The sequence below is a fragment of the Lepidothrix coronata genome, unplaced genomic scaffold (genome assembly GCF_001604755.1).
Source record: "Lepidothrix coronata isolate B3197 unplaced genomic scaffold, Lepidothrix_coronata-1.0 Scaffold28, whole genome shotgun sequence".
Classification (NCBI taxonomy): Eukaryota; Metazoa; Chordata; class Aves; order Passeriformes; family Pipridae; genus Lepidothrix; species Lepidothrix coronata.
In genome coordinates this window covers 148,406-220,136 of record NW_016690208.1, presented here as the reverse complement: position 1 = coordinate 220,136, position 71,731 = coordinate 148,406, and the positions used below count along the sequence as shown (strand labels likewise).

The following is a 71,731-nucleotide window of genomic DNA, read 5'->3' as shown; positions in this document are numbered from 1 at the left end:
CTGGACACCTTCTTCGACCCCAGGTGGCGCAAGCGCATGTCCCTCACCCTGAAGAGCAACAAGAACCGGATGGACTTCATCCACATGGTGATCGGGATCTCCATGCGCATCTGCCAGATGCGCAACAGCAGCCTGGACCCCATGTTCTTCGTCTACGTCAACCCCTTCAGCGGGAGCCACTCGGAGGGCTGGAACATGCCCTTCGGGGAGTACGGCTACCCCCGCTGGGAGAAAATCCGCCTCCAAAACAGCCAGTGCTACAACTGGACCCTGCTGCTGGGCAACCGGTGGAAAACCTTTTTTGAGACCGTGCACATCTACCTGCGCAGCCGGACTCGGCTGCCCTCCCTGCTGCGGAACGAGACTGGCCAAGGGCCCGTGGACCTCTCCGACCCCACCAAGCGCCAGTTCTACATCAAGATCTCGGACGTGCAGGTCTATGGCTACAGCCTGCGCTTCAACGCCGACCTGCTGCGCAGCGCGGTGCAGCAGGTCAACCAGTCCTACACGCAGGGCGGGCAGTTCTACTCCTCCTCCTCCGTCATGCTCTTGCTGCTGGATATTCGGGACCGAATCAACAGACTGGCGCCTCCCGTGGCCCCGGGGAAGCCCCAGCTGGATCTGTTCTCTTGTATGCTCAAGCACCGCCTGAAGCTCACCAACAGCGAGATCATCCGCGTGAACCACGCCCTGGACCTGTACAACACCGAGATCCTCAAACAGTCGGACCAGATGACGGCCAAACTCTGCTAACCCGGACTTAATCCATGTTGGACACATGTTGGTGAATCGATCCTTTTGCTGTATAAAAAAATTAAAAAAAAAAAAAAATAAAAGAGAAAAAAGAGAAAAAAGAGGAAAAAAAAAAAACAAACCTAAAAAAAGCAAGAACGAGAGGCGGGGGAAAAGCGTAAGGAGAAGGGGGGAAAAACAAGGTTTGTAAAATGTAATTAATATACAAAAGAGGAAAAAAAAAAAGAGGAAATTCTTCATTTGTTGAAAACTAAACCCATTCTAGCAGCTGTATAAAACTGTCAGGCATGTTTGTTATTTCTATAATCCGTCATAAAAGGGTAACACCTTACTCTCTCTTGACCTTGGGGGTGTTGCTTGCTAGTCCTCAGGGGCAGCAGAGTAAATAAAGGGAGGAGCAGAGAGAGGGGCAAACTTCTGTAATGAACTGTAAACTTTTCTGCTATGCAGGTGCCAAGACAAAGAGACATAAAAAGAGAAAAAAAAAACAAACAGAACAAAAACAAAATCAAAGCAAACAAACAAACAAGAGTTATATGTAAATGTAAAAGAGCTGCCATTATTCCTATAGTGGGAGTAAATGGTTAAAGATAAAAGAGATTTCTTCTGTTGAGATTTATGCCAGCTTTACCTTGAGTTATTCCCACAGCCTGTGCTGAGCTTTGCTGGAGGACAGGTGGGGATGGCAGTTCTTTGAGAGTAAAACTGATGCCTCCTTGGGGAGAAGACACAAAAGAGGTGGAGGGTGGGTGCAGGTCTCAGGAGTGTTCACTTTGGGATTTCCATCTTGGAACACTTTTCACCAGAGGTAGAGTCTCAACACTCAAAATGGGGTGTGTTGGGTCCCCTCGGATGTTTTGCCAACTTGGAGTTCCTGCCCTGCATGAGGCTGCTGGTGCCTTCAGTGGGGCCAGAGCTGGAGGAGCAGCACCTGTAAATCTTCAGTCACTCATCTTTCAGGTACTTCAACAGCGTTCCTAAAGCAGAGAAAGCCAAAATCATAACGCCACTTTGATAAACCTGGACTTAAAGGCAAACCTGAGTTTGGCTTTCTGCCTCAGGTTCTGGGCTTTCCAGTAGCACTGGGAAACCCTCATCACCACCAAAACCAAAGCACAATGCAAGAGAATCCATTTCCAAGGAAACCTGGAGACACTGAAGGGTACATAGGTCATTTTTGTTCTTTGGGGAAGGAAAAATCCCTTTTACTTTCTTATGTTTCTGTGGCTGTGAATACTATCCTTGTCTCACTTACACTTTCTCTGTCCACAAAAAAAAAAAAAAGAAAATACAGAAAATATACGAGAACATTTTATTAAAATATATGCAAAAGTAGTAAAAGGGAGGGGTGGGAGGGAAGAGCACAACAATCAAATCTACCCTGAGTTTGCAAGGATAAAGCCAAATTAAAAAGGATTGAGTTATCAAAAAAATAACTAAAATAACTAAAAGGTGGGTAACATTTCTTGGAATGTGTGTGCCCCTGTGTTTGGATTTTAAAAATATAATATGTTGAATGGAGTGTGTGAATGCAGGATCAGCTGAGCTGGGTGATGAAGCCTGAACACTGTGAGAGGTGAGTAGTGAGGTGTTTCTCTTAATTTCACTGGTTTTTTTAGTTTAAGTTGATTGTGAGAAGTGCTAGTGGGAGACTGGAATTTCTGCCCCCAGAGAAGGGAGAAATAAATCTCTGATCCCGACTCTTTGAGACCTGGAGGTGTATCCCAAAGCAAAACAGGCCTGAGCAGGAGGGACAGACCAATCAGACAAAATCCAGATTTGGCTCAAGATTTAACACGTTGATTCGACTGAGCCCAAAATAGCTTTGTAGAAATGTTGACCTTACTTGGAGGCTTTGGCTCAGATTCTGAGAACAACATCAGTTCTTCTGGGAAGACCTAAATGCATTGTGGTGTTACCCCTGTGACACCAGGGACTTGGGCAAATAAGTTTGGTTTCAGGTTTACTTTAATTCCTGTGATTTTGGTTGATGCTCATCCAAATTTCCTGCAAAGGAGTTGGACACCTTAAGGAAAATAGACATTCACTGAACTCTCCTGCTGAGCTACCAACTGAGGGCAGAAGAGAAGCAATCTGGGTAGTTACTGAGGGCAGAAGAGAAGCTATTTGGGCAGGAAAAACCCCAAAAGAAGTCCTAGTCACAAAAGCACACATCAGTCCCTATCTGCCTGCCCAAAGGTGGGGGAGTTCACGTATCAGAAGAAGAGCTGGGTGAATTAAACAACAATTTCTAGGGACATCCATTGATTTCCTTTAGTAGTAACTTTGTTTTCCTTAACTTGCATCCAGATCTCTTCATCTCTCTCCTGGTCAGCCCACACAGGAGGTCACAAGGTTTCCTACTTTCCTCAGTGTTTGTTTTCCCTTTTGATTCGTCTTTGCTTTGTGTAGAAGAGGTTTATATTACAGACCCCACCATTCAAAGAGGGTTCTTTATAGATGTGCCATTTCTGCCTCAGCTCTCTGATAAGAGAAAATTCACCAGCAGTAATATGCATGGAGGGTAGTTTTAAGCAAATAGTAGAGAGTATTCATGGGAAATGAATGTCAAATTTGTAATTATGAGTAGAAATAATGTTCCTGACAGTTACATCCATCTAAGCAGGGAATAGAAATGTACTGTTTAAATTACATGTATGACCCAAAGAGCTGACACTGAAAAGAACTATAGTTATTGCTCTAAAAATACTGAATACTGCTTATGAGCAACCTCCAGCCTGAGCTGCAGCCTGCATGCAATGATGGGATTTGCTCGTGGCTGGGAATAGTGGCCGTGCCAACACAAAGTGAAATTAATTCGATAAATTTCCTTCCTTTGAGATAAGAACCCAGCTCCAGTGACTCAAAGCCAAAGAAGCTGCAATTAAATCTCAGATCTCGTGGGTAACTAGGAACACATTACCTAAATCTTGCCTGGTATTTGTGGCACTGTTAGGGATCAAATCAATTGCCCTCATGTATCTTTAATGGTGCCTTGGGAGGAGCAGCCCTCAGAATTAATGGGGGGCAACTCCATAAATCTTCAGCGAGACACTGGGTGCCAACCCAACGTTAAATCCTTGCTGTCCCAGTCAGTGGACAGTGTGGGGTTAGAGAGGCACTAACATGAGCCAACATTCCCATCACGAAGTTCCCATGGAGTGAGGAAAACCAGTGCAGGGAGACAGACGGAAGGAAGTTTGGCACAGAACTGCTGTCAGCACGTGGAACTCGCCTTGGGAGTACCTGGTGGTGCACCATGGCACCTGGGTATGATGGCACATCAGCACAGCAATGTGGAGCCATGTCCCAGCACGGCCAGACTAAATTTTGTGAAGGAATGAAGCCAAAATGTCAGGAATAAATTCCCATGTCCTTCAGGGTAGGGGGAAATGCAGCTATTTGGCGGCTCAACCACCACTTTGGGCTCAAAGTTTATGTCAGTGAGAAAATGCAAAACCAAAACCAAACAACTCAATCAAACATGGCCTGGATGATGCTTTTGATGCCAGGAAATAAATTAAACAGGGCACATGCTCTTCTTCCACTGCCCAGTCCCATAAGCTTTTCCCCAGGTGGGGGGACAGGCTGTGAGAACCAGATCCAGAACCAGATCCCAGAGATTTTAGGGAATTTGTTCTGCAGGCAGTAAGAGATGTGGAAGCATCCGGGATACTTCTGTCTCAACAAGAGAAAGCAGTTCAGGTGCCCCTGGAGAGGCCACACCAGTGCTGTTAATGATGTCAATGAGCAAATTATGTCCAGGGCCACTCCACTTGGTCAGAAAAAGGTGGTTCTCAAGACAATTATTAGAATGGAGGGTAACTAATAGAGGAGAATTAGGTGGGACCCAGAGAATCCTTTCACACATAACACTACATTCACTATCCTGCATGATCAGTAGATACTGTTGTAGAGTTTAATGACAAAAGGGATATTCATACTCTCAAATAACAGCAACTATCCTCTGACTGCATGAGAATCAAATCCAGCTTCCTCTACAGAAGAAGGAGTTAGGGAGCAATCCATCAGATTGTCAAGATCAGCTAATGCAGAGATGGTCCTACCAAATCAGGGCAGAAACTTGTCCCTTCTTGTCATTAAATCAGGGACTGCATGAAAGCTGGAGCTTCCAAATAACCCAGAGAAAACCAGGAAAGCCAGATGCCAGGTGTCCCAAAGCCAAAGCATGGCAAAAGGGCAGAACCTTCCCTTCAAATGCAGAAGAATTCTGGGATCAATTGCTTCAAGTCACATGAGGGAATGCAGTGAGAGCTTACCAAGAAATGTGCTCTCTTTAAATTATTCAAATTTAGACTTACCAGCCGGTGTGGCAGAAAGCAAAAGACGTCAGCAAGTCTTATTAACATGCTGATGCTATGGCTGCACAAGTGTACAGAGTGTCCATTTGGATCAGGGCTAAGAGCACAACAGGGAGTTGCCATGGAAACATGGGCAGGCCATTAATTAGCTCTTGCATGGAATCATCAGGAAGAATCTGGACCTCAGCAGCTCTGCCCTCCTCAGAGGCAAAGGGCACAGCCCCAGTGACCCCCCAGTGAGGCCCAGTGACCCCTCCACTGCTCCAAGAACAACCACATTCTGGAGCAGAAATGTCCTCTTGGAGGTGGGACAACAAAAGGGCAAGACAAAGGAGGAAGCCTGTGAAATAAAAAAAGCATGGAGACCATTTCCCCCTTCCCTTCCCTTCCCTTCCCTTCCCTTCCCTTCCCTTCCCTCTCCAACCTTCCCAAACCTTCCCCTTGCAGATAAAACACAAGAGATCTGCTGCTTTTGGAGCTGATGACACACTAGTGACCTCAAAGAAACCAGGACCAGCCACCACTCCCTGGTGAACCCAGTTAATGCAGTTCCATCTTCTTGGCTGGGCTGCACCTGGGATGAGGGAATCCCAACACTCCCTGGTGCTGCCCTGCTGCCCAGAGCCATCTCTGGCCGTGCCAAACCAGGATTCCCTTTCCCCAAAGAGAAACATGGGCGAGGAAGAGAGGCTTCTTGGCCACTTGCCCAGCCTCCCTCCAGAGCCAGAATCGTGTGAGCAAGCTGTGATGGACTTCAGCTGCCATGGGTGGGATGTTCTTTTCAGTGTTTAGCCCACTTGCTGAAGTGCTGCTCAGGAGGACGTTTGGCAGATGGTGCCTCCTGTGCCAGGGTGTAGCAGGATGCCCAACCTGGCTGCTCAGTGCCAGTTCTGCAGGAGACACCCTGAGAGGCAATCCAAGCTGTGTGCTCCTGCCTCCAGCCAGAGCACTTCCCTTGAGGAATCAGCCCTCCTTGGAAGGAAGGCACAAGGGTTGGGTGCTGAAGAGAGAGAGGAGGGTGGTCTGGTGTGTGTGTTGGGGGAGAGGCTGACGGGAGAAACACGAAACAAAGTCATGAGGGAGACATTTCCATGTTCTTTCTACCTTGGAAAGTTTGAAATCACACATTAGCCCTGCTGGACCCATTCAGATTACAGACCTTCTTGTCCAGGACACTTTTTCTAATCTACATATCAATTAACACCCCCTCACAACTAACCTTTTTTCCCATAAGCTAAAACTGCCTTATCTTAATGTCACCGAGATTATTATTCTTCTGTAAACTAAATAAATATGGAAAACAGTGAGGACTAAAAAGCTGTATGAAAACCTTGCTGGAAATTTCAGTCCTTCCTCCTGAATTCTGAACTGATGCAAGATGAGTGCACAATGTTCAACAAAAAATTACCTTCCTTCTGTGTAACAAGAAAAAAAAGCAAATTAGACAATTCTATGCCCCTTGGATATTAAAGACACCTACAGGAACAGCCCCAGGTACTGTTACCCCATTTTGTGTCCCCATCCTTAGTGTTTATCTGTACAGCAGTGCAATTGTCAGGGGGTTCCTCTTGGCCTCCAGCACTTGCTTTTCAGACAAGAAGGAAATTTGACCTTGTGTAGAGACCTAGAAAAAACAGGCCATGGGTTCCTCCCCAGGAGAACTACAAAAGGTATTGCTGGAAAAAATAATCACGGCAGTGGAATCTGTGGAGGACGGAGATCTGGTGAGGTGACCCTGAACAGGCACAAAAGAAATTGGATTACTGCCCTCAGTGCTCAGGGAGGACTCCTTTCACTCCCCAAGCCCATCCTGTCTCTCATCATCTCCTCAAAACTGTGTTTTGGCTCAGCAATGAACAAAGCCAGCCCATTAGACATTATATATAACAACACATCATGTAAGCACAGCTTAAAATAATATTTTAATGCCACCGAAAAAGTCAACTAAATCAAACTGAGCAAAAAAAAAAAAAAAAAGCAAAATTAAATGGGAAAAGCACACCAGCTCGTTCTGTTTATTAGGGATGTTTTTGTCAGTGATAAATTGCTGTGAGATACCTTAATTTTTAATACACAACAGCTTCCAGTAGAAAATGTCCAACTGAATTATTTTGGCTGAAATTTTAAACGAGGTCTAAAAAAAAAAATAAATAACTTAAAGTCAGGAATTTGTGATTGAAACACGTGGGATGGATATTACATTTTGGGAATCTGAATTACCCTGTGTTTTAATACTGTCAGTCATGCTGTCTAGAACATAGATTTGTCTAAATAGGAAAAAGAAGTTCAACTGGGATGATTTTCCAAGGCGCTCACAGATCTCCTTAAACAGGGTGTGCCAAGGGGAGCTGAAGGTCAGGAGCTCTGGAAGATGCTGCCAGGAACAGAGGGAAGAGCAACTGGGTTATGGTGCTGATAAATTCAGGTGAGGAATACAAGAGAGAGAGAAACACTTCTTGCACCTTCTGTATTTCTATATGCAGGTATATATTTTGTTGAGTTTTGGTATGTGTATATTATTTATCTTTTAATTTTGGTTTTGGGGTTTTGATCACAATCCCAGTCTGTGTTTGGTCCTGGTCATACACAGGGTTAATACAATCCTGTCACTTCAACAGACACAGTCAGTTTAGGGCTCACCTGATTTTTAGAGGTGTGAAAAGGAAGCCCAAGATGGACTTTTGTGCAAAACCTGCACAGAACTGTGACCAGAGTCTATCTGGAGTCTCAGCCTTAAGACTGACCTTTGTACGAAGACAAGGAGAAATGCCAGGGCAGGGATTGTTGTTCCAGGTGTGTTTAATTTCCACTGACAGTTCCTGGTGTCTGACTGCCCTGCTCTCACAGGCACTGAGAGTGACCTTGAGAAAGATGTACAATGATGAGCTGCCACGCTGTGGGTTTTGTTTCAGACTTGTGACACCCCAGTGCTCAGGTCAAGCCTGCAAGAACTGCCTTTGCCTGATTTTGGGGCAAAGTGAACTCCATAATAGAAATTTTCCAGAGGTGGAGCAATCCTCCTTTCAGCCTGTTTTCTGGAATAGGCTCCTTGACAACAGGCAGCATCTCCTCCTTTGTGGGGCTGGGGTGTAGCTTGGGACTGAATCTTGTTCTGCAATGTGATGACAGGATCATATTATACAAATGTCATGCATCTGATAACTGAGATCTGGCTTCCCTAAGACATTTAGACTCAGGCTTCTGTTAAGATTCATTCCAGGACAAGAAAGCAAAACCTGGATATTGGCTGAGTTGGATTTAGACATTAATTCTGATCTTTTTGTGTTTTTACAAGCTGCTCAATTAAGGTAGATCACTCCTGCCTTACTCCAGGATACCCGTGAACCATCTCCATGCTTTCGTTCTCTCTTGATATGAAAATCTAATCATGTTCCTTGCTCAAAATCAGCTCTGGTTGAAGACTAATGCAAAAAGGCTCAGCTTAAGCAAGCAGCTTGTTCAGGAAATGTAGATAAGAAACCCTCACGGGTTGCTTTGAAAGTCAATAGACTTGGGTTTAGAAGGATTAGTGAAGGGCTCAGTCCTGCAGGGTGCTGAGCACGGTGCATTGAGATACTGAGTGTCTGAATGAGTGTGGGTGATGCATGAGAGTCAAAGGGACTGTTCAAACCCCTCAGAGTTCAGATAATGCCCATATATTTTTTTTTGGCTCAAATTCAGAGTTCTCAGTAACCGGTAACACGTGTTGAGCTCAGGGAGAATCCCAGATCTCAGGGCTGTAAAGGCCCGGGAGCCCCAAGATCAAAACCCAACTTGCCAGCCTGAATTACTGCTTTAATCTCAGCAGCTGGTGGGGTGCAGTGAGCTGTGATGGAGCGTGCACAGAGCCTTTCAGGCCGAGAGGAGCACTCACAGTGCACCCCACGGCCAGCACGTGTCCAAAGGAACACCAATTGCATCATTCCTTAATGAGAATTAATATGTCTGATGTAGCACTGAGGGACCTCAGTCGTGCACCAAGACCCCAGAGTAGCTGGCATTTTACTGAGACGTAAGAAAAAGGAGATGTGGTGTCACAAAGCTCCTCAGAGGAGCACTAATTAAGAGGAAGATACATGTGGCACCAGCTGAAGTTCCCAGTGGGTTTTCAAGGGTCAGTCCTGTAAAGGTGGACCAGTCCTTCATCTGCTTTTTTTGGGGTGTTTTTTTGCTGCCCTCTCTCCTCAGGAAATGTTGAACAGGAGCCATTGTTTTTGTCATCTGCATATATTCCTGTTCCCAAGGTGTTTTTATACCCCTCTGATATTCTTGATGGGGTGAGCAGCATTTCCTTCAGGTCAGCATTGCTCGTGCATTTATCACAGGATCCAGTTAATAAAAATAAAGGCCAACAAATTTAGAACAAGAAATAGCACAAAAGCCAACTAGCTGATGCAGACACGACAAACTCATGCTCTAAAAAGGATTTGTTTTAAACCCAAAAGAGGGCAGAAAGAGTTGTCCATGGTCACACAGTTAGTCAGTGGCAGAAGGAAAATAAAAAAGTTGGTCATACCCAGCCCATGTCAGTGGTTTTTAAAGTCTGTACCTCCAGGAGCAAGATTTTACTGGGAAATTCAGGGTTTGTTTCCAGGGTGGAGGGAGTTAAGGAGCCAAAACCACATCTACTGTGTGACTACTTTATTCACCAGTTGTGGAATAGCTCTAATTTATTTGAAATATCAGGCTTTGGCCAGAGGCAAGGTATTTAAGACCAGGGTACCCAGCTGTTCGAACAGCCCTGGCATATCCCACCTCTCTGTGCTCTCCTGTAAAACAATAATGCCATTTCTCCCATCATTATGCATCACACATCAATCTGGCTGCTCATGAACAGCTCTGACCTGAATCTGTCACTTTACAACAAACTCCTGTAGGATTCCAGGTTTACTGCCATATAACTGCTTTATTATACATGGAAGGCTGTAATAAGCTGATTAAAAAACCTTCCCTCCTCCTTTTTTTTTTAAAAAAGACTTAATATATACTTTTCTGACATCAGATAAGTACAAAATAAACCTGGAGCTTCACCCAAAATATATTATGCAAAGAAACCTGTCACTATAAAAAGCTTAAACCACGCAGGACTCCCTGTACCAACTCCTCTCTGCACTGCTTTGGCTTCATAAGAGGGAGTCTTGTTGTGGAAACTGTTAATTCTTTAAAAGCCTTGAGTCAAGCTATCATTTCTGTGATTCAGCTGCTGAAAGACACCTCCCCTCCCTAGAAATGCAGCTTTCTGGAACAGTATTTTCATTTTGAGGAGGAAAGTTCTAAAGTTCAGCAGAAAACACCATTGTCAAAGTTTAGGGTGAAAGGCAACATCCCTTCGTGTTTCAGCTCAGGAATCTCAGGACAGGGAAACTTTGGTGAATGATTTAAGAGGCATGGGCTCCTCTGCTGGGTTTTGATTACTTCATGGCAGATGAGACAGAACCAGCCAAATGCTAAACTGGAAATGAAGTGTTTCAATAATTTCCCATTACAAATGTCAACAAAAATTATATTTTGCTGAATTTGCACTTCTGCAAGAGAAAACTGTTCAGCTGGGGGAAAATAAATTGGTCAGCTCTATCAGCAGAACTAGTTATGAGAAGTGAAGTTCATCACATCTGGGCTAATGGGGTGTGAAAAGTTGGCCTCGCTGAGTACAGTAGAACTTTCTTACTGCTCCTGAGAGGCTTCAGAGGAAGGAGTGATCCCTGATTACTCTGCTTCCTGTCTGCACAGATGTAATGTGCTGCTCCAGAGAGGGCTGGGGAGTGAAAAGCTCCATGTGTTTCCAACTCCCACCCTGATACTGAGACCAGTCTGCAAAATTTGGTCTCCATCACACTTTCCATGGATAATGCTCCACAGAGGGAATCAGCCATGAAGGGAACACATCACACCCCACCCAAATTGGCTCTTGCCCTTGTGAGACTCCCCACTGCTCCATGAAATTATTTTGTGTGTATATTTTTCCACCTCGAAGTGGTGGAAGGAGCAAAGGGAATGTGTTGCAGCCCTGGTGACATGGCACAGAGGACACGTCTTGAGGGTGCATGGCTGCGGTGTGAAGGAGCACAGTCTGCTCTGATAGTGGTGAAGATCTGCTCTGATAGTGGTGAAGAACTGTCCTGGATAGAGGCAACCAAACCTGGCAGACATATGGATATCTAAAATAGATCTGGGAGCAAAATATCCTGTAAACTACACCAGGGTGTAACTTGGAGGGAACAAGGTGGTTGCTCCAAAAGGAGAGTCAGCTAAGTGTGGGATGTGATTGCTCTGGATATATAGGACCTTGGAGCAAGATGGTGGCACATATGGCCAAGCAGAACAGTGTTTTTGCAAAATAGAAGGCGCAATTGTGATGATCATCTGCAGTGTTCTAAAGCACGACCTGACAAGTTAGAGCTCAGCTTTAAAGGTGGAGAAGGTATTTTGGGTCTGACATCCAAGCCACTGACAGTGGCAGGGTTTTGCAGTGTGTGTGCTCTGCAATCAGGGAACAAAAGCCCCAGATATTCCTGGTGATCAAAGCCCCTCTTTTGAATCAGTTATTGAGTTTTTCCTCTTGTTGCAATCACTGGCCAGCACAAGCTGAATTACAGTGTTCTCTATTAAGCAGCGCTGCTTGCTCCCCCTTAATTAGTGCAGACCAGTGGAGTTTGAGGTGAATGAGGTGAACAGTAGATGCAATTTTATCATTGATGTTGAAAAGGCAACCAGACCTCAACTCTTCCCTCTGCAAGTACCTGCCTTCCCTTTGTGAGATGATCAATAGCCCTTCCCCTGGAGGAGGTGGGCACAGCACCTTTCAGGACTGATAATTGTGCAGGATCCAAGTGTTTTCTAATAAAATCTTTCAAAACCTTCACAAAATTTCTACCAAAGGCAGGCATTCCTGAGAGACCTATAATTATTGAGAGCATAAGAGAGAAGAGATGAGAGTTATCAGCCCGTTTCACATAAATAGGACCAATTCAAATCAGGGACCTGAAAGAGCGGGATGTGGACAATCAGATGAGAGTGGCAAAAAGAAATAATAATAATAAATAATAATAAAAGAACAAGGATCAATACTGCTAAGGAAAAAAAAAAATCATTTAATTTTATACAAGCCATAAAGCTTACACACATTCTGTGATTTCCCAGAGGTCTCCTGACTGATTCTATTTTCTTGTAAAACCCTCATCTTTACACAGCACATCCACAGCTCCTATCTCTGCAATACAAATGTACATCCACACTGCAGGACACCCCGAGAGATTTATTCCCTCAGTGCTGCTCTTCCTCTTCTTTTTTTTTTTTCACATTTCAAAGTCAAATATTTATCTTTTGGCATCTTCTGTGTTATGCTTTGATCCTTGAAAGAGAGAAAAATCCCTTCTCGTTGCCCTCACTCTGGAAAACCAGGAAGGCAGAGGCTCCATTGCTTTCAGTGAAGTGGCCAGGAGGGTGCAGAGAGATGATCAGCTTCACACAGCAGATGGGAAGATGGCTCCAAAACAATTGTTTTCCCCAAACTATGGCAACATGTCAACATACTGACACATCCAAAGGCTTGGCATCCACGCAGGAAAAATACTCATTCAGGTTGAGGAAGACACCGGGACGTCTTGCCTTCTCTTTGAAAACATCTGTTTTAAATTCACATTATGGCACAGTCTGATTTCTGCTGATTCAGCTTGAAATCTGCCCCTTTCCTAGGAGAGTAGAGATCCAAAAAAAATCTTTTGTACACAGTATGGTCAATGCATCCTGTGCTTTTGTCTGCAGCATTAGAGGGGAATGTCTGTAGGAGGCCTGTTCTAAGTTTATCCTGATGCAAAGGTGTTTTCCTTCACCTACATTTGCCTGGACCAGTGTCCAGACTATGAAATATGAAGGTGTTGATCCCACTTCCTTGCTGGCAAGGATAATTGGCGAAGCTGTGTGGAATAGTGTGCAAAGAGGGCCAAAAATCAAATTAACAATCCAGTTATTTCCCTCTTTCCTACCACTGACAAGCACAGCCAGACCCCTCAGGCAGCTCTGCTGCCTCCAGTGTGGAGGTTTGGGGCCCAGGACTCTGATGAGGGGGTGCTCCTGCCCCACTTGTGGCACCCCCTCCATGATGTTTGAGCCAAAGGTGTATCCTCCTGTTCCCAAGGTGCTCCAGTCCTTTTGGAATTCTCCCTCTGGTTTCTTTACTAACGTGCTTGCCCGTGGAAGCTCAGCTCTTCTGCTTCCTGCAAAGGAGACAGAGGAGACCAGCCCAAAAGAAAAGGAAGAAAAACAAATCAAAGGGGGAGGGGGGAAGGGGGAATCCCACTTTGCAACAACTGGAAATCTCCTCAGATGTCCAGAGGAGCACCAAGCTCTCTGAGGTGCCCCCAGGGAGAGCAGGAAGGACAGGAGGTGGGAGGGAAAGGAAAAGAGGAAAATCATTAGACTGAAAATTCAGTTGAAAGGCGCAAAGGAAGGTGGGTGTGAGCCAGGCTGCAGCCTCTGTGTTGAGCTGTGTTATCACTCTGGGTAGTTCAGGGAGCTTTCAGGTGATTGCTCTAAAAATACCTTATCTGCAACCGTTAAAAATAATTTCCTCCTTTCTACTTACTGACCTCCCTCTTTACTTTTATGACCTCCCCAGTCCCAAACATCTTCCAAGGATTTAATAATAAGCTGCCTTTCTTCCTCCCCACCTGATTTGATTAACTTACATAGTTCTGTTCAGTTGTGTGAGTGTGGAAAATGAAAACCTGAGAGAAGAGCCTTGCATTTGCTGTTTGGTGTGTCACTGTCCCAGAGCAATGAGCAACACTCCTTGCACGCTGTCCCTGGGTACATTTTGGGGGATTCAGATAGGAACTGCTTTCTTTTGAGCTGATTTGTTGTCCTGGTGGTCCACAGTCCGAGGAAAAGTGTGCTCAGGGAAAGGGAGACACTTCAGCTGGACAGGAGAACATCAGAGAGAGCAGCAAACCACAGTGACTTGCTTTGTCCATGGATTAATGGCTCCACTTTATTCCAGTCACAGCTTTTCCTTGATGTTCCTTCCCTTGCTGTGGGAGTGGCCAGCAGTGCAAGGGTTTGGGCAGCTTAGCTGGCCCAATATCTCCACAGAATAGGTTGGAAAGGGATCACAGTGGAGGCATCTGGCCCAACCTCCCTGCTTGAGCAGGGTTGTCCTAGAGGTCATCCATCTTCTTGGGCCTTGTTTAACTGCTGTATCTTGTACCTCATGGTTTGAAGTGGCATTTATTTCTTCATTTTGGTCTTCTGACACCAACAGGAAGCAATCTTGAGCTCTTCAAAGAGGGTGAACCCCAGAATGTCACCACTTCAGACTAAATTGTGTCTTCAAGGCACCAAGGACTTCAATTTACCTAAGGGAGAGGGCTGTGCTCGGGGGTCCTCAGGTGCAGGCATGGAAGGGCTGTGCAGGATGTTGTCCTGCTTTGATTTGGAAGGCCAATTTAGAATCCCATTGTTCATCCTTTGCTGGAGACGGGGTATTATTTAGCAGGCAAAAGTATCAAACACAGGGGGGAAAAAAAAAGTCCAGCAGAATGGATACAGATGCACTTCATTTAATTTAGTACTTCACGCTCCTCACTCTGTGATTGGGGACGCAGAGAACAGCAGCCACTTCGTGCTGCAAGCACAGCTTTTTATAAGGACTTTGCAGTACCTTCTGCCCTATTAACACTTGCTGTATTCTACTCCCAGGCTTAATTATTCATCTTATACCCAAAAGTGCAGCAATGATTAAACTGAAGAGCAGTTAGGCATTTTCAAATTGAAGTGATGCTGCAGTGTTGTGTTTCAAGGGTATGAGTTTGTCCCTCTGCCTGTGCCCAGATCTCCTCTCCACTGAGCACTGTCTGTGTTCCTCCACTGTTCAGTCTTTAAAGCACCTCTTTTTGTTTCCCTTTCCCCCCTCATTTCACAATTACACCTTCCAGCTCTCTCGTGCCATTACCTCTCCCCTCTGCTGATTTGCCTCTGCAGCTGAATTTTCTCTATTGCTCTCTCTGCAGGCTTGGATCAAAGCCCACTGAAAACAACTGAAATTCTCTTACTGACTGTTGGAAGATATTGTTGAAAGAAGGAAACATTAAGGATAACAAAAACTTAACTGCAGTTTCCTTGCCTGTGGACTGGGGATGGGTGAAGTGACTTCTCTTTCTGTTTCCAACATCCTTTGGTTCCTCTGATTCCATGAAACTTAAGCAAACCATTTTTGAAGGACAAAGATGTGCAGATCCCAGGAGAAAGCACAAAATGGTCCTTTGAAATGCTGTCTACTGAGAAAGAAGCCTTCTCACCTTGCTCTGAATTGTGAAAATAACTTGAGACAAATGCTGGTGACAGTGAAGATGGCTAATTTCAGCAAAGCATAAAGTTAGGCTTTCAGTTGAAACTAGTCATTTAAGTCATAGAAAGAGACTGTTACCTTTGGAAGATGAGTCATCCCACCCACTTTAGACGCTGTACATTGGAAGAGGTGACTCATTCTCTGGAGATGGCTCCATTTCTGCTCACAGCCTGTAGAGGAGGGCCAGATCCCTGGCTTAGACATCTAAACTTCTACAGGGCTAAAACTGGGTAAAAGTAACACTCACTGTGCTTCACAATCAAACATCTGATGGACACCAAACCACTGGTTCTCTGTGATCCTGCAAGTGGAGCTGCAGGATGGACCTCCTGTCCTCTCCTAACCAGGTCTGAGGTAATTGCTGCCCACCAGTTGGACAGCTCATGTTCAAGCTGCAGCCTCAGCTGAATCCTCCTGGAACACAGCAGCAATTTTTCTAAATTATATTCTCCATGGCATGGTAATGCAATTACAAAGGAGTAGGTGAGCACTCAGAGCCCAGCTTGATTTCAAAAACCTCTCCTTTGCCATCCCACTTGGACATGACACCCTATGGGCTGTGGTGCCTTCATTCCACTGAGCTTCTCATCCTTTATCACCTAATTCCATTTTGGTATCTCTAACAGGCTTGGTTTGCTGTCCCTGACACAACTAGGACATCCCAAGATCCTGGAGCAGGTGGGAACAGGGTCCAAGACTCGGTTTTGGTTTCCAAATATCCCTCCAGCTGGATTAGCTGTGGCCACACTCTCTGAGTGGAAGGACCCAGTCCAGCACTTCACACAAACACTGGAGCACAGCCAGTTCTCTGGTTGGAGACCATGAAAGCAATGTTCAGCTTTTTCCTTTCCAGAAAACCACATGAGGGGAACGAAGTTAGGGCTTGTTCTTGCTCACAGTTTCTCCCTTGCATTTTTGTTGAGGGCTGCACCAGCACATTCATTTATAAAACTGACCCGAAGACAAATGCACACAAGCTTTTCTCGCCTCCCCATTGCTATCTTGGAGGCAAGGCTCCAGTTTTTAACCATATGACACAGCAAGATAAGCCTTATAATAAAAAGCAAACAATGCAAGGCCGGCCCGGGGGCCCCCGAGCCGCGATCTCCGTTTGTTCAGCGTTTTCCCAGGAGGTTGTTGGAGATACCTGTGAATAAGGGCTGAATGCAGAGAGTCAACTCTGCTGAAGCAAAGAGCACAGCATTCTGGGTTATTAGACCATTTGTCTTGCAGCCCTGGGGAAAAGGAGTTTGCTGCAGAAAGTCACAAACGGGCTGAGTTTGTGTGTCTCAAGCCTGGTTCTCCCCGTTTCGCTGCATCCCCAGCTTGGCACCTTTGTGGCGTGAGCAGCAACTTCTGGAGAGGAGAGAGCAGGGACTGAGAGAGGCAAAAAAAAGGATGTGCCAGTAAAGCTGGTTTTGAAACTGTCTCTGGATCTTGTCTGTGATATCTCCAGATCCCCCCTCAACGGTGTTTTCTCATTGTTCGTGATAGGTTGAAGGGTTTTTTTTCAACAAAGCCTTATAAGAAGAGTTAATACTGTCAAGAAATTCACTCCTCGAGTAAACTATATTCTCCATGGCATGATAATACAATATGCCGTTAAATTCTTTCACTCAGGAGGGAATAAAGGATATTTGAGCATAAATGCATTATCCACAATCCACAATAGCACAGCCTATACCCCTGTGGATAATGCTATTAGTGCTACATTTCAAATTAAAAAGCATATGCTCTTCTTCTTTCAAAAACAAGGGAGTGCTGCCCACTGCCTTCACTTGACTAAAAACAAAAGCTTTTAAAGTGATAAAACAGCATTCATTTGATAAAAACAACCATCTGTATCTGATTTAGATAAGTGTTCATATTTAAAGACAAATTGCTGGTTTGGGAAAATTAAATACAAGTGGGAAGGTTGACTTGATCTCACCACAAATTGGTGTCTACTGTCCCCACCAGCATTAACCCAAATTTTGACACTAAACCTTGGCCTTGAATAGCAAATCTTTTGCAAGGGCTCTTTAAATCATTTTACTTACAACCCCTCAAATAAACATGTTCCCAAACTCATCCTCTGCCTTCCCAACTTATTAGTCTGTATTAGTTAAAGTGGGTTGCTTATTAAGTTTTTTTTAATATCTTCAGAATAATTTGGAAAGACACCAAGCTCTTAATGTACCAGATTTTCATAATGCAACGTGATAGTAGCAAACATCAAACCCCATCAATGATCTGTGCAGCAGGCACCCTTAAAGCATGTAATTAAGATAACATGAGATAACATCAGGCACAAAAAAGAGAGCGGAGGAGGGAAAACAAATGCAGTTTTCTGAGGAGGCTGCATTTACATCGTCCTTTTGAGGTCAGGACACAACATGGGAACACTGAAAATGGTTTTGTCATAGCAAACCAAATGGGATGTGTTGGGTGGATCATCCTCAGAACCACAGCAACAAGCCCAGCCAGGGTGGAAGATGAATATTCACATATACACGTGTCCTTTTAGAAACAGTTATACAGGATACAGGAAAAGTCCTCAAGTGTTACAACCTTCGCTTAATTTTTAAATCAATGAGGAATATAATAAAGGCAGCAATACCCACCTGTTAGTTCAGCCCAGGTTAGTTAGATCTGTTAAAATAGATCAGCAGACCTTACAGGCTCTGCAAAGATGGTCAGTGTTTTGAATTCCACACAAGTTATTTCCATTGCTTTAGTTCCTCTGCCACCCGAAGGTGGGTGCCCCATACAGGGGGTGAGTGCTGGAGGGCAGGGGGCTGCTGGCAAAACACACAACAGCGAAACCAACTTCATCACTGTTATCATTTTGTGCTGCCAAGCATCACCCAGAGTCCCCCATCTGCTGGGTTATTTCTGCTCCCTTTAGGAGGAGAGAAGTGGGAACAGTACTTTCTTTCCAAAATGTTCCCATAGGCTTCGAGAAATGTTTGTGGCTGTGCACACCTCCTAATCGCTTTTCACTGGTAAAAGGCTGGATATTTTTGTGCTGGAAAGTGTGGATGCATGTGCTGTTCCTTTCCCTAACATAGCTGAATACATCCATACACAACTGAACTTTTATATTTAGCTGTTAAATTAAAAAAAAAAAAAAATTAAAAATTCCCAGCATATCGTGAAAACAAGTCCATTTCCAACCAGAAGTTTCCATCCATTTGGGCAAAACTTACTGCGTTCCAAGGCAGTAAGAGACAAACCCAAATATGTATTTTAAATTACATCAGAGAGGAGAGATTACAAAGCATTTTTCAGATGCATAAGTCCAGGCTAATAAACCCCCTTTCCCTACTCACAGCCCCCAGTGTCAGGCAGAAAAGTAAACCAATTTGTCACTGCTGCTGCCGAGTGCCAGGATAAAAGTGTGTGCTATTCCCATTCCTTTGCCAGAGGTCACTGGATGCACAGCCTCAAAGACTGGCTGGAGAAAAACAAATGAGTGCAGACATTATAAATTGCAGGGAAGAATCTCTGTCATGACTGGTGGGAAGGCAGGGGGGTGATATCTTTGGGGGGAGCAGGAGGAAAAGCTGTGCACGGTTCATGTGGCACAGGAGGGCTTTAATCACTTTGGGAGGGGATGGCTGGTTTCAAGGACAAACAGATAATCCACGTTTTGCCGGGGTGATAGTGAGATAGGGAACATCTTGGAATGCACTGATACAGCAATTAAGTGAACTGCTGTCCTTGGGCAGCTGCTGAGGTTTCTTAAAAATGCAGTTTTAGACAGCATTTCAAGTCTTTCCTCACCAGTAGCGGGGATGCACAGAAAACATGCTACTGTGTGTGCAGGACATCAGGCTGGGGACATCATTCCCCCCCTCATGTCTACAGGTAGGGACCACAGAGTCCTGACCTGGCACATCCCCTATTCTAACCTGCTCCTTCACAGGTTTAGATTGGATATTAGGGAGAAATTCTTCCCTGTGAGGGTGGTGAGGCCCTGGCACAGGTTGCCCAGGGAAGCTGTGGCTGCCTCTGGATCTCTGGAAGTGTCCAAGGCCAGGCTGGACAGGGCTTGGAGCAACCTGGGATATGTTCCTTCCCCATGGAAGGTGTCCCTGACCATGGCAGGGGTTTGGAAGTAGATAATCTTTAAGGTCCCTTCCAACCCAAACCATTCTGTGACTCTGATTCACAGGGGAAGATGGGGGAACACCTCACTGCTGTTCCCATGTCTTGGTAATATGGGGCAGTAAGAGAATCAAGGAACTTTTGTACCCTTGAGCCATTGCCTGTAGGATAAATTAATCCAAAGAGAATGTGCAATTGGGCTTGCTTTCCTGTGCAGCTTGGACAAATTTCTTTCATGGTGTTACAGAACTAGATCCTTCTTTTTATATCCTCAATTGCACAGCGATGAGTCCAGCACTGCCTGTTTAAACCAGCAGTGCATGCACAGCATATCTCTGAAGGTCCCTGGAGAAACAACAGCACAACAGATGCCATTTTGGCTGACCACAGAAACTGGGAAAAGAGCCCTACAACGCTGGAAGTCTTACAAAGCTTAGCAGCAGGTCCTACAAAGCTGGTGTCAGTCTCCTGAAGCAGGAATGGATGGGTACACACTGAGACATCTGATGAGCAGTGGGCTGGGAGAGCTTTCCTCCCCAACTCTGACATGGCCAAACTGGTGCATCCCCCCTGAATCATTCTCCATGCCTGGCATCACTCCGAGGGAAGTTACACTGAACCTGTGCACTGCAGTGATTAACTTTTAGCCACAGGTTTATTAGGCTAATTTTGCTTTTGAAATTCTTTCTGATTTATTAGACTCATTTTGCCTTTCTGTGAGTTACCCTCCTAAAAGTGAGATCATTAATTCTTTGGATTTATTTGCCAAATATTTTTTTTTTCCTGGAATTATTTCTCTGTGTCACGACTTAGGTTGAATTGTAAGCTTCTGTAGGTTGTCTTTTTTGTTCTGTGTTCGTAGTCCATCCAGCACTTTGACTGGGGGCACACTGTCTCTCTGTGAGATATATAGATAGATAGATCTATATAAAATAGGCAGTGCATTGTTAGTACTCTGCATCCCACGTTCATTTTGTGCTGGTTAGTTCTGACACAACCCAGTGTTCACATGCTGTGTATCAGTCTCCCAATTTCATACACGTTTCTCTGTCAAAGCAGGTTGTTAGGGCTAAAGCTTAGAAACAAAGTCAGGTCCATTCTAATATTCCCCAGCAGTCATTTCTGAGCATAGGAAAAGGAGGTTCAGCCACTGAGCAAACAAAAGCTGTATTAATTAGGCTGCTATTTCTGGAAAGTGTTTTGAGGTATTTTCTCATTGTTATTTTGTTCCCTTTTGTGGAATGCCTACGCCTCCTGACCCCACCTGACACTCTCACCACCATCCTTGCTCTTTCAAGGTATCTTTTATTGCCAGACAAAGGGAAAAATATATATTGGAATGTGGCCACCAGATAGGCCATTGCTAACATCTCTGCAATAGAAAAAGGCACTGCAGAATAAAGACATCATTGGTATTATCAGGAAGCCAGGTGTGGGCTGAGAGGACTGAGGTGTTATCACACATTGCAAGGATTAAAGGTTGCCAGCCTTGACTTTGGCCACACTGGGGCAGATTCTCAGCTGGTGCAAACTGAAGTACCTTCCATGAAACAAGGAATATTGAACTCTGTCTGTTCTATCCCGTGATTTCATTGCAGTCAAGGAACATGTGATGGAAAGAGCTCTCAGAGGTCATTGTATCCAGTCCCTGCTATCTCGGGTGACTGCACCACACAAACCCACTCCTGAGCTGATCAAGCCTCATCATAAAACTAGTCAGGCTGCTGCTTGCCACCCACTCCTCCTGCTGAAGGCTGTCCCAGAGCTTCCCTCCTCTGCTGGCTGCAAACCTTCCAGCTTTCAAACAGAATTTATTAAGTGGAATCCATTTCAGCTTGCTCTCTGAATGCACAATTTTAACCCAGCTGGGGGAGGAAGCAGAGGATAGTGAGGCTTCTTTTGGAATCTGGGAGAACAATCCCCTGGTGTGGGAAGCCCACTGCATGGATGAAAGGTGGGGGCTCAGCTTTCAATTCATACCTTTCCTTCTCTTAACGCCCTGCACGCAGGTAACAGCACTGCAGCTACTGAGCTTTCTGCTCTTTTCTTGTAGCATCACTTCTCTGCAGGCAGAACTATTTCCTCGTGGCAAGACTCACCTCAGGACAATTAATAGCAAGGAGACAATATCTGTCCCAGCTGTTTGTCCAGAACCCCAGGCTCACCAGACAGTTCACTCACAAGGGGTGCATAAGGATCACCAGGCCAAACTTGAACATGATTAAATCCTGTGAGCTTCAGAGTGAGGAGAAAGGTGTGGTACTGCTGCCTCCTGGTCCCTGGGGCTAGAGCCAGTCATATGAGGAGCAGCTGGGAGAACTCCATTCTGGAGAAAAGGATACTCAGGGAAGACCTCACTGTCTCCAACTCCCTGACAGGAGGGTGGAGCTGGGGGGGGTCGGGCTCTGCTCCCAGGAAAGTAGCAATAAAACAAGAGGAAATGGCCTCGAGCTGTGCCAGGGGAGGGTCAGGTGGGACATCAGGAAGAATTTCTTCACTGGAAGGGTTGTCAAGCATTGGAAGGGGCTGCTCAGGGAGGGGGTGGAGTCACTTTCCATGGAAATGTTCAAGAAATGTCTTAATGTGGCACTTGATGCCCTGGCTGAGTTGACAAGGTGGTGATGGGTCAAAGGTTGGACTTGATGATTCTGGAGGTCTCTTCCAACTTTAATGATTCTGTGATTCTATGAGAGTTTAACATGAAAAGTAATTTAGACTTTATTCATTCAGGTTCATTTAACGATGATATTTCATATATTCGTAATTTTGACCAGCTGGGAGCAGGGGGCAACAGTGACACCATTCTGAATCTGGTTGCATTAATAGAGAACTGGAAATGTGAGTCCATAGTGCTGCTCAGCTTTACCCTGCACTTACCACTGACAGGCAAAAGTCCTCTCAGTCTTAACCCAAACTCAAAGTCACAGCCTGGTCTATCAACACATGTCCTGGGCTTGGCTTCCTCCAGAAACACCATGAATATGTTGAGTCAAAAAGGCTTCAAAGCTTGCACACACATTACTTTTCTCTCTGCATAGAAATAAAACATTTTTGACTAGCATTTTTACCCTGCTGAATAGGGAAAGTATCAAAGAAAATATGCTTTATATATATATATATATAAATATAAATATATATATATAGATATATATATATAAAGATAATCAGCTCAAGAAGAAAGATTTCTCAAGAGGGATGTGATCAGGTAAAAGAAGAATTCACTTCTGGACTTCCATTTGTCTGCAAAAAATATACCGTTGTTTTTGCCAGTTTTTTTGGGGACTCAAATGACAGTGATTAAGAGATTCATTTAGTAAGATTATGTTCCTTCCTTCCATGCACTCTCTCCCTGGAGGAGTTAAATTGCAAATCCAAGGAGGCTTCTGGCGGTGGGAGCTCAGAGGAGGTGTGGAGAGCATATTTCAGCAGCTCCCGAGGTGGCAGGTAGTGATTTCAAGTGAGGAAGCCAGAGAAGGTTGGAGTCTCTGATCAACCCTGGCTGACTTCCAGCTCTCAAGGCCCAGGAATGAATGTATCCATGGACCCAGTTCTGCTAAAAGACAGTGAAATAGGTGGAACTACTTTCCTCAGAGGCCTCTTAAGGCAGTTTTGCCTCAGTAATAGAGCAATAATGGCAGAATTAGGTAAAGATTTGTAAAGATTCTCCCTCCGTTCCTGCTGCCTCATCAACTACATTATTCTTTTATTGGTGGTATCCACGATGTCTATGACACAAGAAAAGCTACTGCAGGGTAGTACACAGAAAATGAAGCCCTTCCTTTGATAGGGACTGATCCTGGGAGGTGCTGGGCAAGGTGGCCCCAATTCTGGACAGCACTTAAGCATCTGTTCAGCTCTGAATAGAATGGAACACTTTGCCTTGAGTAGAGGTTGTCCAGAGAAGCTGTGGCTGCCCCATCCCTGGAAGTGTCCAAGGCCAGGTTGGACAGCACTTGGAGCAACCTGGGCTAGTGGAAGGTGTCCCTGCCCATGGCAGGGGGTGGAAACAAGATGAGCTTTAAGGTCCCTTCCAACCCAAACCAGTCTGTGATTCTCTGATTCTATCTCATCCACTACCCTGTTTTTTATAACACCATCTTATCCTCCTCTTCTTCTCTCTTACTTTTTTTCTATCCTGATCCAACATGGAAAATCACATTCTCCTGCTATACTTTTACTTTCATCCTTTATTCTGAAGCCAGTTCCAGTCCTTCCCCCTCCTCTTTGCCTCTCACAGCTTTTCTCTGCCTGGCTCCAAGGCTGTCCCACTCCTGAGCTCCAGGGAAGTGCAGCAGCTGACACCAGGAGTTTGAGAGTTTGAGCCCTGGACATAAGGTGATGCTTCTTGGTTATGCTCTTTGGGAACTTGGAAAAGTGAGGCCATTTAACAAGGACATGGGAGCACCTGCCCCTAACAGGCTTTGAAAGTTGACTTCAGATGCACAGAATGGGTCAATAAAAACAAGAAATGAAGTTGATGTCAGAGCTTGTATATATGTGACAATAAATTGCTTCATATGCTCAAATTTCTCTCTCAGTTGGTGGTTTCCCAAGGAAACAGGCCCTGCAGCATAAAGAAATGAGGAGGCAGGGTCAGAGCAGGGACAAGAGCAGTTGTTGAAGGTAACAGGGACACCAGTTGGCTATACCTTGCAGGTGACCTTACCCAAGGTGTCCATCATTAAGCCGGGCAAAGAGGTAATGATATATTTGTATTTAATTATTTTTAATGTGTGGCAGTATTTAAGATCATAAAATAATGTAGAGGAGGGGGTGTACATAATAACTTGCAACAAAAAGCAGAACTGCTGGAAGATTTCACCTTATTGGTTTATTTGGCAGGTATTGTTCCACATTGACTTTTTTCCCCCCTCTTAAACTAAGAAATAGATCCTCCCTCTGCATTGTGAGAAGCACCTTTTGAAGACAAAAAAGAAAGAGTGGGAATAAAATAGTAAAACATAAAATAACACCCTGGAGCCCATGGCTCTGCTCCCCTGTGAAAGGGGATTTCAAAGGGAAGCATTTGTAATTTAGATTTGTGAACAGCAGTGCAGAGCAGCCCCGCTACTGACTCCTTCCTGCTGAAGGTGCTCAGGCTGTGTTCCTGCTGCTGAAGATTTGGGAATAAGCCCAAGAACAACCACCCAAACCCCTTGAGCTATCGAGTCAAATTGTGCAAGTCACTGAGGTGACTCAGAGCGGGGCTGTGCCAGCCTGGCTCCCTCCACACCCCCTCCCATCGCCTGGAGATGCCAAATCCTGCTCCGGGGAGGAAACTGCCTTAAGCTGCCACCATCAGATGCCAGAAGGGACCTGTTGCTGTGGCAGAGAGTTGGGTGTTGTTAATGCTTCTCCTACACACTGGAGAGGGGGGCAGCAGAGCCTGAGGGGACACCTGGAGCAGGGCCAGCTCTCACGGGATGATTGTTGCCAGGGGAAGAGTGGTTTGACCAACACCTCGAGGGCCCAGCCAAGCTGAGGCACCCAGATGACTTTACTCATTGCCTGTTGACCCAGCATTGGTGTTGTTTTCTACTTGGGCCTTCTCCAGCTGCAGATGACACTTGAGACATCACTCCCTCATGAGGCTGTGGTCTGAAGTCAATCTTCTCGTTTCCAAGCTTGACTATGGACTTCAGTGGGGTAATTTGGGCCAGCTTTAATTTTGCAACAGCTCAGTGATCATTTATCTTCTCAGATCCAGAGTCTCCAGTGTCCACCTCCCATCTTTGTCACTGCCAAGGGCCAAGGGCCTCGCTCTGCTCCATCAAAAGCTCTCAGTCAGCACAGCAAGGTGAACTCAATGTGCTGAATTTAATTTGGGTGAGAAATGAATTGCAATAAGATCCCTCTCACCACCAGCAACCCCCTACAGCTCGGAGATATTTGAGTGAGAGCAGTACTGAACAAGGGGAAAATATAATAACAGGGGCCTTGCTGGGTGCTCTCCACCCCCTCACCCCAAAACTGTTTATTAAAGGTGGATTCCTGAGGGTGTTTGGAATCTGCCTCTGACTAGCAGAGATGATAAGATTGGAAGCTTTGATGAGACCGGCCTGAGCTTCCAAAATTCTGAATCTATATGAGTTTTTTAACTCCTGAGAGGTTCATATATCCAGGTGAGAAAGTGGACAACTAACCTGTATCCATCAACCACAGGATCATCACAGCAGATGTGGATCACAGTCCTTAGGCTCCTTCAAGGGCACTGTTGGACCCGCAGCCCAACTTCCAAGGTGGAAATCACAGCAGCAGAGCTGGATGTGCTCTAGTTCTGATGTGCCTTCTGACATCTCCTCCTGCCTTCAGGAGCAGCACAGCAGTGCCCAGCACTCAGCATTCCTGCAGTACCAGATGATTCCTGCAGTACCAGGGGAGGGGTTTGATCCACACCATCAGTGGCAAGTTTAAAAACACATCAGTTGAAATTGGGGACCTCTGACCTTTTCTGGTCTCAGAAAAGGACACTCCCGTGGCTGTTTCCTTCTCAACCAGTGGCCACCCCCATCCAAATCTCCTCTTAATGTAGGATATTACCATATCCATTTTTTTTCCTGGACTTTTGCAGATGTATTTCTGCTCACTTGGCTTGAACTCCAGGCTGGCAGGACCTCTGACAGCTTCCCTTGTGAAGGTGGTGTGCTGTCACAAGGCTTGTCATTTTTCCTTGTGCACAGCATATTCAAAGTCTTCACCAAACTTTATTTAAATGCCTTAAAATCCCAGGAGTTATATCTGAAATAATCTGTGTAAACGTCTTCTGAAAGTGAGCTCTCCAGTCACAAATATGCCACTGCCCAACAAATATCATCTCTCTGGAATTCAAGGGTGTAAAAAAAGTTCTGTATCTTAAACTTCAGAAGCTTTTTCGATTCTGACTCAAGTAATTCCAAGAGTGTAAAGGGTAAAAGTCCTCACCTAAGGACAACGTGGAGAACATAGGTTTGGAGCAGGGAGATATGAAATTAGTTGAAATTAATCTAGGACTCCCTGTAATTTGAAGAATACATAGGCCCTGAAAACATCCAAGCTGAAGAGATGCTCCTCCCCTCACTCCCTTCTTTTGTCATCCTTTATGGTTTGAGATGAAAAGAAATTGTGAAATTGTTTCATGGCTGAATTTAAAATTAGGAAGTTACATAACTAGAACCACAGTGAGAACTGGTGCCTGGACACACAAGGAGAAGAACCTCCTGGGTCTGACACGCTGAGAAGAACACAACCAGAGCAGCTCATGCAGAAGCAGGACAGAGGGAGGGACCTCACCAGCTGTTCCCAACACAAACCCTGTGTAATTAACAGGTGCCGTAAATGAAGCAAAGCCAACGTGACAGTCACAGCTGGATTGGCTTCTTTGCTGAGCTTTGTCTCCCTCTGACCAACTGCAGACAACAGCAGCCCTTCCCTTCGTGGTGCACCTCTGAAACCCCTCAGCTCAGGCCTGGCCTTTTGCAGAACACACAGCTCTGCCTGTTTGGGGTGACCTTTGCTGAGCCACCCTGGCACTGCAGCCAACAGCTTCTGCTGATCTTGGGGGATGGCTTCTCCCTTCCAATCCTGTTTCTGCTCTCTGCTGGATTGCCTGCTGCTGCACAGCTGCTTTAATGTTAAGCAGAGAAAAATGGATCAGGTGGAAATGCAAGGAAATGAATCCACAGGCTGTTAGGATGGAAAGAGTTTAACTTCAGTCAGCTTTACTGTTAAGCCCCTTCCAGAAGTCTGTGGTGTCTGGAATGCCTCCTCAGTGCTCCTCCTCACAGAGAGCTGAGAGATGGTAACTCTGCACAGCCTCTGTTCCCATGGACAGCTTCCAAGTTCACCCAGTGAAAAGCAGGGTGAGTGGGAAAACCACTGACTGCTGAGTTCTCCCTCCTGGATGTATGCAGAGCATTAACAACCTTTCCAGTGGCAAGATGTACCTCCCCTTCCTCCCACCCCTTCTCCATACTCCTTCCTTTTGGCTTCGTCTGTGCCAAGCATTCCTGATTTCCTCTCCCTTCTACACAGCTTTCTGTTCCCTGCCAAACTACTCCTTCTTGTGCAGGAACTTCAAACCCTTCCCTGTATGCCATCACTGCATCAGGGAGGGCTCCTTGCTCCCAGCTGCAGACATGCTGGTCTCAGGATATCAGTGGTCTATTCTCATGACTTTATTCCTCCATCCCCACCTGCTGCTGTGGGGAAGTTCTCTGTAGTCCCATGGCTTTACTACCTGGAGCTGGTGGTGCCTGTCATGGTCTCTGGGCAGTGAAGGGGTGATACATGTTCTTGAATGAGTCCCATAGCTGAGAATGAAGCTCCACAGAGACACAGGGGATGCACAACCCTGGAGAGGGAAAGCACAAAACCAAAGCGAAAAATTTTGGACAACTGCAGGAGTTGCTCAGAGGCAGGCAGTGATGGCAATAATTGGGATCTCCAATACAGAGATCTGTGCTGATCCTTTCCCTACATTTCCATGCTTTCCTGCTTCACCCCTGATCTACCCTACAATGCCTGAGGGTGTCCCCTCAGTTGCCACCCTGGCAGCCCCTGATGATGGGTTGCTTATCCCAGGAATCACAGAGCTCTCAAGCCCTTTCTCAGCCCTTCCAAACACATCCCTTCACTCTGGGTGATTCAGGGAGCTTCTTACATATCTCTCAGTTGCCTGGTTACCAGGTTAAGGCTGGTGACAAATGCTGGATGACAGTTTGCTTAACACTGCTTCCTCCATGCTCTGGGCTCCAGCCCTCTCTCTTCCCAACCTCCTGTGGTGTCAAGTCTTCAGATGCTCTTGTTCACAGTGTCTCTTTGTGGTAACTAACCTCCTGCATCCTTTGTTCAATCTGGTCTGCCCTGTAATCTCCAACGTCCTCCAATTGAATTACCTTGTCCCATTGTCACAGACTAACTTCCCCAGGGTCCCTCAAAAAAAAATTCTGATTTAATGCCTCCATTCTCAGAAGGCTATTGCAGGAAACATCAATACTTTTTCTCTCCTCCTGCACTAGAAAGAAGATAAATCCATATATCATTGATCCCATACCCTATAAACACTCAGTCTTGAGATGTCTATATGTTCACATGTGACCTCCTATAATAGGATATAGTCTTACTGTTGGAACTGTATTATAAAGGAATAATATTAGTAATAATGAAAGAACTGCCAGTGACTCCTTCCATCACTCATATGCAGATAGTGCTCTTTAAAGCACAGGCCACCTCTTTCATATATTTATAGTGTTGAGGACAATGTGAGTCCTACATGTTCCCATAATGCAAATAGGACGAGGAGGAGGGATAGGACAAGGGAGGATGTTTTTAACCTGACAGAGAGTAGGTTTAGATTGGATATTAGGAAGAAATTCTTCCCTGTGAGGGTGGGGAGGCCCTGGCACAGGTTGCCCAGGGAAGTTGTGGCTGCCCCATCCCTGGAAGTGTCCAAGGCCAGGTTGGACAGGGCTTGGAGCAACCTGGGCTAGTGGAAGGTGTCCCTGCCCATGGCAGGGGGTGGAATGAGATGAGCTTTAAGGTCCCTTCCAACCCAAACCATTCCGTGATTCTATGAAATAAAAGATATCTTTAAACACAAATTTCCTTCTATCTTGAAAATCAGGAAGGGCTTTCATATTCCTTAGTTTAACTTCTGTGTTTTTGTCCTTTGTAACATCAGTGGAGCTGTTGAGTGAATGCATCTGATTTTCTAACCCCAGAACTCCTCAGAGAAGACAACTCCAGCCATTAAAGCCTCCCCTAGTCCGGCCCAGTGAAATCCTATTCTCCCTCCAACACTTCAGGTCATCTTCCTCCTCTAAGCAAAAATGGGACACCAGTCATCTCAGATGGAACAACACTCTGCAACTGAGTGGTGTGTTGGACAGAGGTGTTTCAGGCTCTGCATTACAGTCATTTGTCCAGCTGGCAAACACACTGACCAAAATATATTTTATTCTTCCAGCGCCGAAGCCCAGAGCTTTTGGATGAATCTGTGCTTAACTATTTATAATTGACCTTTGCACAAAAGAACATGAAATTTTTATAGCCTAAAGCCTCATTTATTAACTTTACTGGAGTGTAAAATATTGCTGTTTGCTATAAATTTGTACCAGGACAAACAATATATATGCTAATTAGTGGCTGCGCAGCCTTTCGGGGGCGTTTGTGCTCACCAGTCGTTTCCAACAGGCAACAGAGAAGAATGGAACAGACAAATGACAATTGAGTGGTTTGATGCTCTCTGTTCAAACAGTGAAGTCTGGAGAGGTGAATTAATGGTGTTCATTATAACAAGTCCATTTCCTTTTCATTTCCTTTATAAATTAGTCCAGGTAACACGCTGTGTCCCTGAGAGAGCCGATCAGAGGCACCTGCTGAGATGCACCTGCAAACCTCATCACTCTGGAGTTCTTTCATCACTCCTTACTCAGCTTTCCCCTTCCTTTGCCTTCCTTCAACCCACCCATTCATCTTCTCCATCCCATCTCCTCCATCTGCACTTTGTCCTTTTATCCTTTTCCTTATTGCCATTTTTGCATTTTTTTCCTTTTTGCTCCTATCCCTCTTCTCTTGTTTCCTCTTTTTTGCTTTTCTTTGTGTTGTCTCTTGCTTCTTTCTTCTCACCATATATATTTTCCTACTAGTACTTCTGGGATCTCATTGTTATTTTATTAATTTTGGATCATCCAAGGGCACATATCCCTAAGGCTCATCCAAACTCAACATGAAATTCCACCACAGGGAGGGGGGAAATAAAGTGAGATGTGTTCAGCTTCATGTGGCTGAGCCAGCCACTTCATGCTTAGTTGGCTTTTGGTGCCAAAGAATTTCAGTGGTAGAGATAATAAAAGGAGCCTCTTGCAAACATCTCAAATGGTCCAAGATTTGCAGCTGCATCTGATCTCCTGTTCCTGTGTTTTCCACGGGAATACCAGTATTTACAGGCTGGAAAAATGAGTGGCAACCTACTAGTAATGAATATGACTCCTTGCAACAGTTGTCCAGGGGTGGGGGAGTGGGACAGAAATGCCATTTTAGGGCTGGGTGGTCACAAAAGTTTGGACTGGAGGTGAAATGATGCTCCTCAGACAGAATCCACCCTCTTCTCTTATTTCCCTGCAGCTCTTCAGGTCGCTGTCTGCAGGATGCAACGAGCAGCCAGAACACCCCAGTGAGGAGCATCCAAAATTATAATAGTGCTCAATCATCTGTGGGAACAGCAGAAATCACAGGGACATGACCAAGGAAGATCCAAGTGCAATAAACTCAATAAAAATATACACATATTCCCTTGGAGACAGATTTGGGATGCTGGTTTTCATGGAATTTAGACCGTTCAAGGAATCTAATTGAGTTCATTGAATTGTGGGAAATTGCTAAGGATTTTTCATCAAAATATTTGCAAAACAGTAGTTGGTTTCTATCAAAATAAAAAAAAAAATAATTCAACTGAAAAATATCAGCATCACAGAAACTGCTTCAACATTTCCTTTGAAGCAGACAGGTGTAAGTCCTACTCTGAAGACCGTGGGAGAGAATAATGTGCCCCAAAATATCATTATCATGAGGCAAGTTGACATATCTGGAGGATTTTAACTTAAAATTTTCAGTATTTTCAAACTATCCTTCAAGTATTTTGCACCAAAATTGCATTTATGTTTAGACTTTTCCCGCTCTCGATCCTGTTGATACATTGAAATATCTTAGTGGGACAAAATTCTGCATGTGAATCAGGTCTGTATTCTGGTATAAATGTTAAATATAAACATTTCCCTAGACCCACAAACCTTCTGCTTCCTAGGGAGTAACACAAGCCCTGCTGTGAAGCTGTCCTTGGATATTTGTAAAGGTAAATAAACAACAAAACACTTCATTAACAGAAGGGTTTTGTAGAAAAATACAAAATCAATTCATCAATCTCTTTGAGTTTATACATATTAAAAGAATAAACTTCCCGCAATGATTTTTGTTTTCTTATTTCTCCCCATTAATTTTAACAAATTTTAAACGAACACAGTAATGTGCCAAAAGCTCCAGGGTGTATCCAGAGTATTCCAAGCTTTCTGTGTTCAAGCAGCAAGAGCATAGCTAAAAAAAAATGTACTAGGTTTTTACAAGTGTGTTTTGAATTCTCATTTCTGTGTTTTCTCTCTCTAAAATCTTTGGGATATGCTGGGATCATGGTAGTGGAGAGTTGTAGGTTGGTTTGGGTTTTTTTTTCCAAGTGCACCTAGAGAAAAAAAAGCCCTGCATGTTTTCCTACACCAAAAAAATAAAAGAGTATTCCTTAATATACATCTCTAAGAAGTGGGGATTTACCTGAAGGACCAAAGCAAGTTGGGGCCACTGGACAGTGGGATGAAGGAGGAGATGTGTGGGATTGCTGTGGGCAGGACAGTGATATGTAAGCACACTCCTATTAATCCTCAGGGTCAGGGATCTTTCTCCAGCTTCCTCTCATTGGCACTTCCCAGGAAAGCAACCTGGAAATCCCTGTGATCACAGGATGGTTTGGGTTGGAAGGGACCTCAAAGATCATCCAGTTCCAACCCTCCTGCCATGGATGATCTTATTGACACTTCTTTTTTGCAGCCTCAGCAGGGAGATGAACAATTAATGACCCAAATTATCATCATCAACCCTTGGACTGGCCCAAATCACAGTCAGCTCCAGTCCCTTCATTGTGTCATCGACTTGGTATTAACTGCTACATTAAATTCATCAATAAAGAATTTAAAATATCTTCCTTCCACCCTTTTTATTGTCATATAGGAACTACATTACTCACATGTCCGTACACTTAAGCGTAACCTGAGTTTTATGATCACTTCCATTCCATTTTTTAGAGGCAAACAGTCTATCAGTGAAGGCATCATCATAAAAATATTGACCCAGTTCATACCTGGCATAAAATGCCATTGATTTCAGCGGGGTTGTGGGATTTGGCTCACTGCTATAAACACTTCCCATGAAGTCCTGTCCAAGGAAGTACCTGCAAAACCTCCTTGCTCCTTCCTTGCAGCAGCAACAGGACATTTTCCCGTGGTGTTGAAGCTGCTGATTAAAACTTTTCCCAGCCTTAACCTTCCCACCTCACCTCTTCCTGGGATGACACACTGGAGCAAGTAAAGGGTTGGATGCAGGGAACCTGGCATGTGGATATGGGAAGGCTCCTGCAGCTCAGCGCTACTCCCACACCTGAGGCAGCTGCTCATGCCAAACGCTTTCTCACTTGCTTTCAGTTGCAGAAAGAGGCCTTTATGTGTAGTTTTATCCCCAGCCAAATTAATAATGGCCAAGATTGGAGCAGCTCAGCCAGTGTCAGAGCTGGATGGTGTTTCTGGATCACACTCAGCACCTGACATGCCTGGCAGCAGTGCCCAGGTCTGACTGTTGGAGTGAAGGCACTGCTTTGCCTTGTCTGGTCCCACACAAAGGGTTTGCAGCCACTGCTAATATTTGAACAACGTGTTTGCCAATTACTTTAATAGAAACAAGTCCCCTGGATCCCAGGAAAGGGCTGTGCAAGCCCAAAGGGAGAGAGATGCTGGCGGCCTGGCTGCTCTGCTGGCTCCTGCTGCAAGGCAGGGCTAAGGCAGAGTACAGAGCTTTGTGCCAGAATAAAGCATGGCTTAGCCAGGCTTAGCTTGGCTGAGTGATGGGTGACTCCCAAAACTCAGGCTGGGATGTAGATAGATGGGATACCAGGGATTCCTGGCTTGGGAAGCTCCTACCAGGAGTTAAACATTGATTGTGTTCCTTTGATTTCTCCAAACACAGCCTTTATCAAATTGACTGTGTCCAGGTGAACAGGACAAGGGGGATGGTTTCAAACTGAAAGAGAGCAGGTTTAGACTAGATATTAGGAAGAAATTCTTGCTTTTGAGAGTGGGAGGCCCTGGAACAGATTGCCCAGAGGAGCTGTGGCTGCTCCATCCCTGGAAGTGCCCAAGGCCAGGTTGGACAGGGCTTGGAGCAACCTGGGACAGTGGAAAGTGTCCCTGCCCATGGCAAGGAGGTGGAATGAGATCTTTAAGGTTCCTTCCAACCCAGACCACTCTACGATTCTATGAAACATGAACATTTTACATTTATTTTCCATTTCTAAGTGATCTGCTGTAGTGTCAAAGGCTGACATTCTTTTGCCTCTCTTAGCTGCTTTCTTGATAAACTTGTCCTCACACCCACTCACCTGTGCCTGGTTTCTCCCACTCCAACCTGCCATAAGGTCCTGCTGATCTGTTGGCTTCCAGTTTGAGTCACCACAAACTCTGGAGATAAATATCATCCAGAAGTGCTGAGAGTGTGACTTCAGGGAAAAGAGACCCTGAAAAAGATGTGGGGAAGCAGTTGGGGTGTCTGGGCTTTGAAGAAGGCAGCATGACAGGGAATGAGGCTGTGCATGGCAAGCTGGCAAATGTCAACATCTGTCTTCTTTTGCCTCTGTGTCCCCATCTGTGTGGACCAGACCCGCAGCAGTGATGCTCCTTTCTTCAGAGGACACTCTGTTTCCAGCTCCCTCCCACTTCAGATCAGACCTGAAAGTTCCTCTCCCTGGGAAAGCAGGCAGGGCTGTAGTGCACACACACATGTCCACACGCACATCCTGACACTGAAAATTGGCACAGGCCTTGCCACTGCTGTTCTTGTGAAACAGAAAACGCTGCACAGCTCCATTAATGGCATTTAAAAGTCCCGTTTGGAGCTGTCCAGGTGCTGAGCCTCACCATTACAGATATGGTCAGCATTAACTGCCACCCATTGCCACCACAGTGCTGAGGTCACATCTCCAGGCAGGGCAAGGCCAGTTTCACTGGGCTCCATCCCACACCTGGGGGTGTTGTCAGCATCCCCCTTTATCCCTGAGACAGCAGAAAATCCTCCTGCTACCCCGAAGTTCATGGTCTTCCTGTTCTGGTTTCAGCTCCACATGCACATCTGTCTCCAGTGTTTTCCTAAATTATGCCTGAGAAGCTTCCATTTGTTTCCTTGTGAACCTGCTCCAATATTGTGGGTTTGAAAGTTCACCTCCAACCTGGCCATTATTGGCTTTGCCTTCCATTTAGGAGCAACTGTGAAAAACAGAAGCAGAGTGAGGCAAGTGAGAGTCCTGAGAAAGAGTAAACAAATTAAATGCCAGCTGAGCTCTGAAAGGCATTTTCTAGCCCAAAGAGAAAGCATAGCTTGCCCTTTCATTTTAGATAAGAAATAGGTGGATATTGCATTTATTTTTCTCCCCCCCCCTTTTTTTTCCCCTTTTAATGAGTCATCCTTAAGAAGCTCAGTAAGGTGGTTGTGGAAGGGATAGATGGAGGTGAAATCACAGCAAACTGACAAACTCAAATGAAGAGAGTACCAAGATCTGGCAGGCTGTCCCTGTCCATGGCATTACTCCTCCCTCAAATGAATTCTTCTTGCCAGTGTTTCCCCTTGGCTGTCCTCCTCTCCCGGGCTCTCCTCTCTCCATAAATCAATCTTGTATCTCTGTACCTCACTCCTACATCCTTTTCTCCTCTTCTCTGCCTCAGGCCAATGCTTCTGGTTTTCTCCAGCGTCTCTGTGAAGCTTTTTTTCCCTCAAAATCCTCAGTTCCAGTCCTTCTCTCAGTTCCTGAGATGCCCCAGCTCCTTCCCTGGGTTACTCATGTTTATCAGCAACATCATGGATTTGGCAGCTCTGCCTTTGCATTAAGGCCCTTCAGACATTCCCTCTGACTGCTCAATTCATCCCCTCATTCTCTTCTCTGCCATTATATAATGGTTTCTTTCCCATTGTCATCTCACACAGGCTGACCTTCACCTTCAGCTCCCTCTCCATGAGTTGTCCCTGCCATAACTTCCCAACTTTTTAGCCACTCAGACTCAGTCTTTTCTATATTCCAGGGTAACACCAGCCTGAAGACACTCTCCTGCTTCAGGGTCCACTGCTTTGCTGGTATTATATGCACCATCACACCACACTGTTCTCCCTGGAGCTCACTAAAGGCATCTCCTGGGTGACCTCCACTCAGCTCTGGTCTCCAGTGCTGGGCTTTGAAATCTCAGCACACACAGCAGGGAATCCCTTCCCTCCCGTGATCTCTCTCCCAGTGGCAGCTCCTGGAGCATGAGATGAGAGGAAAGGGGGGGTTACAAAAGCTCACTTGCAGGAGAAATGTAAACAAACCCCAGCCAAGCGAGGACACAACTGGCATTCCCTGTTGTGGGTGTGAGCACTTCACCCTTGCCAAAGGGCAGGAGTTAAACTACAGCTCAAAGGAGGGCTGCAGGGAAACACTCTGGTACTTAGCTGGCCAGGTAAAGACAGATATATAGATGTATTGAGAGCTAAAGATCTTTCAAAACTATTTATAGATTCTTTTCCCTTCTCTCACCCCCATCAATACCACTTTTAGCCTGGCTCCAAGGCCAACACCTCCCACAAGATCTGTGACCAGATCTCAACAGCCCAAGTGACACTGGGGATTTAAAAATCTGCACATGCCCCAGGACACCTTATTTCCAGCCTTATTTCCTATGGGTCTTTAAACTCCTGAGTGCAATGGGCTGCTATACAGAAGGGTGTTTCTGTAGACTAACAAGACCCCTATGAAAGTCCACAGAGAGAACAGTTCATTCAGACCAGTGGGATACTGGGAGCAGCTTCTTTGAGAGCAAGTAGAAGTGGAAGGGGATTGTAGGTCTTGTAGGTCTAATTTTGGAAATCATCTGAATAAACCATGATTTATGTCTCTTTTACAAGGCATTTCATTGAGTGGTAAATAACTTGCTCTGACTCCCTTACTCTGAGTTTACCCATAGCCATTTGCAACCCAAGGGAGGAAGGATTATATCCCTTCTCCTTCCTTAAGGCTTGAGAACAGGGAAAGAAAGTACAGAAAACAATGAAATGAGCTGATTCTCACATCCTGCTTTACAACCACAGGACACCTTGAGTTCTCTTGCTCCTGTTACAAGGCTGGCTGGGCAGTGCTGTGAATCAGGAGGGCTCATTACTGCATCCTTTAGCATTCAGAGCCTTGCAGACGTCTGTGAACCTCCTCAAGAGCCCAGTGGAACATTCAAAAGAGAAGCTGCAGCACTTTCTTTTAAAGAGCTGTTGTTCTGTCTCCAGCTGAAGTGCTGCTGTGGCTCCCTTGAGGGAGGGACAAGCCCTCTCTGGCTGTGTGATCGTGCTACTTCAGGCTGGAGTCCTTGGGGAACCATCCCAAACACGCTGTGAGGCAGCCTGACAACCCAGGCAGGATTTCAGCAATGCTCCTGCTGTGTGGGCAAGGGGTGGCCCTGCAGAGCCAGGACAGATCCCACTGTGTCCCATCAGTGATGCCCCAAGGGAGGGTCACTTCACCCCTTCCCCTCTGGGAGGTCTCTGCACTGGGCACGGGTGGAGTTGTTTCTCCTCCCACAGAGCATCCCATGACTGGGCACTTGGGCAGAGGCAGCTCATGGATGGTTTTCATTCAAGTGGCAGCTGAGGGAGCCTCCCTGCCCAGTGCTGCTGTTGGGTTTGGTGCCATCTGAAGAGTCTCCCATCGCTCTGGCTCCTCGGCTTTTCATTCAGACTCCCCTGGCCACCCTCCTCTCACGGTGCAATGATTCTGCCAGGTCTCAGCAGCAGCAGAGGGGTCTGCAAAACCAGACTGGGGGTCTCAATAGACATTTTAGATGCCTACCATTAAAAACACCCACTTAATTAATTTCCCTCTGGGTTTATTATCTGCTACAGCAGCCCATCCCTGACCTCCTCCAAGTCACTACCCAAAACAGATGTCTTCCTTACGAGGACTGGAATCTTGGGTTTCCCTTTGCACAGAGACAGAAGGGGAGGGGGAGGAGGAAAAGTTTAAAGTTAAAAAAAAAATTATAAAATCCTGAAGTCTTACACACCACTAACCATAGCAACAGCACCTCAGTGCTGCCACCTCTGTCCTCCCTGTGCTGCTCCCCATGGGAACAGATCCCTCATCATGCAGGGACCAAGGATGTGCCTGTTCATTATGGTGGCTGCTCCCAACTTTGGAGGACTTTCCTGATATTTCTTGGCACTCTGAAAAATCCCAGCCCCTGGAGTTATGTTACTTTGCATGAATTGAATCAAGCTTCCCTCTTCTCTCTTTTAAATACGTTGATATTTTATTGCCTGTAAAGATGATTCTTATGGTTCTGCCATTTTCAAAAAAAAAATTAGTAAGGAAATTCAAACAGAAGAAGAGAGCAGAAATGTATAGAATTATTAGTATTACTAATCTTTTCAATCAAATATCATTATCCCTATAATGAGCTCTTATTTTTTTGTGAATTTGCCACCTTTTGGGGCTGGAAGTGCAACAACTTATTGTGAGCAGTTCATCTTACTCACCACAGCAAACACCAGCTAATAAAGTACTAAAGATTAATTAGTAAGATGGTATCATAGCCCATAAAATGGGCTCATTCAAGATACCATCCAGAGCTCCCAGATCTCTGTGGGTCTGGGAATGAACCCGAGGGCCAGGGGAGAATCAGGCAGGGAACCTTCTCAAAAGCATCATCTGCAGACAGGGCTGGTGGGATTGAGGCACTCTCAGCAGTGGAGATGCCACGATATGAAGCCACCTTTCACTCTCTGGTAACGATTAATTATCCCCTTAAAACTAGGTTTCATCTCCTGGCTTTGTGTCCACAGGAAGCTGCTCTGTGAACCCTGTTTCTGTGCTCGTTGTCACATTCTAATCCTAAACAAACGTGCAGGTCAATGCCAACATCCATCAAGTGACCACACTATGGGAAAATCCATTGCAGGCTGTATTTTTTTTCTTTTTTTTTTTTTTTTTTTGCAGTGCTGTTGAATAAATTAACCAGGTAGCAGAGCAGTAACCTTGGGATAAATGATTAGGTGGTTTTATTTTTTATTTGGAAAAAAAAAAAAAAGGATGACACAGTTTTATCATATTTATAATAAAAGTCACTGACATAATAAAACACTCCCATCACATCAGTATTCATTTCTGCAAATAGAGCTCTGACGTTTTATAATATTAACATGTGCTATAAATGTCACTGATATATTAAGATTTTCAGTCTCTCTAACCAAAAATATAGAGAGATGACTGAGGAAGAGATGACTAATTCTAAAAGATTAAAGAGAACATTTTCTCATGCAATTAAATCATCTTGTGGTGATTGTGAGCTGAGGGTAACACACAAAAGTCCGATGCTGTGATCGTGATTTTTACCACCAGCACAGCATGGCCTGGGGCCCTGAGGGACTGGGACAGCAGGAAAACTTGGGCCTGTTGGGAATGTGTGAGTTGATGGTAGGGTGGCTGCACCTCCTGGGACACTTTGGACTCCTCAGGACCTTGAAGTGCCTTTGGGACACTCCCTGCACTGGGACACTGGGACTGGATGAGGGCTGGAGATTTTCCTCCCGTCCCCCGGGATGTCGTTCAAGAAAAGTTCCCTGGGCTTTGTCCTTTACTACAGGGATATGAAAAGCTGCAGGGAGATGAGTCCGGAATGGGATTTTTGTTCCGGGGAATGCCAACCTCTTGGCACAAACTGTTCCTCCTGTGGAAGAGTTCAGCTCACAGGGAGGATGGAATGACAGGAGATCCAGGGCCAGGACTTGCTTCTGCTGCAACAAAACCCCAAGAGATGAGCTGTCAACAGGGCTCCTTCCAGGAATGTGAACTTCACTTAATGACTAAGAGACAAACAATCAGCAAGGAACAAAGGAGTCCCTTGACACCATGACTAATTCCTTCTATGAAAATCTGAAGTTCCTGAGTCCCATCAAGGTTTCGTGGAACTTACAGATTCTTCCAGGCCTTGGGCTTACAACAAAGCTCTGTGCTAACTAATATGTAAGATTATGTTTCAAACCCAGCAGCCTCTTCTGGAGGAAATCCAGAATAAATTAACATATAATAATAATTTAATCAATAATTATGAACTCTTTTGGTCTTCAAATTTGAACTTCCTACATAACCCAGTCTGAGAATTTCATCCCATGATTTTTGTATTACATCTGTAATTTCTGCCTTACTATTTTTGTCAGAAGGAGCTATTTGTGGTCTGTACAAGGTCAGTACAGAATTTTTACACCAGTTTGTGAGGCAGTTATGGGGACTTTTCTTGTTTTAACCATCGGTTAAAGCAGTGCAGCACCTGAAATACACTCCCTGCCAGCTGTTTAAATGACACTTACATCAGTATTAATTATTTTTCCTCCTACATGGAAATTACATGTATTTATACAATAAGCCATTCCCTAAAAAGCTTACTGCAAAAGGGTGGGAGAAAGAAAGCAAACTGTAAATCATTTTTATATATCTATATCTATGGATATATCTGTATTTCCATATCTATCTGCCTATCAATCTTTCCTAACCTGAGATGCTGACATCTTCAAAATGTTTTCATCAGCTCTCCAAAAGAACGTCATAGACCTTGCCAAATTTCAGTTCACAGGAAAGAAAACGTGTGTGCTTTATATTATTCATTTATATTCAGGGAAACAGTGCTGCTGTAATTATGCCTGAATAGCTAGAGGCGTAGGGAAGGCCTAAATAAATGTATTCCTAGACAATTGGAGAAACGAGGTTTAATTAGCTTTGCAGCTTCCCCCAGTTCCATTTTGCCGGTGCTGCAACTCCTGGTCCTTGATTTGGAGCGGGTGATGGGAACTCAAACCCAGCAAACACGTCCCACGTGCACCTCGCTGACCTTCAGCAGTTACATCCTCGGTTCCTGCAGAAGCATTTGTTTAAGGGTAATTTGATCACGGGAGCCCTCCTGGGGTTACCGTGCTGCAGGTCTTGAGAGGGGTCTGGCAGGGTTTATTTGTGTCACTTGTCAGGGTTTCCTCTCCCGGGAGCCCCAATTACAGCGGCGTCAGCGAGGTGGAAACTCAAATCTCCAGGCTCCGGGTGTCTCTGCGGATAAACTCCTCGGTGCCTGCGAGAACCGTTCCCTTTATAAAACACCACAGAAAACGACAGGGACCTCGGGCTGCCGAGGGCAGGAAAAACAATAAACATCCCACCGAGAGGAAATGAATTTTTTCCCCCTCCCCGCCCGCCTTTCCTTTGCGCTCCGTGTAAGAGCGGGGAGTGGTTGGATCGCAGGGGCTGCCCGAGAGGAGGAGGGAGGGAGAGGCGAAGGCAGCAGGGATGGGGATTTCGTACTTACTAAAGCAAGTTATTTTTTTTTCAACCTGGTCGCAGCTCCAAAGTTCACCACTGAATTATTGAGTGTGGCAGGCTTAGAATCTGCCTGGGCAAACAACAGCTGTATTTCTCTGGGAAAGCACGGGAGCCCAAAACTTGGGAGTGTGGGAAAGCAGAGCTGCTCCAGTGTGTGGAGTGGAGCCAGCACCTTGACACCCTCCTCAGGAGGTGGCCCTGGTCCAGAGTACTTCACTTTATCTCTGTCCTTCCCCCTCTGTGGGCTCCTGTCTCAGCCTGTGGGGAAGAAGGGACCATCTTGGAGCTGGTGGCAGGAGCAGAGAGAACAGATCAGACGTTCTGGACTCATGTGAAGACTCCTCCTCTAAAGCAAAGATTAATGAACCAATGGGGATAAAAAAAAAAAAGGTGAGGTAGCTAAACTTGCACTTATGTAGATGTTGCCAAAAAAACCCCACAACATTTTGCAAACAGTTAGAAAACATCTGAATATGAACATTCCTGTGCAAATGACTGAGGGGCAGAAATGCCATCTCCTCACTCTTACCCACAAACTGTAGCCAGGTTAAAGAAGCCACTGAATGACAACAGACCCTTCTGATCCCTACAAACAGTCAGCTCTGTTTGTTCTTTGACTGCAGGTGCAATTCTTACCACTGTGACTGGGAAGCAAAAGGGATCTCGAGGTTGCAGTGTGGTTACACCTCTGGAATGAGAAGAAAGCTCTGAGCTGCTCTCCCAGAGGAGTGGCAGACTCAAGCCAGCATCACTGAGAAGATGGTGTTTGATTCACACTGCGAAGATTCCTCTTGCTCCTGAAGTGCTGAAGACTTAATTACATTTTGAGATGATAGCTTAGATCCAGAAGCACAAGCTGTATGGTACAAACAGGGAAGCTGACTCAAGCAGACACCCAAGACAGCCCAGCCCAACCCCCTTGCAGAGATGATTGCTTTCCCCACGAGATTAAAAAGTGAAGCAACATGAAGGGTTAGTGCGTTTCACAATGAATTCTGATTTATCAAACATGATTAGTGGATTATGAATATGGATGTGGTTTCTAAAACCAAAAGAAAGTTCATGTGGTTCAGCCTTCTTTAAAAGATTAATTTAAACTCAAGAAGCTGTAACAGCCATACAAATAGATTGAGTGTGAAGTCAGGAAATACAGGGAAGGAGTGAGGGAAAAGAAGACTTGGAAAAATCAGGTGAGCTCTAGCAGATCAACCGTGTCCAGGGATTTAATGAAGCCTTGTACAATTAAATAGAGTTTTAGACCAGAACACAGTTGTCTAAAATCTATTTTGGCATTTGTTATTAACCCTTCTGCTTTAATTTACTCCCAGAAACCAGGAGCTCACATTTGAGGGAGGGAGTTCTGTCTCAGCCATACTATTTGTCTTTTTCCCTTTCCCCCCCCCCAGGCACAGACCTCAAGGCCTGGCATCAGTTCCTATGTGCAGGGACCACACTGGAGGTTCTTTATCACAGCAGGCTTCCCAGAGGCCAGCAGTCTTCCACCAGCTGCTTAAACTGGCTTTATAGCTGTGATACACCAGAAGAAGTGCATAAAGGAGTGATTAGGGGACAAGAAGAGGCCCAATGTGGTTCTACAGGATGCCTGGAGATGCAAACGTGGTGTTTTCAGAGTGCAGAGTAAAGAATAAAGTTTCTCCCTGAAGGCTGATGATAACAACAGAAGCATCTGAGAGCTGGCTGCAAAGCCACCATGGACAGAAAGGGTCTTGGACTTTGGAGAGGTGACCATAGATAAGGGCAACATTCCAGGTTTTCTGCCTGAAAGGAGGAGGAGTCTTGTCTTCAGCTTTCAGGTCCTCACAAGGCAGCACAAACACCGCTAGTGACCACTTTTCTGTGCTGTGGACAAGAGTGAAGAGCTACTCGTCTGTGCGAGGACCTCATCCCTCCAAGGAGTATCCCATTTACCAGGCCGGGCTCTGGCACAGCAGACAAGGTCTCAGCTGCTCATCACCATGGTATCCGAGTGCCTCATCTATAATAGAAACAAACAACTCACTTCAGAAAGGAGTTAAGGTTGCTAAGTGACAACAATGTACTTACTTATCACATCATTTGCAAAGCCGTCACACTTAAAAACAGGGAAATGAATGATTAAGGACTCCTGAAACCCTATACTGCCCACATAATAAATATATGTTTTTAAGTTGAGTACAAAGAAGTGCACTTTTTATTTTGACAAAACAACTTCATGCTTAACCTGTGGATTGTTTGTTAGGATTTTTTTCCCCCTCTTTTATGTGGAATTTTTATTTGATTGAATTTGGTGCACAAACATTTTCTTTTAAGGAATATTCTTAAGTGGCAAATATGATTAGTTAGTTGAAGTATTTCTAAGTGCCATTATTATCGAGTTGATCTGCAATTGCAAGAGGGGAATATGTGCTCATTTTTATATTAAAAAAAAAAGAGGATTTCCATAATACTGTTTGTCTTCAAATCAACATTCATTTTGTAGGTGTGTTTCACCTTTTTTAAACAGCCTTTGTTTTCTGTTTAAATTCTAGAAATGATGATAGAAAATTATCTCTCCTGGGTCAGAATTAAGATTGTTGAGGTATCTTATGCCACACATTTCACTGTATTTGACAAAACAATTTAGGTAAAATCCAAGTTCATCTAAAGTCAAGAAGAACTTTGACACTGTGTTCGGATGGGTCGGGATTTCACCCTTTATATGCTTTATGTAGGCAATGAAAGATGCATGATGTTCTTCATTATTTATCCCCTGGCTTTTAAGCACTTGGGTTTTGGACCTGATGCAACGGGGAACATGCAGTGCTGAGGGAGTAATGCTGTCACTTAATTGGAACTTGTTTGAGGAACAAAACTGCTGTTTGTTTCAGGATTTCCTAGATCACTCAGATGTTTATTTTCTGCTTTTCCATCTCTCATTTTTGTGGGGAGAAACTGAGATCCAGGGTCTGCCTTTGCAGTAGACCAGAGCTGTGCAGCTTAGGAAGACAACAATCTGCATCAGTGGGGGAATCTCCCATGTGCTGGGAGCTTGTACCTGAGTGGGCTTGAGCAGGAACCAGTTATCCTGCAGCTGTGATCAGCCCCTGTTGAGCTGATAATACAGGAATCCTACATCCCTCTCCTTCTTTTGAAATTCCTGAGGAGGACATGGATAAGCCCACATTCCTGGCCAGTGAAAGTTCTCCGGGCCATGCCACGCTCCAGATTTCCAAGCAGTCAGGATGTAGAAGAGAGGACACGTTTCCAAAAGCCCTCTCCTTCCCTCCTCCCTGCCGTTGTAGCACTCACAAGAGGAGTTCTGAAAAGACTCAGCTCTCACTGAGCTGTGCCCTCTTGAAAAATGTGACCACTTGCTTTGAGGTCTAAATGGGAGCTGGGTAATGTGGCTTTGGTTGCTGGAAGAATTAGTCAATGACAAAAGGGCAATCACAGCAGCTCTTCTCCATTAGCTTCATCTTTCCTCCAACAATATCAATTATGGGAGCTCTAGCCCAAGGTTTCAAATAATAGCTGTTTCTCTACAATGTTATTATTTTTGCACATAAAAATGCCTTTTGCATGAAGCACTGTCAAGGTCTAATCTGATCTGTTTATCTGTATTTACAAGGCACTTATCTTCTGCAGCATCTAAGGGCTCCACATGAATTAATAGACAACACTCATTCCAGTACCACACTGAAAAATCTCCTGGACTAAAATCTTCCCTCTTGGATCCCAGGTAAAATGGAAAGCATGATTAAGACCACTGCTGTGCAGGGATCAAGAAAAACACCATGTGACAAAACCTGCTGTCAAAATTCTTGTTGGTGTCAGTGGGTTTGACAGCAGCAGAGGTTTGTTCCCAGCCCAGCACTGCTGTTTAAATCACCTGGATCAAGGTGGGACCTGGCCTGCCCTTGGTATCACCTTCTCAGCATGGGCAGTGTCCCCCCAGGACAAATGGTTCTCGAGATAGGTCAGAGGCTCCCTCCAGATGTGGGTTTGCTATAGCAGAGGAAGGAATTCTGATGGCAAACCTGCCCTTCAGGTTCCCCAAATCTGCTTTAGAGCTCCCTGGTGCCCACAGTGCAAACCTTCCCCTATATGAGAAAACATACTCTGGAAATACTCCCTGAGGAAACCAGGAACTTTTCACTGCACCTTGGACAGGGAGGTGGAAAAGGGAGATCGGGAAGGATCCCTGTGCCTGTGCTCGGGGAGGGCAGACAGCAGCTGTGGAAGAGGCTCTCCAGGACTGCACACAGTGCACTTCAGGATTCACTGTGGGTTTGCTCAGCCCTGCTGGGATTCAACAGGCTCAGTTTCCAAACAAACAAGGATGTAGCTGAATTCTAACCAAAGCCAGCAACCGCAAATTCCTCCTTCTCCTTCCAAAGGATTTGTCTAGTTTGTATTTTTAGGATTAGGTTTGCCTATGATGAGTAGTTGTGAGACAGAATGGAGAGAAACATGTCTTCTTGTTCAGCATCTCCTTATCCTGTTCACTCTCTACCACAGGCAGCATTTTCAAGCCAGCAAGGGGCCCTGTGCCCCTTTCTCCTGAATTCTGCCTCTGGACTGTGTGATATGGTTGGACAAGAGCAAAAGGAAAGTGGAGAGAAAATACCAGCCTTTAACACAGCAGTAGATAGATATGTTTTTAACACTAAACCAGAATAAATTTCCAGCTCTCCCTTTCCTTCATCCTTAATTTCCCTAAATGAGACACTTTCTGTGATGAATTCTCCCCAGGCAAAATAAAACCAGGTTTTCCTCTGATTTTGGCTGCCTGGGTCAGGCCAAAACTGCCTGACAAGGGCCATACATCACAGGGCAGGCAGGAGTAATGGGAGAACTGGGAAGAGGGGGAGCTGGACAGCACAACAGGAAAATTAAATCCTGCATATAGAAAGGAGAAAAGAAATGGATTTTGGTGAAGGAGAGCTAAGGGTGTTTCCACTGCCAAATTCCTCATGAGAAGTGGTGTTTTTTCCTGGGAGAGAGGAACCTTAACAAGAGGAGAAAGAAGAAGAGGTTATAATAAAACCCAGGATGAGTGGTCCGTGCTGGAAGCGCAGGTATCCAAGCCCAACTGAATGTGCAGACAGGTTCCTCAGCTGCAAGACAAGGCCCTGTTCAGAGCAGCTGTCACTGCAATCTCCTAATTGGAAATAATTGGGATTCTGTCTCAAACCACAAAGCCCTGAATTAGCCAGCACAGCCTCCACCAGGAAGCATCTGTTGCCATCTCCAGTGGCAACATCCAGATCTGCTCCCTCCATCTGCCAACTGGCAGGAGATGCCCTTTCCACCCTGGGCATCCCACATCTGAGGGTGCAAAGAGAGCCCAGGGAGAGGCAGAAAGAGGGGAAGAGCAACCCTGGGGTGCCAGGGAGAATCCTAGTAGGAGACTGGCCAGGGAATGCAGGGGTTTCAAGGGATGGGAGGAGGATGGAGGCAGAGATGGACAGAGATGCAACCTCACTCCTGAGCAGCTCGACAGAGGGTCTTCCAACATCACATTCCACAAAGGGCCCTGGGAAAGACTGTTGGAATTAGTGCTTTTTGCTGATTGTGTTAATGGCTCCTTTGTGCTGTTCATATGCACATGTACAATTAAGCTGGGGTTTATTTATTTGCTTTTGGGTTTGCATGATGAGGAGGAATGGGAAAAACAGTGACAATAGTAAAGAATAAAAAAAGTACTTGAGCACTTGAGCTCAAGCTTTTGTGTTTTTGTGGGGAATCAGGAACAAATGACAATTGAAGATATTTGTAGTAGGAAAGGGTGAGTGCCCACTGAGTCTTGGTGGGTGATACCCAGTGAAATGTTTGCCTGTGGAAGGACAGGCTTCCTGAGAGAGCTGGGGGAGCAGATCACCTTGGGATGGTGGATTTGCTTCCCCACATCTCCCTTAGGGCTGAATGTGCCACCTTCACCCCTCAAGGATTACAGCTCCACATCCCCAGCAACACCCCAGGTCTCCTCTGTGCCTCTTTGTGCCACTCCACTGGCTGACCTGAGATGGAGAACTGCTGGCCAGGAGGGCTTCCCCTGGTCCCCAAGAGCCACTACCAAGCAGGCAGAGCCAGCTGGAAAAACAGAGGTGGGATAGGAGTCCCTCAGGCAAATGTGAGTTTGCAAAGCCTCCTGTGGCAAAGCCTCCCAGGAGTCCTGGTCTGTGTTTTGTGAACAAGCAGGGGATGGGTGATGCTTTGAAAAACAGGCTCTTGCATAGACATCACCCTGCAGAGAAGAGTCTGAAAAGAACTCAGATTAAGTGATTACTGCAAAATGTGCTATGCACAGTGCTGTGCTGTACCTTCCCCTCTGCATGCTCCAGGCTTCCTTCCTTCCTTCCATCCACCAAAGCACTGAAGTCCTGTGTATGGAAATTGCAGGCAGCGTGTGAAGTAATTTTCGTTGCTGAAAAGAAATACAGAGTTAACAGATGCTTTTAAAGCACATTCATTCTAACCTGGGTGCCTTGGAGCCATTTTTGCTCTAGAATTGCACTTCGAGGTTTTTCATCCTGGAACCTGGGAGACTAAAGAGACTATGGAGAAGCCTGATGTATCTTGCTAACAAATTGGATCAAATTGTCTGGGTGCTCTGTGCCTGGGGCAGATGCTGCAATGAAGCTGGAAAACACTTGGAAAAACCTGATTCCCCTCTCTGTGATATCTGCATGATGCTGGGCTGTGGGATCATCCTGTGCTGGCATTTCTTTGGCTTAACAGAGTTTAATAACTGGTGAGTTATTCCAGCCTTCCTGGGAAGTTTCACTAGCCCCCATTTTGCTTCCTTCCCCGGATCTTAATTAGCTGAGCAGGTTTGCCTGCCTGTTTTGTACTGTGTGAAGTTCAGCGCTTAACAAACACAAAAATGATTTGTTTTTCAAGCCTCTTGTGGACACCAATGTACTCCTCTCTCAGCTTCAGACAAGAGGAGGGGGGATGGAGAACCTTTGCTTTCCTTACAGGTATGATACCAGCACCTTATGCCTCTCATGAGATCAAGGCTGAGCACTGTGGACCTGTGACTAAATGTTCCCCCAGCATGGAACAGGTGAGATGGGAAAAGGAAAGCCAGGATCAGCACAGCCCTCACAAGGGAGGCTGGAAATGTGTCTCCTGGAGCACAGGGTGATTTCTGAGCCCTCAGAGACCACTGTCTCTCAGGCTGTCAAGATCTACTTACAGCAGATTTCCCCGGCACAAGAGTGGTGCTGAGTGCCAAGGGGTGGGAGAAAGGAAGAGAATCTGGAAATCAGTTTACTGTATTTTGTGTATACTTGTATGGAAAACTGCCTTTTTTTTTCCCCCCACCGAGATGTAGTCATTTAAAAAATGTTCTCATCGACTCCCCAGGTAAATATCAAACTAATTGCTAAATCTGGGAGAAGATTCGTGACTACCCCAAGTGCCAAATGGCACCAGGGCACCTCTGGGAGAAAGCTGTGGTAGCTGATGTTCCAGAGGAGTGAAAAGTGCACTCTGGGGGTAACTGGGGATAACTTATGGGTGTAGAGGGGAAGCAAATTACAGCTCTGTACCTGAACCTTCTCCCAGTCTATCTGATCCCAAACTGGCAATGAGAAGTTGTGTATTTATGCTCAGGAGAATTCAGTGCAAAGCAGCAGAATTTCAGATAGAACAGAACTTGAAAGAACTTTCCTCACTACACTAGAATTCAGGCCAGTTTACATCTTGTCTTTCCCCCATATTTCACCCATCTTTCCCCCATATTTCCTTTTCTTTTCTTCCCCTAAACCCTGATCCAGTCTCCATTTAGGCAGTTCGGGTAGTTCAGGTACTGCTTTCAGTTCCTGCCCTCTGTTCTATAGATCACACTAATCCTATCTATAAATTAGTTCATTTAATGAACATCAAGCACAAAACAAACAGCATGATGGTGTCTTTACCTGGCCATAATCCTGAATCAATACCATTTCATTCTTTGTCTAAATCAGCAGGGATAATCTGCACAATATTTAAAGTGCTAATGGTCCACCTATTAAGTGCTTTAAAGATGGGATCTTGATGGGCTTGGGGCATCTTTCTGCCTGTATATGTGAGATTACCAGTATGGCACAGCCCACCCATTGGGGTCCTGCACACCACAGGCCTTGTCAAACCCTCCTGTGGCCTGAAAGTCCACCTTGTTTGGAAACTGAGCTTTTCAGTCCTTGTTAATAAAAGCTTAAGAGGGAAACGTGCTTGGGAAAAGCCTGAAACAAATCTTGATAACTGTAGCTGGGTATAATGTTAGAGGTCAACTTTTTGTTTGCTGAAAAAGTAATTTCAGGGCGCAGGAAGATTTTCACAAATTTGTTTTGACTCCCTCAAATAGCTAATCTGGAAACAAGAGCAAATAAGAAAGATAATATCCCATTTTGGCATTTTAGAAATGAAGAGTCTCTTCAGAAGAAAACAGGGCTTTATGTTATCCAAATTGTATTTGTCTTGAGCTTAAGGATTCCCAAAGATGAAAAAGAACTTTATGCTTAATGGAAAACAAAACTTTTCAATTGAGCCTAAGAGAAATTCCCCTTTCCTGTTGTTTTCAGAAGGAATGATTAAGAGGGGAGAGAAATGCATAATCTATATTGCTTTGGGTGAATATTAACATTTGGTTTACCCCCTTGCTTTGCCCAGGGAAGCACAAGAGCAGCTCTGCAGAGACACTTCGCCTAAAGGATGTCCCACTGCAAGGAATCAAGGAGTTCTGAGGCATGAGCCTCTGTTTTTTTCCTACTTTATCCCTTCACAAACACACTGAAAACAAGCTTTATAAATCAATCAGACACCAAGGACAAAATTGTTTGCCCAGACACACATGCTTCATTCTTAGGGACAAAGCCCCGGTGTTTGTGATTCCGGCTGGGTGCGACTCGAACCCAGGGGGGGATGTGGCAGAGAAATCACTTCCCATTTGTTAACAACTCACTTAACTGCACTCGACAGGAGTGTGAGGACAGAGCTGGAGGCCTTGAGCCGCTCCTTAGTCAAAGAAGACTCCAGAATGCCCCGGTGTTATGAGCATCAGCAGAGGCAACCAAGGGTTGGCAAGTCCTGGAGGCAGAGCAGAGCCTGGGCAAGTTGTTCCCAGGGCAGCTCCTCAGACGTTTTCTGAGGAGGAAAATTACACAGTGAGAAGATGTATTTTTGTTCAAATGAAATATCTCCTTCCTCCCCTCCTGTCTGGTCTTGTTCTGCAGCAAAATGAAATGCAGCACGAGGAGTTTACTTTTAACGAGATCCTGCGATCAGTTATGGAAAATTATAAGTAAAATCAACTTGCTTGTAGTCACTTGTGTTATCCCTTATTATTTCTCTTTGCTGCCAATCAAATTGTAAGGACTGCTACTACTGCTCCTCCTCCTAATAATAATAATAACAATAACAACAATAATAATATTAACAGCAACAGAAAGTAAATAAAGAATATCACTGTTTTTCCTCAGAACTAGCTACCAGCATCTCCCTGCTCATAGAGCAGGAAAAAGTGATGTGAGACTGACACGTGTCCTGTGCTCAGGAGACAGGCACAACACAGGATTTTATTATTCTCTTAGCATCTTAAGCTAATGTACCCATCCCAAGATTCCTGCAAAGTGTCCCACATCCTCTGCACAACTTGGTGCAACATTCCCGATCTGCATGTGGTTACAGAGGGGCTCCAGATGCCAGAAGAAAAAGCCCAGGCTCCATAAATGGGGAGCAAACTGGTGAAAGGATAAAAAACAAGCAAGAAGCTGACTTTCAAATTCATGCTGAGCCGCTGGTCATTTGGACTTCTTGTGTGTGTTCACCCACTTGGAATAGGTGAGCTTGTAGGAAATTGCAGTAAATACCTAAAGCAGAGATTTCCTGAGCAGAAATAAGTATCCAGTGGGGAAGGAGTCCAAGGCTGAGCTGTGATGTGCTGCAGAAAACTCTGCTGGCAGCAATCCTGGGCAATGCACAGGAGCAAAGGCACTTTGGTTTCATCCCTCCCACACACCAACCCTGAAGAATGATCAGGGGTCATAAAGTGGGGCTGCCAGAAACACCCAGCAGAGTGTCTGCCAGGAGGCAGAGCAATGTGTCAGGGCTCCTTTGGTGCCCCACAGGAACAAGCTGGGGTATAACTCAGTCATCTCCTTGTCTGAATTTCTCCTGCAGGCCTGGGTTTCCTTAGGACACCCTCTCATGGCACACAGCTCTCAGCCATGGTCTGTGGCAAACCCTTCTGTCTGGCCATTTTTCACAACCCAAACTTACACCAAACTTGCCCATGAAGAAGGGACAAATGATTTCCTTTGACGTGTTCCCACAAGTGGGTGAAAGGAAAACCTCACCCCTCAAACATCCTTTCGGAGTCCCTCAGCTGGAGTTCCTGGTGGGTCTGACGAAGGTGGATCAAAGCTGACAAGCCTCTGGCTTTCCATCCCATTCTTTCCCTGATTGCCCCCCTCTACCTCAGGCTCAGGAACACCCCTGACTCCAGTGCTACCCTAGAAACCGGTCTCTTGGATATTTGGAGATGCTTTTTGGATTCCCCTTCTTGAAAAAGTTCTCACGTTGGAGGCAGAGATGTGGGAAGGAACACAAAGGGCTCTGACTCTATTCAGCCATTATCCACCCTGATTAATTTTACAGCTAATGACTCTCCAGACGTGGTGATGTATGGAGCCCTGTCTGTGACAAAAAAATTGAACTTTTACTAATTAAGTAGAACATCTTCCTAGGGTGAAAGGTTTTGCTAACGAAAGTAACTCACAAAGAATTATGTTGGCTAGAGACTGCTGTTGAGATCCAACGGAGAAGGGAGGGAGGGAGTGGTATAAAATATTCACTGCAGCTCCCAGCCCAAGATTTCATTCCCAGGTTGTCTCTGCACAGAGGCCACTCACTGCCACATTTCCTGGGCTGCAGCCCACCTCTGTCTCAGAAGAAAAAGGCTGACATTCTATGCATGCACCTCCTGATGAGTGTTGTTTAATGAAGCAGCCTTGGCCCAGCACCAGGAATGGGGGTTATTTGTGGCAATCACTGTGTGGGGACACACAGGATGGCACAAGGTCCACAGTGACTCAAGGATGTGATTTTCTGTGTTCTCTTCCTGTGGGTGCCACTGATACACTGCAGTGGGTGCACAACACGAGTCCCTGCCTGTGCAAGAGAACAACCCCAAATGTCGATGAGGATGAGTGAAAACGTGGCCTTCCTGACAGTGCCACATGGAGGACTTAAGGACTTAACTTTTGCCTCTGTGCTCAGCACTAGTGAGGCCACACCTCAAGTCCTGTGTCCAGTTCTGGGCCCCTCACTGCAAGAAAGACACTTCCAGAGAAGGGAACGGAGCTGGGAAAGGGTCTGGACAGTCAGTCATGTGAGGAGCAGCTGAGGGAGCTGGGGGGCTCAACCTGGAGAAAAGGAGGCTCAGGGGGGACCTTCTCACTCTCTGCAACTCCCTGACAGGAGGGGGGAGCTGGGGGACGTTGGGCTTTGCTCCCTGGGAACAAGGGACAGGAGGAGAGGAAACAGCCTCAAGCTGTGCCAGGGGAAGTTCAGGTTGGAAAGCAGGAAAAATGCCTTCACTGAAAGGGCTGTCAGGCATTGGAAGGGGCTGCCCAGGGAGGTGGTGGAGTCCCCACCCCTGGAGGTGTCCAAGAAAAAACTGGACACGGCACTCAGTGCTCTGGTTTAGTTGACAAGGTGGTGATGGGTCAAAGGTTGGACTTGATGGTCTTGGAGGCCTTTTCCAACCTTAATGATTCCACCTGACTGAGCAAAAACAATCCACTTGGTACAAAGTGAGAAGCAGCAGGCTCAGTGTCCTGGGGCAGAATGAGAGATGGAAAAGATGTGGTGGAGCTGCCCAGGTCTACAACCCCCTTGTTGTACCCTGAGAGTGAAGAATCACCAGCACAGGCTGACCAGGGAAGAGACAGCAGGTCACTGATGGCTCTTTGGCACAGCAGGGCAGGAGCTCCTGTCCCTGGGGAGCTGGGAAGCTGAGCCATGGGCTGTGTTTGCTCCACTCAGTCCCTCTGGCTCAGAGCTCCTGGGGATCCTGGTCAGAGTAACACATCCCAGCCAAGCCATGGAGGAGGGAAACTCTGCTGTGCTTTACAGAAAGGGCTGGTGAATGGTCTAACAACAAACAGCCCGGGTCTTTCCTCCCCAGCAAGCTCTGGAAATGAGCTCTTGGAATGAGTCACTGGTGATTTCCACCTGGAGAAGTTGTGCCATGCCAGCTTTGCCTCTTTTCTTTCCCTTCCCCTTCCCTCCCCTTTCCAACCAACTTCCCACCTGCTGCAATGCTCGTTACTTTGTAATTCTATTGTCACCCTTTCACTGACGGAGCTGTGGTGTTTTAACCAAGAAACCCACATTAAAATATTGAAATATGTCATTAAATATTTATTTCCTCCAGCAACTTGTAAAGGCAGAAGGAAATTGGGTAGAAAAACTGTCAGAAAGGAGCATAATATTCACATTTTTTTGAAGATACTGTTTATGGTCGTGCTGCCTGAGGGACCTGCAAAGACAGACACAGGGACCAAAGTGTTAGCTTTTCCTCCTTGCACTCTGTCTCCCTCTCCAGTGGCCTTTTTCTATTCTAGGATTCAGCTTGCTGTGCTCAATTCTCCCCTTTTGACCTCCTGTGTAAATCAAGGTGAACTCCATTCCGGTCAGTGATGCAGCCAAAGACACAGATCCTCAGCTGGGTGGAAATATGGGACTGACCCCCACCTGTGTGGCCCTGGGCAGCTCTCCTGGGACAGTCCCTTCTCCTCTCCTGTTCACTGATGGAATCCAAGAGAGCTCTGCTATGGGTTCTAAATAAAATGACATAAACTGGGTGACACCTTTGTCAAGTCCAAGGTCTGCACTGTTTGCACAGTCTGCTCATTCCCTTTCCATCTGCACACAAAGGAAACATGGAGATGGGGAAAGATGGCAGGAATTACCTGCATAGGTAGCAGGCAGGACTTCATCAACCCTTACTATCCCAGGAGGAAACCACCCAGGGGTCTCTGACAGTGTCACCCCCAGGTGCTGGGATCTCTGACCATGTCAAGAGCCACCCAAGTGGCTGCTGTGGCCATAGCTGGGAGTGTCAGCAGAAATTTTCCCCTTGGCCTGCCTGTAAGGATTTTCCCATGTAATTCTGATTTCTTATATCCACACCACCACCTCCTTCTTCCACAGACCTTCTGCATGACAAGGCTGAGAACTGCAGGGAAATTTCTGCTCTTTATCCCAAAGAAGATTTTACAATGAGGGTGGGGAGGCCCTGGCACAGGTTGCCCAGAGAAGCTGTGGCTGCCCCATCCCTGGAAATGTTCAGGGCCAGGTTGGACGGGGCTTGGAGCAACCTGGGATGGAGGAAGGTGTCCCTGCCCATGGCAGGGGGTGGAATGAGATAATCTTTGAAGTCCCTTCCAACCCAAATATTTCTAGGACTCTGTAGTTCTAAGACCTGTGTGTGTTGGCTCTGTGGATGCAGCAGAGACAGACTTGGTGTGCTGGGAGCCCTGGGCACTGAAAAATTAGATTTCCACTTTCAGGGAGATTTGGTCTCCCCTCACAATAAGCAGAGGAACATTTGTCTGTGTTTCTCCCCTTCTCTCTCAGACACTCTCACTCTGCAGTGTCAAACCCTCCATTTCTGGGGTGTGTAAAAATGTACTGACAACAGCCTGCTCTGCTCTGTGCTCACACATACACATCCCTGGACATGCTGGATCATTGTCACCTGATTTTCAGGGCTTTTCATTTTCATCTGCAGGTGACAGATAGCACAGAGGGAGCCAAATGGTTATGGCAACAGAACTAAAATAACCCAACGGGCTGTGGAAGAGATGGGCAGCACCAACAGCAAAGAAAGGTCTGCTGGAGCTTGTTCTTCACGAGTTCACCAGGTTAAAGAGCAGGGCTGCAGCCCCTGCCTGCTCCACCCATCCCCACACACCTCTGCAGGAAGGGCAGGGACATTTTCTGGATGGGCACAAAGCAGCAGCACCAGTCTCAGACATTTTGCATCCAATGTCCCAAAATTCAGGGTGGGAAGAGCCATTCACAGAGGCCCTTCAGAGAAAGGGAGGAGACCTCATATGAAGAGGCCATTGCAGAGACTGCTACAGATCCACCCCCCCTATTGCATCTTTTTTTTTTTTTTTTTGCATTGCCTGGTTAAAGTAATTCCCTCCTCTTGAGAAAACATCACATGGAACTTACATATGATAAGGAATTGAAAGAGAAGGAAAAATAGTCATCCCCAAAGTCATCTCAGCTGCAGGAGACTCAAAAAGATCCTTTCACAGGTGTGAAACTTTTTTGACCAGCCTTGGTAGCTGCAGCAGTGCCAGAGCCAGGGCTGTACTGCAGTCTGGGATGTGGGGAAAGCACTCCAGGAAACAGAGTCCTACAGCAGAGATGGAATTATTTGGCTTTTCCACCCCATTACATCAAGTGCCCTTTTCCCTCTCCATCACTCCCTAAAACTGCTTGTAATACGTAATTTGCCTTCGGAAAATTAATCACCATCTCCCTCATTCCAACTTTTTTTTTTTCATTGAATTCCCACTCAGGTGTGACTGTGTTTTTGGTGGGCAGAAATTAAATATTTCACACCCAAGCCCATAGACCTCAGTTTCAAAAGTTTTCTTTTTTTCTTTTTTTCTTTCTTTCTTTCTTTCTTTTTCTTTCTTTCTTTTTCTTTCTTTCTTTTTCTTTCTTCATTCCTTCCTTCCTCCCTTCCTTCCTTCCTTCTGTCTTTTTCTCCCTTTCTTTTTCTTTCTTTTCTCTCTTGCTCCATTTCTCTCTTTCTTTTTTGGGACTTTTTTCAGTGCTCAGCTTTTTTTTCCCCCAAAACAAATGAGCACAGAAACTACAATACCAAGCTGGCACTCCCTAAGACACTTCATAATAATAATTAAATGAATTGTTTTGGGCTGCTGAGCACTTTGATGTGCTTTTTTCCCTTGTCTGTCTGGGGAATGAGGGAGACTCTGCCAGGTGCTGGCCCAGGTACAGGGGAACAGAAAAAGAAGATTTCTTTGAGACACAAATAAGATCCCCATTGTGAATGACTCAGCACCTCATGTCAAAATTTGGCCCATATCAAGAGGAACACAAAAGGCTGATCACAATGAGCAATAATCCAAAAATACACTGGCAAGAGGCTCGTACTGTGGATTTCAGAGCGGGCCACGACAATTAGAGCTGTGCAAGATAGTCACAGGGACAAAAATAGATCCAATTCCAAGTGGAAGGTGCCTTTGAAATTTGGGATTTGCATTTTTGTGTGTGTGTGCACGCTTTCAACTCAAAAATAGCACCTGGGTTAAGGGGAACAGGCAAAGTGTGAGGATAAAACTAAACCTTGTTTATTTTAACAATAATAAAAAATCTGGAAGGAACCCAGGAGTATCACTTGTGCACAGATTTAACACAAAGGACTGTGCTTTGCTTTGTTTTCCTTTAACAAATCCATTTCTAACTCTCATCACTGTAAGAGAAACACTGCAGCTCTTTTCAGCAGACAGAGAAAAGGCACCTTAGATTAAGAGGACGCCCCGTGATTCAGGAACCCATGTGCATGTTCTTGATCTTCCGCTGATTTCTGGGGGGAATTAAATGGCCTCAGTTTTTTATAGGCAGTTAAGTACCTGCTGGGATCCTCAGATGCACTTCAGAGCCTGACAGCCCTACACTTAATTCTTTGCGTGTTTTTCTCTCTCTTGCTGCACCACAGGTGATGGGAATGGCAGGATTTCCTCACCTGCCACGAGAAAGAAATGCTTCGATGGTGCACAGAAGATGGAAAGACACGTAATAACCACCAGCTTTGAAAGAGCTTGGTTTAAAAAATAAATAAAAAAAAATTAAAAACTCCCCACTTTTCGCCCATGACGGTCCAGCCTTTTGACTTCATCCCACTGGCAACAGTGCAGGGAGGGAAACAGGCACCCCTGGGAACAAGGGCTCCCCCCAAAGCAGTTCAAAAGACCTTATTTGCAATTCTCATTATTAATATTTCAGTCTGGATTTTTAAAGATGCTTCCTGCAGCTCCTGTTTTGACTCTCTCAGCCCTGTTCTGAGTGCTGAGCTCTTCTGAAGCCACGAGCCTTTGCTGTGCTGTGAGAGCCCCACAGGCTCAGCCCGTTAATCAGCCTTCCCTCTGCCTTCTCTCACTACGAGAGAAGGAAATTTCCTTCCCACTGGCAGGAAGGGGCCTGTTTGTGGGCACAAGTCCCACCCTGGATGTTGGAGTCCTTGCTTGGTTCTCTCTTCCAACCTTCCAGCACTTTTCAGACAGGTTCTGCCTCAGATACAAACACCTTCATGCTTCTCCTGTGTTTATTCTGTTACCTGCCTCTAACAGCATTTTCCAAGGTATTTTAGGTTGCTGGTCTCCATTAGGACACACAGCTGGTGCCTGAAATTCAAATATTTTCCACATTTTGTGAAACAGCTCATTACCAAAGGGTGCTCCTAGGCTGATATCTCTCTTCTTCTCCCACTTTTGTCCCAAACTTCCAGATAAATCTTGATTCCTTTTTTGGTGCTTTAACATCTCTCACTCCTGGGCTCTTTTCTGTGTGGAGGGGGTGAAACAGAAGAAAAGCAGAGAAAGAATTTGTGTCTATTGCTCTTGAGATCATCCCACTCAGTTATATGCTTTCCCAGGACTCTGTCAGCCCAGTGATCTATCCAGTCTTGGATACAATTAGGTACAAAAATCCTTAAAACAAATCCCAGGAGGGCAGAGAGGAAGCTCACATGGGCAGATTTGAATGCTGACAGCATCCATCAGCTCATCAGCTTTCTGGTGAAACAGGGGAGGACAGGAACCCACATGTTCCCTCACCTTTCAGTGAAAAAGAAATCCCTGTTCCTTCCAGAGTTTGGATTTGATTCAGTTTGTGGGAGTGGGTGGGATGAATGGGTCTGAGTGGGATCAGATGAGCAGCTCTGCTCTCTCCCCACTCCTCCTTGGCTCCCTCATGCTCTGATATTTTTTTGGAGCAATGAAGTTATACCAGGTTGTTTTGGAAGGAGGAAGGTGCCACATTTCACAGCTGAAAGGAAGCTGTGGCTGGGACCACACTCACTGGTGATGGATTTTTGCAGAGACACGAGGTCATGACTGAAAATTTGGCCACGTGTGCCCGGGTCAGCCCACAAAAACTCACTGTGATCAGCAGATCTGACCTGAGTGTTATTTGGTGGGGCCTGCAAAGCCATGCCCCCTTCTAAAATAACTGTTTTCAGGCCAATCAAATGATGCCAAGCTCAAAAGCTTGCCCAGTTCAATCCAGCACTGCCTGTCCTGGCAGCTCTGCTGACACCCTCAGGGAGGAGAGAGGAGAGAGAAAGGGTTGAACAGAGCCCGTGGAGCACCACTGACCAGCCCAGAGCTGTTATTTGCCCTCACCTGCTTCCCATTTTCCTCCTCCCCATGTTCCTGGGGTTATGGAAAATACTCAGAAACAAAGAGTTGACTGCCTTGATGTAGATGAAGGAGAGTATTCCCAAACTGCCTCCTGCAGGGATCCTTACATTTAATTTAACAAGATAATACCTCACCCATTGCCTTAGAAATGCTGGAGACAAGCTCAAGTCCATCCCACCCACAATGGAAAAGGCAGCCTCAGGAGCTGCTTTGGGAAGTGTTTTTCCCAGGGGTGCAGAAATCTCAAGACAGAGGCTCTTTCTGGAGCATCTCCAGCGACAACTTCCATCAGTAACCTGTGCTATGAACAGTCACTGACCACCACCCACCACACCACAGAAACCTCCTCTGCCTCTCAACAGAAAATTTTATTTAGCACCTTTTTTTTTTTTTTTTCTCTTTCTCGGGTGACAAATTGCATGAGACATCCAGAGGAAGGGTGTGGGGGTTAAGGCTCAAGTATGAGACAAGGGAAATGTCAGTGGCTATTTTTACCTCTGCCTCAGACAACACACGAGCCTCAGAGTGGCCATTCACACTTGGTTTTCCCTTCAGCTGTTTTTGTAGCACTTTGGGAACCCTTAGGTAAAAAGGTGAATTGTCATCACTTCCTACACTCAGCTCTGGGAAACTGGTCCTCTTGGACCTCAGGAAGTTTGACTTCTCAATTTCTATTTCTCTGTGACCCCTGAGCAGTTCTGAACGTCAGGAAGCTCAGATGACCCAGCTGACTTCTCTTTAATTTAATTGTCCATACTGAGAAACTCTGTCCCAAAGGATCTCCAGCATTTCAATCACCAGATTCTCCGTAAGCCAAAGAGCAGTGGGAAGTACCTAAATCCTTGTGTATTCCAAAAATGTGACTGGAATTATGGACCACTTTTTGAAATAGTGAAAGATGACCATTTATATAGTGAAAGGTAGAACTGGAGTTAATCTGGGTTAACCTCAAATTGAATTATCCAGAAGAATAAACTCAAAGATAAAGCTCCTTTTACCACAATTTTTCTCCCTCTTTCCTCCTCCCTTCCAAAAGGCACAGACTTGGCAGAGTGACAGAAAACCAGATCAAGGAGAAACGAGCCACCACTACCAAAACCCTCTGCTACAAAAGCCAGCCCCAAAAGTTTGTTGCACTGTCAGCAGGAAAAGCAATATTGAGCTTTGAAAAATTAATATGATGCTCACTTGCTGTCTAGTTCCTCCTCTGCTTGTCAATAATTCTGTTCATTCCACGAATATTAAACCTGTTTGCCAGAGCCCTTAATGTGACAAGAAGCTGATGCCTGAAAGCACGATTACTTTCAACTACACATCATATTTAATTTATTACATAACCTGGTGTTATTGCTTTTATTGATGAACTGTACAGTGTAAAATGATTATTTGTTAAAGATTTCACTGTAGTAAAGGAAAAAGAAAAAAAAAAAAGAAGAAGAAGAAGAAGAAGAGAAAAATCTTTACTGCTCCGAAAAAGCCTCTTGTAAATGTTTTTCTGAAAATATTCAGGACTGGGAGTTACTGTTATTACCTGAATTTTGGCTGCACACATTCTTTGAACTGCAGCTCCATCAGTTCATTCAATCCCTGTGCTGACACAGGGACAAGCAGCAGAGGAGCAGAGTGAAGCTCTTCCCGGCGGGATGATGGACATGGAAATCCTCCCTGCTCTGTGCTGTGAAATCCAGGTGGTTTGTTTGGGCAGGACAATATAAGTCCCACATCTAAGCTCGAGTTCCACCTCCTGCTCTGTGTCTCTGTGGTGTGGTAAGGGCTCACTGGGGTCTGTCACTGCGCCCGGGGACTGTCCTGGCCCCATGCAAACGCTCCACGATGCTGCTCAGGGACAACAGGAAGGATGAGATTCCTGCCCTGAAGGAACATTTACCCTGATTTGGGAAGGCAGGAAACAGGGAGTTTGTTTTATGCATATGAGGAACAAAGGACCAGAGATATAGCAGAATTTGTGCTCATGTTGCAACTTCATTTCAATAAAGAGACCGTTTCTTTGGCTTCCAAGCTGTCCCCTGGAGTGGTCTGTGTTTCTCTGGAAGCCAAAGGAAGCAGATATCTTAGGTGACTGCTGTGAATGCTGATGGTTGAGTCACTGGATCATCCCCACTGTCTATTTGCTATTTTAGGCTTTCAGTTCAGAGGCATAAATGACAATGTGAGAAACACGGTCTCCTTTGGGCAAGTCAGTGCTGGGAGGTTGTGGTCCTTCTCTGTGGTCCTTCTCTGTGGTCCTTCTCTGTGGTCCTTCTCTGACACTTCAGCTCCCAAGGACAGGACACTGGCTCGCAGCTCTGAGCAGTCACCTGGACCTTTCACTGAACCTCTATGGACCTTGCCTTCCTAATCCTAGATCCAGAGACAAAGACTTAATATCCTGTGTAAAAACTGCTCACATCAGGACACTGCATAGGAGCCAAGACATGCCCAGCAGAGTGCCCCAGGAGAGTATTTTAGTCCCAACACCATCCTCTTCCAGAAAGACATGGTTTCAATTTAAGTGGTGAGAGGGTGAAGTTCGGTTTATAAGAAAAACAGATAAAAAATCAAACCACAAAGGAAATGCATTACTCAGTCCCAAGTTTTAGAAATTAATTATCTGTCGATTCCTGAATCCATGGTATCAGCTGGAGTTTTATCTCTGGTTTCACTCAGGTAGCAACACAGCATTTTGAACAGAAGAAATTTTGAAGTCTGCAAACTAAATAGAGATGTCCCTCCTGATTAAAAGGTGCACTGCATCTCCATGGTGCACTGGGAGAAGGATTCTTGGGATGGTTTGATACTGAAATAGATGTAATAAAGAATTCAACCTGCTGCTGAGAGACATTTCTCTTGCAAATTGGTTATAAGCAGTACTACTGATGGCATTGATATGAGAAGCAAGAATGAAAAAATAAGGAAGCCTAGTTTTGGATGTATTTCTGTCCATGGCTGATTGCAAATGCCAGTTGAAGATCTCATTGTTGGGGCTTTTCTAAAATAGCTTTTTCCCTGTTGAACTTTTATTTTCTGAAAGTCTTGGACCTCCTGCTGCAACTTCCCTGTTCACCAGGAACTTCTTAGAGTCTTTACTGATTCCATCCAACTGTTTGAGTCCGAAAAACAGAAGAAAAAATGTGATCACTTGCTTTGCAGGGTTTTGATCCAAGCTCTCTTTCCTTGGGGGAAAAGAAATTCCCGGGGTAAAAACCAGAAATACAAACCCCAGTGGTCTGCATTTCCCAGAAAGACTCAAATAATAGGAATGATTCAACTTGATGTTTCTTTGCCTTCCTGACCCCTGCCACTCTCTGCCTTCCAGATGCCAAAAAATGTTAACTGGGATTCTGGGAAACATGAGAGCCCTGCAGCTTCTGATCCTGTAAAAGGAATAGAACAAGAAAAAGAAGAGAAGAAGTAAGGGGGAAGCAATCCAGAATAAAGTAGATAAGCAAAAAAAAAAAAAAAAAAGAAGTGAGGTAAAGACCTGATAACATTTATAGGTGACGCAGGGAATTTTTGTTCATCCCCAAGATATTGGTGTTTATCTGAATAAGGATCTTCCTGCTCTGTCATGTGAGCAGTTTCCCTCCCTTCCCTTTCCCTGGCTCCATTCTTTCTTTCTCTTTTCCCTTCCATTGCTATTTAATAGCAATGTGTCCAAAACTGAGCTGTCCTGCTTTCCAGAGGGGGTACTGAGCCATGCAGGCCACCGCAGTGAACAGTTCCCAACCAGCTTTGCCAAGCAGGCTTTGGACTGGGATTAGGTTTTTCCCCAAATCACTGCTCCTCCTGGCAGCCCAGCCAGTCCCTCCCACACTCCTGCCTCTGCACAAAGCAGGGCTCTGCCTGGCACAGCCATTCCTATCCTGAAGGACCTGCAAGATGCCTCACTGGTACCTGTTTTCCTTCACTTACCTCCCCATCCCTGATTCCAACCACCCAAACCGAACCCTGGGGTAATTAAAACAAAAGCAGATATTGGAGTTACAGGGTTTTTTTGGGCTTGTTTTTAAAACTCTCCCTTATCTCTGAGGAATTTTCAGGGGTTGATTTCTCAATTGCTTTTTTATTCCTTCCCTGGCTTGCTCTGTGCTGGGGATGTGGCTCTGACCTCCAGCAGCAGAACTTTCGCTCTGTTCCCAGCACTGTCCCGGAGCGCTTTGCAACTCATTGAAAACCCATTAATTCTGTCTGTGCCCTATCAGATTAAACCTTCTCTTCAAATAACATTTCAAATATCAGCTGCTTCGCCTTAATATCTTTCTTCCATAACATTTCTCCCAGCTCCACGCACACACTCTGCTCCCCTGGGTAATTCCCTTTCCTACACATATTGTTGATTCTTTAACAACACACACTCTCTACTCCCTCTTTTTGCTGATGTTCTCCTCTGCATCTTGCTCTCTCCTACCTCATGTCCTCTTTCTCTCGCCCTTATTCTATTCCTCTTATATAAGAAGGAGCAGCAGGTCTTTTCTACATTTCCCAGAACCCCAAATTACAGCCCCAATAGAGAACTGCTGTTACCAGAGACTTCCCACTTGGTCAGACAGCAAAACTCAGCTGCATGTTCATCAAAACAGCAGCCACTGAATTTGCTGGGGCCATACATGTAGAAGCATAAAAATGTGTTTCTGAGTAACCCTGAAGACCCACCCCAGTGATTCCCCACCAACCAACCAACCAAGACATCCCTGTTTCCACTGGACTGAGTTCCAATCTCTCATGGCCAGACTTCAGCTCCAGGGAATGGGGAGGCTGTGAGGTCTTTCACACCCCACCAACCTCACTGACAGGCCTGAGCTATGACTGCACAGCCTCTGTCACAAGACTTTTGTGGGTGGTAGCTCGTTTCTGTTTCCATCAGTGAGCCCCAGAAGTTCTAGATGCAGCATGGAGACCATGACTCAGTACATCCTCCCCTCCCTCAGCCAACACCTTCCAGATTTGGAACAGCAGAGCTTGGATGTGGGTTCGTTGTCAGTGGGCATGGGTTTGTGTAGGAGAAAGGCAAAAAGGGATGACAAACACTTGATGCCATTAGAAACCTCTTCTCATGTCATTGAGGACCTTGCAGCCTCTGCCCAGAAGCAGAAATTATCCTGGGCCAGTTGGAGTTTTTGTGTTTTCTCCATGCTGATAACACCAAGGTCATGGGTTTGATCCCTGTACAAGCCATTCACTTAAGAGTTGGACTCAATGATCCTTCTGAGTCCCTTCCAACTCAGATTATTCTGCTATTCTGACTTTTCAAAGTGCTTATCTTAACTTCCCCACTCCCTTAATCCTTCTCCCCTCTCCTGCTGCTTGGCTGGCAGACCTGTGTCTGCTTTGGAGAGGTGCAGGAGGCCAGGGCAGTGCTGACAGACAGCCAGGCTGCATCCCAGGGAACCAGGGCACAAGTCAGTGAGAGGAAGCAGAGTGGGCAGCAGGTTCCTCTTGCAGAGAAAATGGTGATAACCCATAAGAATCACCTCTCACACAGGCAATATGTGTGTTTACCCAGGAAATGAGAGTGGAAACGGGAAATGGGGTTTAGAGGAACGAAGCACTAGAGAGGTGATAGAATATAAGGGTGAGATTGTCCCCCTCTTGCAGGTGCCCCCCAGCAGGGCATGGACAGCACCCTTGGCCTGATGGGAAGGGCTGGGTGGGACATGGGCATTTCAATCCAGCCTGAGGAGCTGGTTTGGGGGACCCAGCAGTGTCAAACACAGGGGAATCTAAAGCTGCTGCTGAAGATGCCACTCTCAGCTCTCCTTCCCCAATCTTCGACCTCTGATACAGCAACAACCATAAACCTGGAGCCAGAAAACACACCAACCCTTTGGCATCATTCATGTGCTCAAGATAGTTTCACCCCACATGGATTTAGGTCTAACCCCCACCCTGATTGCCAACTGATGTCTCTCCAATAACTCAAACTACCACAGCTTCCAATCCCTGCTGATTCCATGGTATTTTAGGATGTGGTGCATCCAAGCGTTAACACAGCCAATTATTTTTTTCCTGGGTGACTAAGGCAAGGCAGTTTGATTGGGGCAGAATTGTCTAATGTGGTCTGAAATATTCAAGAGAAACAGACTTTGCATATATTTTGTTCAGTGCATTTGGGAAGAGGTTGCCCACAGAGAGAAGGAATGCTCCATATGGATTTAAACCTGTGCAAGGTGGAATGGACTCAGCTCAGTAGTTTGCAATACATTATTTATCAGAGGAGTTTATCTTCTATTTTTGCTTATGGTATTCCTCAGATCATTATTTTTTTTTCACAGTCCTTCATTATTCAAGCATAGCTGGTGATTTTACACATATATATGTATAGATGAAATCTCTAAAGATTTCTCAGAAGAGGTTTTAGTTGGTCTCAGTCTTTCAATTGCAATGGCTGAGTTGAATCATCTGTCCCTGGTCTTATCATTCACAACAGGAGGAAGTTGCAATAACCACTGAATAGCCATGCACATTAATTTTGAAATTCCTGTTCATCTGGAAAAATTCTGTGGCGTGAATGTTTATTGCCATTGTTGTTATTACTGTTTATTTTTTAATAGCAGGAGGAGCTCCATTGTCCCTGGTCTCCTGGTGGACACCGAGGGGTGCAAGACAACTGAAGGAACTTCATTATATGCTTGGAGGATGCATTAATACCAACAGTCCCATTATATTCTTCCTGTCTGGTATTTTTTCCTGAACTAAATACTTAATTCTTCTTCAAGGACCAGCTTTAGTATATGCAGGGCCCTGTGTGAAATCAACACAGCATTCTCAGAGAGGAAAATTACATGGATGGGAGCATCAGAGGCTGGAATTATGAAAACTATATATAAAATAAAAAATCTGGACCCATGCTGACTCTTTTCTACTTATAGCCATTTATCTAGACCTGGTCTAGTGGCATGAACAAAGAACAAATTAGTTGGATTTGCACCATTACAAAGTAATCTGAAAAGAATTTATTTTACAATTTCCTAATCATTCCATCATTAGTACCTCAGTTCACAGGCAGATTGGGAAATCTGCTTTCACGGGGGGTTGACATTTAAAACAGGTAGAAGGATCTTTCACATTAAAACTGCTCCCAAAGGCTGGGGATGGCTTAAAGTGAGGTGTTTTAAGGGGAAGGATAGGACCCTTAAAGCTGGCTTGCCTTACCCTTCACCACTCAGAGAATCAGGACACAGGAAAATATTTCTCTGTGCTTCCCCTAAATCCTAATCCCCCGATTTCCACCATTTTTGGACTAGGGACTAAAATGCTGTCCCTGTTCACAGCAATGGCAGAACTCCTAATGTCAATCTCCTAATGATGTCTGCAGTTCTGAAAGGGAAAATAAAGGGGGAAATATGCAGAAGGATTTGCTGTGATGTCCAAGAATAAAGCAGCTTCACTCTGGAAATCAAGCCCCCTTTAAATGAAAGCTGGGGTCCCCAAAATCCAAGGCACACTCCTTAATTAGCCTCTTCTGCAAAACACAGGCAGCAAATGCTATGGTGAGGCAGCTCTCGGGTTTTATCTCCGTGTTTGTTTGTCTGTTTGTTTCTGAGCAGCCAAAGAAAACTTCTCCAGGGACCTGTTTGATTCCTCTCTGCAGTCTGGGCTGGAATATTGATCCTGGAGAGGCGATGTGTGTTTTGTGTCTGTGTGTTGGAGAAGAGCTGTGAGTTTTGTGTTCTGTGAGCGTGTACAAGCCTGCAGGAATGCAGAAAAGGTGAGGCAGGCTTGGAATTCACCCTACAGCCCCATCCCCTCCCCACAGCACCTCTTCTCCTCCTCTCTCCAAGCCCAAGCTGTGAGAAGCTCGTGTATTGCCATTGCTTCAAAACCCAGCTGTAATTTTCCGGCTAATGGAAGACGTATTGACAAAAGTTGACATTAAGTGGAACTAATTACACTGTAACTGCTAAATAACTAAGAAATAACTACCCTGTAATTTATGGTGCAGCACGGGCTGCGTGGAGCAGCTTTCAGGGCCGCTGTATCTGCGCCGAGCTCACTGATGCCTGTGCTGCAGAACTTCTCCCCTGCCAGGAGGATCCAGTCGCTGGGAAGTTGCCAGCCCTGCAAACACACAGTGCCATGATTAGAGCACAAACCCAGCCAAGGCTTCCCACAACCCACCACAGCTCTGCTCCACAGCAGTAGGGTAAATGACTGACAAGGTGCTCTGCCCAGAGCATTCCTTTTCTTCCTGGTTTTCATTTAAAGCCCTGATTCCATCTGGGATGCTCTCTCTCCCTGCAAGGTGCATGCAGGACTCTATGCCACCTCCTGCATCACCTTCCCATCGAGGATACCAAGGACTGGGATATATAAAACTGCAGGTTTGCTGCCTGTTGTAATTGTGGCACCAACCTCTTTCTTCTACTCAAATAACTTGTTGAATGAGGCATCAGCCACAGAGCTGGGAGCAGGGGGAGGCAAGATTCCTCCTTTCCACAAGGAGGATGGGGAATGCCAAAGGACAGGAGGAATCTCTTCCATACATCACTGTCACGCAGCAGTATCAACATCCAGTGCAGAAGGTACATTTGAACGTGCCCTGTTCCAGCTGATCAAACTCTGGATTTCTTTGGACTTATCATTAAAGCTGATGAGAAAACAGGCATTCAGCCTCCAGAGAAATCTAGCAGCTAAACATTTGTTTGTGTCTCAGATAGGAGCAAATCAGAAAATATGGGTTTGAAATATTTCTCCTCAGAAGTTACGTCACCACCTACTGAAATGCTTCATTTTGGTGTTATTGGAATGCAGTTTAGTACTGCAGTGCTGGATGGTATATAGATATGTAACAGAACAAAATTAAGAATCTAATATAGAAGTGAAAACAAGTGGGAAATGAAGCAGGAAACAGTTGAAATAATAAAAAATTTAAAATCCATTTTGATTTCAAATTGATTCAATATTTTGCCTTTGAAATGTCATTGGAATTAGAGTACTCAAATGAAGCATTCACATTTTTACCTATTACCTAAAGAACAGCCTTTTCCCAGAGGGAAGATGTTCCATAGACCAATTTACAACCAAGTGCAAACCACAATTTTTTTTAGCCTGGAAACTCTTCAGTGCAGAAGAGAGAACTCTGTGCTTTGATGGTGCAGCTCCGGGCACAGCAGGGCAGATCTCCAGGCACCCCCCCTACAGAAAGCACAAATAATAGAGCTGTTGGTCTGGATGAGCTGATGAGCCCCTGAGGAAGTTACACTGTGCATAAGAAAACCAGAGAATTTGGACGTAATGAGAGAAGGGAGAGGGGAAAAATCTCCTGTGTTGGAGACAGGAAGATGGAGAGAGAAAAGAGAGTGAGATTGCAAAGACAGACAGGTGGAGAGGAAGAGAGAGAGGTGCAATTCTGCACCTGCTCCTGCCTGATTTGTTCCACCTCCATTATCATGCACCAGAACAACTCATTCTTCCTTTTTTTCCCCAGAAAGCGTAATAATGTTCCACAGGTGAAGGAGTTATCTCAGCTTTTCTCTTTTCCAGCAAAGCTAACACTCGGTACATGAAATAAAGGTTATCTTGAAAAATAGACGTTGCAACTCGCATACAAAGGAGCCCTTTCCTGTGACAGGGAGTCTTTTCTGAAGGGGTCTGTTCGGTTTTGTGCTCAGAAGAAAAAGGGGAAGAAAATGGCATCGACTGCTTAGTCCCCCTGCCAGGTTTCCAAATTGACTGTTGAACAGGACCAGGGAGACTCTCTCCCGTGCCACGAAGAGCAGGTTAACCCTGGGGAGGTGGCAAGGATGGGGATGCAGAGGAAGGAAACGCTGTTGGCCACGCCAGGGATTAGGACAAAATTCACCTTTTACATCTCTCCCAAATCCGTGAGGTCAGGGATGCTCTGAGGGGCAAAGCCTGTGTGTGTGCAGAGTCCCAGGTGCACAAGAAGGGGAAGGAAAAGACAAATTTCCTGTGGGTTGTGTGTCAGGATGGGTAAAGAACGAGACACAGCTGCCCACACCGAGGGGAGCAGAGCATCGATGCTGGTGCTCCTGCCTGTGTGATCTCCTCTGCTGTGCTCTCAGCATCCCTGTGCTCCTGCCTCCACCTGCCTTCTGCTGCTCCCTGCTCACGGATCCAGCCTGGCAGGGCTGTGCCATCCAGCCTGGCAGGGCCAGGGCTGTGCTGGCAGGAGTCTGTTCACTGCCACTACTGAACCGACAACATAAAGCGTGTTTCGATACATTCCCTGTGCTGCCAAATCTGGGCATTTCTCAAAACCGACCCTAAAATCATCTCCAAAGAGAAGCAGCCCATTTAAATGACGAAATGAAAGTTTTTAATGAAAGACTGGTGTGAACTAACACACTGCCTCGTGCCCTGCAGCTCATTAAATAAGAGTAAGGGATCCACAGAACAGGGCTCTGTGATGGCTCCTTTCAAGTGTCACTGTGCTGCTGAGGAGGAACAAGGACAGCTCCTGGGCAGCACCACCAGGCACCTCAGGGGTGTATTTAGTGTTCAGCTGGAACGGGTCTGGGTGTGTTCACACCTAATTGCCTTGCAACACTCCCCTGTCACTTTAATGTTGTCGAAACATTACAAAAAAAACCCCACAAAAAGCTCCAAAAGCCCTTACAGAAGGGATGTATTTATTTTACCAGCAGTTCCTGTCACTGTGATCAGCCCTTGGGTGAAGTGTGGATTTTTGTTCTCGTTGAATTTTGTTTTCTTTTTAAATAATTGACAATAATTTTGCAAAGCTCCAGAATTTGCCTTTCCTTAACATCAAATTGCTGGAAGTCCCCGAGTAGCTCTAACGCTTCCTGAAACCCTGGAAGTGTTGACATAACTCAGAGTGATATCACACACCTTGGGCTCACTCAAGCAGCTCAGTCAGTCAAATATTCCCTTGTTTTGAAGGCACTGGACGCCAGTGTGGATGTTGGTGACATGCTGCCATTTCAGGATTAGAAAATGAGGCTCTCTCAGAATCCCTCCCTCCCCTCAGAGGATCCCTTCCCATTGTCTGCAGTGAGCAGCGGTTCAAAGACTGTCAGAGCACATAAACATGACACAGTAACTGAGAACATCAAAGAGCATTATGTTTTCCATACATAAAGAGTGACAAGCTGCCTAACACTTTATATTAAAAATTCAGACAAAAAACAATTCGAGGAAAATCAAAGCAAAGCCTCCAAGAGAGAGTCAGATGCCACACTTTTCTGTTACACGCTCTTATCTTTTTTGCCTTGCAAAGTGTCCTTTAAACTCTGCTCCTAGAAATATATATAAAACCTTATTTTCAGAAGTTATGTTGTTGCTGTTTATAGAAGAAATGTTGTGGTGTAATACCAGCACAGTCAGCTCCTGGAATGGAAACCTCTCCCATCCCAGTAGGCAAAGCTGGAAGGAATCCTTGGAGAGAGCTAAGTCCATCACCACAATCACCATCCATGATTAAATCTCTTAAAGCTGGATTTATGGACTCAGTTCTGGCGCTATAAAGAGGTGGTTCAGGCACCATGGAGAAAAGAAATGAGAGGTATAAGGACAAAAGATAAAAATAATTGAATAAATGACATGTAAAAATGTTGGGAAGTAAAGAATCAAATCTGTTGGTGGAAGGTAGATGCTGTTGAAGAGCAGAGGTGGAATAGAGCTTTTTATGTGCCATGGAAGGCCTTGGCATGAGCTGAGCACCCTTTGAAAAATAATGGAAACATTAAAAGAAACATTTCGTTTCAAAGAACTGAAAATTACAGTGAATTGGGATCGAATTTAATGAGGAGGTTTGGACAAAAAAAAATAAAGGGAACAGAAAGAATTTGGAAAATCTTTAAACATTTAAAAAATTTGCTAAAAGATTTATAAGTGGTTTATATGTATAAGTGAGCTTTTCTTTGTTTCACATCAGCATTTTCATTTTAAAAATCAGCTTAAAGCAAAACTAGGTGAAGAGGTTAAATAACTTTGAGAAGAGACATTCAGATCTTAAGCAAATGTAGTGCTCCAGATTAAACATGGGGTTAGACTTGTCTTTAAATTCTGTCCTTTCCTTTCATTCTCCTTTCAAATATATTTTCAAACTCTAAATTATTTGAAGTGGATTTTGCCCTTTGACACTTTTTTTTTTTAGCTTCTTTTGCAAATATATATTAAAAAAATGTTCTTAACATAGCTCTTATCACTGATAACCGCTGGAAAATTATATCATACCAGCTGTTGTTTGTACAATTCTTCAAAGGGCTTCAATAACACACTTAACAAAATGGCCAAAGGGACTGAATAAGACTCAGGGACAAAACCTTACGTGAGATTCCACTGGGGCACTGAAAGTGGTTCCCCACACACCTCAGTTCTCTACCTTCTCTGCACATCCTGCTTCCCAGCCTCTGCAATTCCAGCACGTTCCAATACCACCTGCTGCCTCTTTAGCAAAGCAATGAAGCCCCAGGTAGGATTTCTGTGCACAAAATGACCACCTGGTGATGGCCTCGAGCTTCTTCCTGGTGCAGCTTGTTCTCCTCCCTCTGAATCCAGAGATTATTGGGTTTGCTCCAGCCTTCCTGCCCTCTAAGCTGTGCCTAGAAAAATCAAGGCCTTTGGGGACCGGCAAGGGAGCCACCGAATCTTGTGCCCAGAATATCCCCAGCTAATCCAACCCAGAGGCAACTGAACTATGATTTGACTTGATTTGATTCTCTTTTTTTGTTGTTCTTCTGGGGGTGGTGTTCTTCTATCTGTTCCTATTTACGAGCCAGGGGTTATTTGAAGTGGGTTATTTATTTATTTATGCGCTTCTACTACCACAAGAGCCAAACTGCAACCTTCAAGAAAGTGTGTTTGTGAAGGGCGGTGGCGGGGGGAGCCAACAAATTGGAGTCAGGGAAAGGGGGCTACATCTTTATCAAAAGACAACATCAAATTAATTTCTCTCTGGTCTCGGGAACTCATGTAAAATTTATAGGCTGTTTGTTAATTTTCCTGTAGCGCCAGCAGCACTGGTGCTTGTGATTCAGGGGAAAGGATGGGAAGGGAAGGGAGAGGAGGGGAAGGGGGAGGCAGAGGAGGCACAGTGGCCTTGGCTGGGCTGACACGTGGAAGGACCTTGCTCACGTGCCAAACCTCTCGTGGGATGTGAGTGGGAAGGCAGCAGGATGGATGGGTTTGGATGGGGGCCCACTCACTCCTCTCTCTCCACAGCCAGGCTGCTTAAAATTCCAGTGGTGTCCCCAGCTCTCCCTACAAGGCTGCCCTTTCAACACCAACACAATGACTTCTCTTACATAACCCAACAGGCAATTTAGCAGGTTCACAACTCAAAATAGAAGGAGAATTAGTTTTGTGTGAACACACCTTCTTTGTGCTCACCCCCACCTTCCTCTACCATCTTCTTTATTTTCTGTTGGCTTCTGGAGCACGTCCGTGGAAGTGTCTGAGGCATTTGTGCCTTTTCCATTCTTTCAGCAGGACAAGGGGCCACAGTCTAAGGCAGCTGGAAAAAAACAGGGAGCTATCCCCTGTGTCTTAACTGAGATGAGAAGGCACACTCCCCACCAGTGCTGTACAATGGTGAGGTCATTTTTGTTTTGTTCTCAAAAGTCTCTGCTGGAATTAGGGATTTGCAGCTTTCAGGAGCTTTTCTGGCTTTGACAAACTCCACATTTCTGCTGGAACCATG

The 71,731-nt window shown here is 45.4% G+C and overlaps 1 protein-coding gene and 1 long non-coding RNA gene across 3 annotated transcripts in view; one reads left to right on the top strand and one right to left on the bottom strand.

The window, feature by feature from the left end:
- The window catches only part of BRINP1 (BMP/retinoic acid inducible neural specific 1), a 91,729-nt gene extending 89,649 nt beyond the window's left edge, over positions 1-2,080 (top strand). Inside the window, exon 8 of the mRNA XM_017810416.1 lies at positions 1-2,080. This exon is cut by the window's left edge and continues 388 nt beyond it. Within this exon, the coding sequence (XP_017665905.1) occupies positions 1-753 (753 nt within the window). The 3' untranslated portion in view covers positions 754-2,080.
- A 36,331-nt stretch (positions 2,081-38,411) lies between these two features.
- Positions 38,412-49,760, bottom strand: LOC108494912. 2 transcript variants are annotated; one of them, XR_001873982.1, is made up of 4 exons: positions 49,605-49,760; positions 46,978-47,081; positions 42,605-42,671; positions 38,412-40,933 (listed from the first exon to the last, which is right to left on the bottom strand). It is a non-coding gene; the product is annotated as an uncharacterized LOC108494912 (long non-coding RNA). The 2 variants fall into 2 exon arrangements; XR_001873981.1 differs by lacking the exon at positions 38,412-40,933 and having other exon boundaries at positions 42,561-42,671.
- Positions 49,761-71,731: the final 21,971 nt, after the last annotated feature.